This window comes from Centroberyx affinis, unplaced genomic scaffold (assembly GCF_046629955.1).
Source record: "Centroberyx affinis isolate AG114_WGS23_722 - 3 ecotype Tasmania unplaced genomic scaffold, CSIRO-AGI_Caff_v1 ptg002185l_1, whole genome shotgun sequence".
In the NCBI taxonomy this organism is placed as follows: Eukaryota; Metazoa; Chordata; class Actinopteri; order Beryciformes; family Berycidae; genus Centroberyx; species Centroberyx affinis.
Window position 1 is genome coordinate 419,894 of NW_027280493.1, and position 71,827 is coordinate 491,720.

The window sequence follows — 71,827 nt, forward strand, 5'->3', positions numbered from 1 at the left end:
GACTGCTGTTCCTGTGTTTTGATGATCTGGGTTCAAGGCTTAGGCCCACTTTCCACTCTTGGGTTGCAGGTAAATTTTGAAAGCCAACATCCCAAGTGAAGACTGAAGCAGTGTGACCCAGTGGCTTAAAGAGCTGCACAGCTGCTTTAAAGTGTTGAGGTTCTGTGTTCAAGGGTTAGGCTCAGTTTCCACTCTTAAGTTACCAGGATCTTTTGAAAGCCAAAGTAACAATTTAATATCTCTGAGAACCAAAATCTTCCGACGCAGTATAACCCAGTCGCTCAAAGTGCTGGGTGTTTGAACAAATATTTTGAGCTTGGGGGTTCAAGCCAGAGTAAGTTGGTTGTCTTTGAAAGCCAGCATCCTGAGTGAAGATTCAAAAACTCTGAGAAAAAATGTTTGGAAGTGGTGTGACCCAGTGGCTTATAGAGTTGGACACCTACATGAAGCTTTTGAGGTTGTGGGTTCAATCCTGGATACAGTGTGAGTTTTGAAAGTCAACATCCCAAGTAAAGATTGAAAAGCTCTGACGAAAGGGTTCCAGACCTGTAAGACCCAGTGGCTCATAGTGTTGGAAGGCTACATGAAACTTTTGAGGTTGCGGGTTCGAGCCTGAGTCAGTCAGAGAGTTTTTTAGGTCTGACTGGCAGAAGAAAGACTTAAAAGCGCTCAGAGATGAGCTGTGAGTGTGAAGGGGACCTGGTGGTGTGATGGAGTCACTGACTCCTTAATCGTCTCGTCTGAGAACGTGCGGACCCTGGTTTGATTCCCTCTCCACTGCCAGTAACTGGAGCGACCATTCCCACTGCGGTGGGTGAGGGGGGGGCTGTGTCCCCCCCCCGACCTTCCAGAGAGCTGTAAGGAGGTGGTTATGAAGGAGGAAGCCCCGCCCGGCTGAAAGTTTACCAACATGTCAAGCTGCATCAGTTGGAGAGTTAGAAGAGTTTTGCCATTGCATCTAAATTACAGATAGCCCCTAGCTACCTCGCTTAAGTTTAATCTGTAAGCAGTGCTAATGGTCAGGCTAAATTTACATCCTATTATATGACTGTCAATCAACTACATACATATAGTGTCTTACATTTGGTATTCCTCTCTCCACATATGTCTGTCAGTCACATACAGTATCTGTATGTAACTGCCTGTAGGAGCCATTTCCCAACTGTTGTCTGTTATTTCTTTGGATCAGTATGTCAATGCTGTTGTCTTTGGTTCTTTTGGTTATTTCTTTGGAGCTGCCTATAGGAGCCAGTATACTGTATATTGCTCTGTGAGCCAGTGTGTTCACCAGTCAGGTTAAAGACATTGCATTTTAACGAGAACATGTCTCTTGAACCAACACTCAGACTATCAGGCAGTGAAGGATAAACAGGCTGCATATCCTGCTGAGCTACTTCTGAGTTGAGACAAGCTCACCTTCATCATCTTATTTCTACAAGGGTTCACACACCACTGACAACAATAACATGAGTGAGAGGGCCAGGAATCAAACCAGCAAACTTAACATACACAATTTACATTCATCAGCTTATAATTGTTGTTGTTACATGATGTGAGCATGAAGACACTTGAGGCTTGAACCAGCATCCTGGTACACCATAGCCACCTCTTCATTTCACTGAGCTGTACGGTTTACAGAGTTCAGATGAGCGCCAAAGAAAGGGTTAAATTACGTCAGTGTGACGTAGATTGTATACAAGGAAGTAACGCTCGTCAGAGTGCGCTTGGCAGGTCGGCTCTCTGGTTCTACTAGCAGCCACTAACTTAAAAGTTTTCATGAAGAATATCGTCAATTATTCATCGAGTAATCCTGCGGCTACACCGATTCAAGCAGTAAATATTATATTATATTGCGTAAAAATCGGATTAGACTGCCCACGTCGGTTAACTAACTAGTAAAGACCCGGGGACACGTGCGGACGGTTAGCGAGGCTCGTAATGACTGACATTTCCCTAACGTTATAGCTTCCTTTGCACCACAATGTCTAATGCCAGCTATCCCACACCAGTCTACTCCCATGCTGGACGTGGGGACTACCGAGACGTGTACGACCCGGCGGAGGACTCGTTTCTGTTGATCGACGCTCTGGAGCAAGACGCCGACAAGCTGCAGCAGATGAGGTGAGATTCTGCTGATCTCTCTAAACCCGCCTTGTCTCTCACTGTTCTTCACGTTTCCTAAGGTGTTTCCTTTATTTGGGCACGTTTGGTGATGGTAAAACCATGTAGTCACCTCCACAAGCTCCAGTGACCATTATGTGTTCAATTAACAGAGCAGTTCACATGACCAAATGTAACCTTATTTCCAACAATGAGTATATTGAGTTTCATATTGTTAGTTTGAACATTTTTTATTGAGATACAGAAACATTTGTAAATATGCAAATTATGACAGTACAGATACCATCTCTTTTTTAAGACTGGCAAAAGACAAACAAGTAAACATTATGTGAGGGGAGGGGGGATACAGAAAAGGAAAAGATAAAACAATATATAGTAATAATTAAACATATAAAATGGCAGTAGTATCTATATATAACTATAGCCTATATATAAACTAATAATAAAATTAAATAAATAAATAGAATCGATGGTACCTATATAATAATAATAATAATAATCATGTGAAATTTTATTGCTTTTTGTAGGGAAATTCTCTTTTTGCACAGAGGTCAGGGTCATTTACAGCTGATAAGAATTTAGTGTCCCACTAAATGTAAGTCTGACCCTGGTCCCCCCCCCCCCCCCAAAAAAAAACCTCTCAGTTTGGGATTCAGTTTTTGGACTGTGCAGTCACACATGGTTTCAGAGGCAGGGACTTAACCATTCAAATACATTGGGGCAATGCATTTAGGCAAGAAACATGATTTAAAGGCTGCACAGGCCCCAATTGCTCATCACTCTTTTTATCCTTATGGTGATTTGGGGTATGCTCTCTCTCTCTCTCTGTTTTTTTCCAGCCCATCAGTATGTGTGGAGGTGGGCAGTGGCTCAGGAGTGGTGTCTGCATTCCTGGCATCAGTGGTTGGATCTTCAGCTTTATACGTGTGAGTGACTATGTAAGTTTATTCAGATCCTCATTAGCTGGTACAGAGGGGACAGATTGCCCTGTGGTCTGCATAAAAGCACAGTAAAAAGTAACAACTATTCTCCCCATCCTCCTTAGAACACCAACACAATTGTAAGTCAACCTGGATAGGAGTGTTGGATAAATCCCTAACATGTAAATGTACAGTGACAAAAGGGCACATAAAAGAAAATAAGAGAAAAACAAAATTTCACCTAATGAAATCTAACAAAACAAAGAGGTTAACTGAATAAGTTGTCCATTGTGATTTACACTGGAAACGCCTCGGATATTCTTTGTTTTTTTTGTAATCCTCCTTATTCTCATTACCAATTCTAATGTGTAATGGCTCTGTCCCAAAATGATTTCTGCACTGCATTTGTCCTGCTTTATGATTTCTCCTCATGCATCTAGTTGTATGACAGTCAACTGCTTGATTTTTGTGTGTGTGTGTGTGTGTGTGAGAGTGTGTGTGAGTGAGAGAGAGAGAGAGAGAGAGGGAAGGAGCACTCTGATATAACCGCCTGTGTGTGTGTGTGTTTCCCTCAGGTGCACTGATGTGAATCCTGCAGCAGCACAGTGCACAGCGACAACAGCTTCTTGTAACAGTGCTTCCCTGCAGCCTGTCATCACAGACCTGGTGAGACATTCAAACACACAGTTTCCATGGTGTAGGTGTGATGACTTGAATTGTAGCTTTTTGAATGTGCAAGGAAGGGACATTTTTAAATTTTACATGATATACAAGTCCATGATACACAAGATGTATACAAGTCCTTGCAGTCAAGAAAAAGCAGAAGAGAATCGACCTTGTGACCACTTGGTTGTGGGCCGGTCTCTCTTCCTCTCACACACCTCAATCTGAAGCTGACTGAATCTTTCCTACTTTAGGTGGAGTGTCTTCTTCCCAGGTTGTGCGGAAAAGTGGATGTTCTTCTGTTCAACCCTCCCTATGTGGTCACACCTTCAGAAGAGGTGACTTGATTCTCTCTCTGTGCGGCATGTTCTTGTCAGTTCGGCGTGTTAAAGAGTGTGTGCTCAGTTGCTTTTTTTCCATTTCTTTCAGGTTGGTAGCAAAGGCATAGAGGCGTCCTGGGCCGGGGGGAGGCGAGGGCGGGAGGTGACTGACAGGTTTCTGCCCATGGTAGCACAGTTGCTGTCCAGTAAAGGCCTGTTTTACCTCATTACTATAGCAGAGAATGACCCAGGTGTGTTTACTACCATCTACAGAAGGAACAGATTTACATCAACTGGTTGCAGAACTTTTTCATATGCAGAAAACCCATCTGAATATACATAACAAGTTTGACTATTCTTCTTCCTTCTCACCAGAGGAGATCATCCGTTTCCTGGGGGAGTTCGGTCTGACTGGAGTGTCCTGTCTGTCCAGGAGAGCTGGAAACGAGAGGCTGTCCGTCCTGCGCTTCCACAGGACCCAGCTTTAGACGGGACAGTCCCGCTCTGCCCCAACAAAAACTCACTCCCACTGGTAAATCCTCTGATAGGATGACGGGACATTCTGAACTGAGAAAGAAGTCATTGGGAATGGTTTCAGGATATTGGATATATTCGCCTAATGGGACACGGAGACTCGGATTCAGGAGGGACAAAAGTTGTTTGCTATGGAGGAAACGGCTGTGAAAGATGTACACAACTGCATTGGAGAAATGGTGTGGCAAAGAATTTCTGTTAAGCTCTACAGAACTAAAATGCAGCATGCGAAAGAGACTTTGTCCAAAAAACTGGCATTCACAGGCAGAGTGGACAAAGATGCCTCCCATGTACTGGTTAAAATGTGAAGCACTGCCTTTTTTCGCTTGCGTCTCACTCACTAATACACACTTTTCTCTGTCTCTCCACTGTACACCATCTAATAAAGCCGAAATGACACAAAAAATAGTATCTACATCGAACAAGGCAGGTTTAATAATGAAACAACAGACATTAGTTTCAGTTATGCAGACAACATTACAGAAAATTCATTATTATACTAACATGTAGGTACTCCATCCACGCAGCATTACAAACCGGTCATGCCTTTTTATAATAAAGAGGTTAATTCCGGTTCAGATACAAATGGAATGTAGTTTCTGTTTCAAATATCGGACTCACAAGGAATGAACAGCCTAAGGAAAAACTGAGAAAACTGAGAAGCAAGCTCCAGCCTTCCCTTTGCTATCAGCGTCTCAAGAGGTTGATTCAGTACAGAAGTCAAGTCAAAGCTACACAGTTTCTATTATGGTCATAAGAGGCTGACTCAGTGTACAGAAGGGATGCTACCTTTTAGTTTGATCTTTGGATATGGTTATGGGCTTGAAACATCCAGTAAAGAATTCAAACTATGTAGTGGAACTCTGAAAAGTCGATGTATTGACCTCAGATGAAAATAGTGAGGATCTTTTTACATTTCTTTATCAGTTTGCTCGGTAAATGTCTCTCATCATTGTTGAATTAGTTGTAAATGATAGAAGCAAACTGTTGGGAATGTTGGTGAAGGGCCGAGCTGAAAGGGTAACAGTGATGTAAAAGCTTGGTTTGGGGTTTGTGTCGTTGGCCTTTCTAGCTCTGTGCGTTTGACTTCCAGGCGATGCGGCCGTCCACTCCGAGCCGGACGGTGCCGCTGGCCACCAGCTCCAGCGCCGCGGGGAAGGCCCGGTGCTCCGCCTCACGGATCCGGTCGCACAGACTCTCCTCTGTGTCGTTCACCAGCACCGGCACCGCCTCCTGCACAATGATGGCTCCTGCATCGACCTCCTCCTAAACATGGACCAACAGGGAATAACAGCAGAGTCATATGTTGATAGGACACACTTTATTTGATGAGACCAGACAGGGATTCAAAAGCTTGATATAGCCTAGGCAGTCTACAGCAAATGTATGGGACCCATCGGGATCATCTGCCTGTTGCTTTGGCCCCTGGTATTCCCACAGCATCTTGTACTTACAGCCACAAAGTGGACCGTGCAGCCGCTGACCCGTGCCCCAGCCTGCAGAGCCTGCTTCTGGGCATTCACGCCTTTGAACGAGGGCAGCAGGGACGGGTGGATGTTCAGTAGTTTACCTATGGCAAAACACACACACACACACACATCTGTTTAAACATCCCACATAAGGTTTCTACTGAATTTGCCACCGAGGCTTTAGCTGATAGTGTTTTACCGTTCCATTTCTTGACAAAAGTCCCAGTGAGGATCCTCATGAATCCAGCCAGACAAACCATCTCCACCCCAAACTCTTCCAGCACGCGGTCAATGGTGCCGTCGAACTCTGCTCTGCTCCCGTACAGTTTGTGGTCCACCACCTGTTTGGTGGGACATGTAACACAACTTGCATTAACACTGTAATTACATTTAGGTTTTTAGGCTCTTATCCTAAGAGACTTGAAATGAGTGAGCAAAATCTGTGAACCAGTATTCATCCAATTATTACACGGTGTAGCTCATTTATATTGTTCATAAATAGCAAGAATGTGAAATCCACGGCACATCCAAAGGCACTTGGCAGTTAAATCAACTTAGATCAAAATGGGTAAAATTAATGGAACATATTAAGCTTAATGCTCACGATCAGATTAATCACTTTGACAAGGGCCACAGTGGTATTTTTGGTAACGAATAGGAGTTTGTTTCCGTACCCGTGTCTGGATGCCGGCCAGAGAGGCTCTCTTCAGGCCCTGCACCCCGGGCCTGTTGGAGATGACCACCACAATCTCCGCTGAGCTGGAGGGCCGCTTGGCCTGCTCGATCAGAGCCTGCAGGTTGGTGCCTGACACAGAAAAACATCACTACTGCTTAGGTTCACACTCTTGAACATGGTGGAACCATGAATTTCTGATATTTTCATTATGTTTTATGCATTTCCTACCAAAAAGGAATACTGCTATAAACACTGCTCATTAGTTGTGGTCATTATGAAGATGTGCAAACTGATTAAAAAGATTGTGGTGTGCTATCAAATCAAATATTAATACTCTCCATTGTATAATGTAATCCTCCATTTATGATTAATCAAGTATGACATGTAGGGAGGCACATTTAATGCTATCAGAATCAGACCTGTGCCGGAGATGAGGACAGCTACTCTGGTCCTCTTGCGTGGCGTGGCCTTGTCACCATGGCAACCACCGTTCTGCTGGACGCCCAGCTCTACGCTGTGGGCGGGGCCTGCGCACAGGCTGTGTTTCAGGTTGCGGACCACCACAGGCTCTGCCCCTGCAGAAACACACACACACAAACCTTCAGCAAACATGCACCATCACAGCAATTTGAGAACATCATGATTAATATATAGATTTAGAATATGACATCATTTGACTTGTCTCTCTTCAAATATATTTTGTTGAAGCACAATGTAGGATAGCATACTTTCATGTTTTATGCTACCTGGATAATGCCATGATCAGATGAGAGTTTTAGCTTTGATAATAAATCGTAGAATCAAGATTCAGATGTTCAGTCACATGACAATTGACCCAATTTGACATGTTTCTATTTCGATTTGGTTTTACCCATTTTATTTCTATTGCATTTGCCCATTTCATTCTTCTTTAACCTAATTTTTTCCATGTCTGGCTTTTTTATTGCTTATCTATGGCTCTGGCTTTTATCATCATTTATTGTCTCTTGTCACAAGTTCTGTGACACTGTGCTTTAATTCATAAAGGAAATTAAAATCATTGATCCAGTGCCTCACCGGGCTGCTTGTGCGCTAGTGAACCCACGATCCAGGCTTCTTCCTGGGCCTGGAGCTGGCGTAGGACCCTCTGAGCGTCCGGGGGGGCGACCACCAGCACCGCACCCAGGCCGCAGTTGAAGGTGCGGGCCATCTCCTCCTCACTCAGACCCCCCTCCTTCTGGAGCCAGGAAAACACTGGGGGGATGCTCCAACGAGACGCGTCTGACACAGAGTGTAAATATTAATAAGAGAGAGACATACACTTGAATAATAACCACAAAATGACCTCAATATTTTCTACCACAAGGGGTGTAGAGAAGGGCAAAGCGATCCCAAGGCAGCAGAATACTAGACAAATAGGAGGAGGGGAACCACCTTGAATGCAAAAAGTAAACTACTTATTCAAGCCAACAGCTGCATAGATAAAAATGTGTACAAAGGTCATGGAACAGTAAATATGGCTGTACAATGCATGCACAATTCAGGTAACATTTTGAGTTTTTCGTTGTTCATTACACATGATAAACAAGCTTAATTTCCAAAATGCAAATACAAGCCTTGTTTAGAAGCACACCATCTTTCTAGACTGTTGGTATAAACATTTTTATATGCCTAGTGTTGCGGATGAAGATAAAGTGTGTGTGTGCCTGTGTGTGTGTATGTGTGTGTGCGTTTTCCTCTCACCTAAATCGACTGCCAGCTCCTGGGGCAGCACCCGAGGGATGTTCTCTAAAAGCCCTCCCCCTGTGATGTGAGCGTAGGCTTTGACAGCACCGCTGCGCAAGATTGGCAGGAGCAGACGACTGTAGATCTTGGTTGGTGTCAGCAGAACCTCTCCTGAAAGCAGAATTGCAGTAAAATGGTGTGCATTATGGGGTAAAAAACGATTATTAAAAAGTACTATTTTACTTCTCACTTCTCACTTTACTTCTCACTTTTATAACAAATGTATCAAAAAAGAAATGCTGTTGATTGACAATAGGAGTAAGACACTGTCTAGTAAAAAAGGTGCTGCATGTCGCATTTTAGCATCAATAAATCATTACCACATACATTTGGAGACATAAGTATGATTAGCCTGTACTGGCCTCTACACTGCAGTATACACTGTGTGCCAACGGTTTGGATTTTGTGGGAAATCTGCTGGATTGCTTTATGGCACAAAACTAATTCAATGCTATTCAATATACCGATTCCCGGCTACCTTAAAACATAGATTACTTTCAGTGTAATGGGAGCATAAAGAAACATTCACAGTTTTATTAGATCTATTTTACCTTACATATCTGAAAAACAAAACCGTACTTTGGGTCCACTATTGTGTTCAGAGCCACTGACTTATTATCGTCTCTTGACATTCACCTGCACTCGGTTTTGCAATTTCTCGGTGTGATTTGGAGACGAGGGAGCACCCGGTGCTGCTTACCGACGGTCTGCCCTGACTTGCCGAAGGCGGCGGGGGAGCTGTAGCCGAGGTCGGCCCGCTCCAGGACTTTGCGGACCAGGCTGAAGCCGTTGCTGTGGACCCCGGAGGAGGCCACTCCGATCAGCAGGTCCCCCTCGGCGATGTCCCCCAGCCTGGGCAGCAGGGCCCCGCGCTCCACCGCCCCGACGCAGAAGCCGGCCAGGTCGTACTCCCCCTGACCGTAGACGCCCGGCATCTCCGCTGTCTCGCCGCCTGCACACACACAGACAAGGATGGAAGCAGAAAATAAGGCACCAGACAAGACAAGTCAATATTGTTAGTGCTTTAGCTGGCTTTAGGAAACCAGGCCACTTTTCCAGGAGGAAGTAAACAAATGCGAAGTCCTTGGTTGGCAGTGGAAAAACTTGTGCTCAAGCAGACTGAGCAGGAGATGCCAACTTACATGAAGTGACAAGGAGGGAAGACAGTACTCTAAGCTTTCTGAGACTCCTGCCTCTTCTCTCCAACATCTTGTTGAAATCCTGCGTTGGCGCCTCTACATTCATACACTTGCATTTTAGGCATTTAGCTGACACTCTTACCCTCTCAAGTGATTTACAATGACTGCACAAGTGGAATAACCTTAAATTAAAGTAGATTACCAACATTACAAGCCAGCAGTGGTAAGGAATGCCTGGGTCAAAGTTAATGCGCTCAGAAAATACACGCAATAAATGTTGATTCCAAAATGAGACACTCTCACAAAAGGATTGAATCAAAGAAAATTGAATCAAATTATGGTACTTTTTGAAGCACAGTGGGTAATTTAAGTCCTTGTGTGACAAAATTCAATCAATTTACATATTTTAGAGACACAGAATGATGAACTTCAGGTTATTACTTTTGACCTAAATGAATATATGGCATGTTGGAATAGAACTCCCCTCATTATTTCTCATCAAATAAATATTAAATAAAATGAAGTAAAATAAGAATATAAGGAGACAGACAGGATTACACACTGGGATAAATAATAAGACACATAAGAAAAACCAGACATGAGGATAAAGATAAAATAAAAATAAAGGAAACAGACAGGATTACGAACAAAAAAAAAAAAGAAAAGTGCCCTCTCTTCTCACCCAGCAGAGCACAGCCGGCCGTCTGGCAGGCCTTGGCGATACCGCCGACCACCGCGGCGGCCACGTCCACGTCCAGGCTGCCGCAGGAGAAATAGTCGAGGAAGAAGAGAGGCTCCGCCCCCTGAGCCAGCACATCGTTCACACACATGGCCACCAGGTCCTGGCCCAGGCCGCCATGCTGCCCGCACGCCTGGGCAATCTACAGGGGAAAAGACTTGGTAAATAATAGTGGTAATAATATTGATTTGTGTGTTAAATTATCTCACAAAGCCTCGAGTTATAATTACATTCAAATCTCCTAGATAATCTTCCGTGTTTTCCTGACAAAAGGGTGGGTGAAAGAAAAGGTGAGATCCAACCTTGAGCTTGGTGCCCACTCCGTCCGTCCCAGACACCAGGATGGGGTCGATGAAGCCTGCTGCCTTCAGGTCAAACAGTCCAGCAAAGCCCCCCAGATCCGCATTACACCCTGGTGACAAAACACCCAATTACAGCCACGCCGCTGCTTTATCCCTTCATCCCAGTTTGATTGTGTTTGTATTCAGGCGGCACTATTTATCCCAACAAACAAACATAAACTGAAATCACAATATTTACTGCTGCAATTACAAAATCGCAAGAGACTGCAATTTGTTTCTTAATGAGCAAAGGGGTTTCGCACAGCTTCTTAAACAAGGTAGTCAGGCCAATAAGTCACATTGAACTGGAGAAAATCTTTAGCAGTGTTATTCACACTGGGCCTAGAATTATACGCATTCTAACGTTTTCTCTCACTGCTATTCTTTTTTTTTTTTATGTTTAAGCACTGAAAAAGATAAGCATCACGTAATATGGTAGAAAAACTTGAACCTATATGTATCCTATTTCATAGTCATATCAATATTAAGTTAAAGAAGAAAGCAATTTGATGTTTTTTGATCACACAGCCTGTAGTATTCATGCATGAGAGGATGAAGTTACCGGCACGGGAGGTGGCCTTGGCCAGAGGCTTGATCATGTCGACCAGCTTGTTTCCCGCAGCAATGTCCACTCCACTGTCCTTATAGGTCAGACCGCTGCCAGAGACACAGTGTGGGTCAGTGAAATACTCAGCTGCCATCATTATTCCCTGGGTAATATCATGAAAGTTGGATGCCTATCTTCAGCTAAAGCAATAAGTCTTATGAAAGAGGTTTAAGTAATATTCAATGTAGAATGATAGTGAAATTAAAGTGTGAAAATAAATAATAATAAATTTTTGGTTGTGGATTATATATATATTATATATCTTTAAATGTATATTAACTGTTAATTACTTTGTAATAAAAAACAAATACTAAGACGCATGTATATTCAAATAGTGTTTATTACAAAGTTCTACATGGCATACAAAATATCATGATGCTTCTACACAAAACTACAGCAATGCAGCATAGGAGGTCAAACACAATTTTCAACACCTTGATGTTTTTGAGGCAAATTATTTTAGAGCTGCATTTTCTTAACTAAACAAAATACAAAAACTATGGAATGTTGAAGTGTTTAGTGTTGGGTGTGTGTGTGTGTGTGTGTGTTCGCCCCGTCCCACAGTCACACACACCTGCGTTGGCTCAGGTGGGCGATGGCCCGGTGGCCGATGTCGCGGCGGTACGCGGCTCCCGGGAAGCCCACGGCCGCCACGCCCTGATTGGCTGACTGCAGGGCCGTCTCCAGGGACGACCGGACGGCGGTGACCGTTAGGACCCGCCCCCCGCTGGAGACCACGCCCCCTTCCTTCAGGGCCGTGCCGGCGTGGAAAACCTGCAGTCCCATCTCCTGGACCTGGGACAAACCTGAGGCAGGACAGAGACACGATTTTAGTTGTATTTTCACAATCCGGATTATATTTCTACAACTAGTATGTGAAAAATAAAATAGAGTTCAATTAAACCTCTTCGCACAGGACTAGAATTATGTAGGGACCCTCATGATTTAACAATTCGCCCCTTTCTGATTTAGCAAAGCAAAAATTGGAAGTTTTCAAAACCTTCCTCTACTGATTCCTTTACTGCCTCCATTTTTCATGACAGGAGAAAGATGGAAAAAGAACAAGAAGAAAAAGAAATTGTGCACAAAAACCAATCATGTCTGAAATTACAGAGAGTTCGATTCAAACGGGATTAGTATTATCGGGGGAGCTCCGTCGTCGCCAAAATACGGTTTTGTAATTTTCGCTGGAATTTTGAATTTGCAAGTTAGACACGGCAGATTCACACGGGATTAAAAATCACCAACGATCTTTGCAATTACTACAAATCACTTCACGTCCCCAGGTAATATTATTCCCATGCGAATAGGGCTTAGGCTAATTCACTGACTGACAGAGCCTGTGGTGACACATTTCACTGCCTCCATTTTTTGAACAATTTTCAACTTCCCCACCTAAAGGCAAAATTTAATGGCTTGAGGCAAGATGTGTTTTAGAAGAAGTGGTTTTTAATCTCATCTGCACAAATTACGATTCTTCCTGTGTTTTATCTCGTCACATCCGTGTTTTACCACTGTGCAAATAAACAAACTAGTGTGTTGCCGTACCGGTGATCTCTACTCCTTTCTGGTATGAGCCGGGGTAGCCGGCGCTGGCCATCACCACGGTGACTGCAGAGCTGTCCTTGTGCCACAGGGGGGGGTTGGAGGCCAGCCTGCCATTCAGGGTGTCCAGCAGCACTTCATACAGGTCACTCTTCAGCAGGGGCATCAGCACCTGGGGAAGGGTGACAGGAGAGACCAACGTGATGTGATGTACATATTAGACTACCCAGGTGGTACACAGCAAGTTGTATTTTCAGCTCTATTTTTACATTTTCAGTAAATTATGTAGAGTATTGCAATGTATCGCAATATGTATCGTATCGCAATGTATCGTGATACAATCGTATCGTGACCCATGTATCGTGATACGTATCGTATCGTGAAGTCCTTGCCAATACCCAGCCTTACAGTGAACATCCAGTGGCAGACACACACACACCTGACACTCGGGGTCTCCAAAGCGACAGTTGAACTCCAGGACTTTTGGCCCTTGTTTGGTCAACATCAGTCCTGCATACAGCACACCTGGAAAAGAAAATGAAAATAAGAGACAGAGGCATAGGCTGCATTTTTGACTAAAAAAACCCATACAGGACTGGGAAACAGTAGCCAAACAGACAAAACGTGCACTTGCCCATATAGGGAGCTCCCTCCTCCTTCATGCCGTCCACAGTCTTCTGAAGGACCGTCTCTCTGATCTGCTGCAGCAGCTCCTGGCTCACCTGAACACATACAAGAGAAAGAAGCAGAGTCAGAACCAGCATGGAGCCTGTATAAAACTAGATACACACCAGTGGACCGTTCTGATAATCCTAGGAATATGTTCAGCAAATAACTAAGGCTAAGGCTTTATAATATGACCACCAGGTGTAACTGTTCACCATTGATTTTTATGGGGGAAAAAAACAAACATTTTACAGTTGGAATTGAGTCTCTAGTTGAAAGCATGTAGAAGTAATTAAAGGTGCATGAAGCAATCTATGACTTCAATCGATCTCTGGCTTGTAATTGAAACAAACGATAAAGTCACATTTTCACAATGGAAACTAAGATAAGATAGCTACAGTATAGCAGAGATTATTGCAGGGATGTAACCGAAACGTCGGGTGAAGAGGTAATATATCACCATGGAAACTACTTTAATAATAATACTGCTCATCTGTCATTTGTCCTCCATCGTTGAAAAGTTGGAAATCTAACTTATTGCCCCTTTAAAGTTTTGGAGAGAATAATAAAATAGTGTGAATACTATAAGAGTGGTAGGTTTTAGTTCAGCCACTAACAAACTCAAGATATTCAATACATCTCTCTATGTGTGTGAGTGTGTGTGTGTGTGTACCTGTGGTGTGGGGCAGTATGCCCCCATGCCACCGGTGTTCGGCCCCATGTCGCCATCCTGCAGCCGCTTGTGATCCTGCGCTGGAGGCATCGGAGATACTGAGGAGCCGTCACTGAAACACAGACACTACAGGAGGAGAGGAGGGGGACAGAGTTCTTGTCAACAAAACCCTTAACGGTACTTTATGGAATAGTCATGTGATTTGATGATGCATTTCAGTGAAAATGTTCTACTCACAGACACTTCTTCTCCCTCAAGAAGCTCCTCGACCACCACCGTCTCCCCCGCAGATCCAAAGGCTTTGTCCTGGGACAAACAGTGTTAAAATATACAGATTTACCTTCAAACATGAGGCAAGTTAAGTGTTTAAATTATCTCCCAAAAACCCTCCCACATGGTCACATTCAAGGTTGAATATATTTCTTGCAAAAAGTAACTTCTGAGTTATTTTATTCACCAAACTGAATAGATGACTGCTGCAGGTTGCAGTTCAGTCTTGCAGGCAGCCAATCCGAGCAAGAAGAGGGAGAGAGACTGTTTGAAGGTCTTTGCAGTACATTATTTATTTTAGGGAGCAACTGAGAGGAGTTTCAGTCCAAAATGAGATTCCCACCATTTAAAAACTGCACGCCAACTCTTACAAATAAATAAATAATGCCGGCTAGAAAATAAAAAACTTACTGTGGAACTTAATTTATTTATCTCTCCCTTGCCTATAAAATAATGACATTTGTGGGGCAGCAGTAGTGCAGTGGTCAAAAGGTCACTGATTCGAATCCATAAATTGGCTGGGAAAAGTGGGTTGGGAAAATGAATGAGAAATGCTCTCCCTCGCTAAACAGATACTGGTGAAGTGTCCTTGAGCAAGGCATTTAACCCCTAAATGTTCCAGTGGAATTGGTCAGTAGGCAGCTGACAGATGTGATTGTGTTTAACTGAATGGTTGTGAAGCAGGGCTCAACTGAAATATATCTATAATATAAATGTGGGCCACATAACTTTTACACGAGCAGGATAATTTGGTCGTCTTTTCACCCCAGGTCATGGCCTGTGTCGCAGAGTATCAACAGTGACACACAGAAGTGTGTGATGGTCCAGTACCTTCATGATGTCCATCACAGCCTGACAGGCCTCTTCCTGGTCTCGGGCCACAATAACTCCTTTCCCCGCCGCCAGGCCGCTGGCCTTCACCACCAGCGCTGGAAAGTCGGCCCTGGAGACACCAAACAACGGATGGCAACGGTCAAGCCCTCATTAGATTCGCAGTGAGAGTCGACATTATCCGCTTTCCATTGAAAACACGTCTGTAGCAGATGCTGCATAGCTGAGAATTCAGTTTTTGGTAGTGGGCCATGGCCATAATGCATAAAATGTGTTTGTTTGTGGACAATTTAAAATTTGCGTAGCACACAAATGTCTGGGAACAAGTTCAGGATCCATATGGATAGAGTTTGTCAAAATAGGTAAACAACTGTGCTCCCCAAGTTTATATGGACAAATATTGACTTTCACTGAATTTAACGGATCATTTCCATCATCTAAAAAAGTACAACTTTCAATCATGTTCATGCTAGTTCAGTTACCATAGGTTCTATAAGGATGCCGGTGAATATTTCATTTTCTATGAACGGTACCAATTTGTAAAACTCCCTTATATTTAATGCCTCACTGGCTTGATTTAAATGGACAAGTTTCCTTCCATGTCTTGTTGCATATCATCAACCATGAAATGATTTGCACAAACATCTGCACCCCGACAGCCTTCCAAAGCTAGAAACTGCTTTTGTCTCCAGCACTGCTGTACTGACGTGCGGATGTAGCTGCAGGCCTCCTGCGGCTCGGTGAAGGAGCCCCAGCGGGCCGTGGGGATGCCGTGACGCTCCATGAAGGCCTTGGAGAAACTCTTGCTGGCCTCCAGCTGAGCCGCTTTGGCAGAAGGGCCAAAACACGGCACCCCTGCAGCCGTCAGGTCATCTACAATGCCTGGAAGAGACATGGAGGGTGGAGGGAGAGGGTAGAGAAGGAGAAAGGAAAATGAACAGGGACACAAAAATGAGAAGGAGGCAAAACAAGAACTGCAAGATTTTTATGAAACACACACTCTTCTTATCAGCCAAAATTTCAAAGTGGGGCTGCAACAGATTCCCCCTGATTGAGATGCCGTAGATTCACCCTATTTGCCCAAATTAAATTCTGGTATTGGTATGGTCACTGGCAGGAAATCTTCAAAAATACAAAACTATTTCCTGAACAGCAGCAAGCCAGTGCTCCGTCTAGAAAAACGTTGACTCACCAACCCACTGAGCAATTTACGTTGATTAGACACACGTCTAAAAAGACGTCTAAATGGCCCATAGCCGTCTAGGCTAAATTAAGTTTAAATGGGGTTGAAAAGTGAAAGTTTATTAGATGTCTATACATAGACAAAATTATCCTGGACTATATGAGAGCTACGCATAGACGCAATGTTGAAATTACTTCTTGTGCTCAGATAATTATCTTGTAGGCTAGTCTACAGGACTTCTCTGGTGCATATTTTTGGTATTTACAGATGTTTATTCATTGTAATAATGTATTTACTGCTTGGTCTAAAATAGGTCTATACATAGCCGCAATGATCCTGGGCTATATGAGAGCTAAAGCATAGACGCGACGTTGAAATCACGTCTTTTGCTCAGTGGAACGATGGCTGAATCTCTTCACCACCTCCAACCGCACCAGCCCATAAGAAGAAGACATTTAGGTGCGAGGAGTGTGCAGTTTACTGACGTCACATGACTTCTGGGTTTTTCTTTCAAAATCAAACAATTACGCCATGCTGCCATTTGGGGCCACCAACATGCAAAGTTGCCTAGTGCAGCTTTAACTGGAAACAGGGGAAAACCTTAAGAGTCTAGGCTAATTGAGCCTACTGAGGGCTAATGCCAATTTATTGATCTCTCATAACTGTTTTAACATGATTTAGAATGGAGAGAATCTTGACTGAATTTTGGCTTATAGAAGGTATAACGCTGTCCACTGACGCTATGCTAGGAAACATAAACAGAAGTGTAATTGTATAAACATACGATGGGTCACTTACCTGCGGCCAGCGGCACCTCAGGTCCGACCACAACCAGCCCGACATTATGATCCTTACAGAACTGGGCCAGGATGGTGTGGTTACTCACTGACACCTCTGGGTAGAGAGAGAGAGAGAGAAAGAGTTTAAGGATCACTTGAATAAAACCTACTTCAGATTTTCTCTGTATGATTAACAGACAATGATCAGAGGAACAAATCGGATGCATTGCTATTTAATAGGGCTGGGCGATATGGACCAAAAATCATATCTCAGTATTTTTAGGCTGAATGGCGATACACGATATATATCTCGGTATTTTCTACTAAGTTGGCTAAATGTTCAGTTGTAAGTAGGGCTGGGCGATACGGACAAAATCTAATATCACAATATTTTTGACCAAATACCTCGATATCGATATTGCGTCAATATTGTAGGGATGACTATTGGTGCTTTCACAAAATATTTACACAATGAGATTTTTGATAAATAATCATCAGTAATGTGGATATAATGACTAAGTGGGTAAAGGCAAATAATAGAACAGCTAGAACAGTCTGGTAAGTTCAGAAAATGACATCACTTTACTGTAAATATTTTGGTTTGGTATTTATAGTTTGGAGAAAAAATATTTTTACTCAATTATGGGTGGGAGGATTTACAAAAGAGCCTTGTGTGTGTGTGTGTGTGCACATTTACCGGAGTTGCTGATCTTCCCGCAGTTTGCGGTGCCTGCGTTACCCGGAGCCACCAGGACCTGCTGAATTTGCGGCGACTGGGCCAGCTTCCAGGCCAGGGCGTGTTCCCGCCCTCCACTGCCAATCACCAGCACCCGCTCCGCCATGGCAACTAAGTGACGGGCAGATCAGAGAGCCAATGAGACCCAAGCCATTCAGGCCGCTGTGGCCATTCTAAAGAATTAATAGGCAGAGGTTTTTATGTCTTTAATCGTTCATAAAGTATCTATTTAATTGCACATAAAAATTGACCTATAACAAAAGGAGTTTGCTTAGTTGTGAAGAATTGTTGACCTTTTCTGAAGCCTATGGTCTTAAATTATCTTGTAACGCCACACTAACAAGGATCCAATCAACTGGAACGAAAACACTGGTCAACAATTAACTGGCATGGTCACCAGGCAGGGCCAAATCACCAGCTACTGAAAACATGGTCTCATTTGCATGGAACAACAAAGCCATTATCAGCTGGATATAAACTACTTGCCACAGCCTCAGTGTGGCAGGACAGTTTGTGCAATCCGTCTCTCTGGGTGTCATCTCATTTGCCAAAGACAATGACTGGGTTTCAAGATTTTGCCTCTGAAGCAAGCACAGCCAATGTCCTGTTAATATTCCAGATACTGAAGTATTTCCTTTATAAGTTTATACACCAATCCATTGAAAATGGAAGGAGAAGCTCTTGTCCCAATCATGAGAAACCCAAATATAGGGGTTGGAATAGGCTGATATTACAAGAAATACAGAGGCATTTAAAAACCTTATCCGGTTTACTGTTGTGTTTAGCACCAGTCAACAGTGTTTTTATGCTCAAATTAAAACAAAATCGTACTTATCCCAAATAAGACATGATTTGCACTATTACACAAAATAAAGTCATCAGTGAAAAAAACATTTGGATGAATGAAACCTGATCATTGGAATAAAATGCTGCATGATTTCACTAGTATGGAGGCCGGTTTATTATCCTGAATTTACTAACTCACTTAAACTACTCACCACTTAAACTACTCACCAGTCACTTTTACTTGAAACTGTTCTACCAGTGACTGCTGTAACGTGATTTAATCGAAGAACTCCTAATCTGCATTTACGAGTGACTGTAGCGAGGCGGCTTGGATATTTTGATGCAAAAGGAAATCAAGAACAAGCTCCCAACCCAATTAAAGTAGATAAGAGTTTGATTTTGCACACTGGGTTGCAAAAGGACACTGCTGTCCTACATTGATACAAGTCATGGTAGGTATCCCTTCTAGAAATAATCCATAACCTTCTGACTAAACCCCCAACAACTCAAACAAACTGGGGTCAGAGTTTAAACCATCCCCACCTCCAATGATCTGAAAACCCACTGCTACAAGTCTGAGGATTGTGTAATCGATTAGTTGCCTATAGTCCTGTATCAGCGGATGGATATCTGAGGGCTTCCTCAGACACTATGGGTAAAGATACAAAGGGATGAGTGTTGCACATTTAGCGCGCGTGTTCTGCAATTAGTTTACTTATTGGCTTTGATTGGAATCACTCACTCATGTGAGTCACATGTCAAACACACAGTCAGACAATCCACAAGTTTTACAAAACACCAAGAAAAACACTACAGTGTTGCTATAAGTGTCTGTGGTACTCACTAGTAATTTTAAAGTGAATTTAATGTACTTTATGGTGTTTTTTTATCTCCTATATCACTATAATATTCCTATAGGCACTAAGAGGTTTACTGTGATTTATGTACAGTATCCTATAAAATACATAGGATCATAGCATTACTAAAATCATAGCATTACTATAGTTAACTTTCAAAGTAAATTCATTCAAACAATAGACCTATGTGTCACCAACATGGCTGCAAATGGATAAAAAAATGATGCACTCGTGCTCCTGTGAAGCCAATTGGATAAAAGCATTCCTCATTCCTGCAACAATCTCTTCCAAAACGTGAAATAGTAAAGTATCCAGTGCATCATTCAACATTAACTTCAATGCTTTACCTAAAGTTAAATCAGCGAGTTTGGGATTATAATGTAAAGTGAGATGCTTTTATCTTGCTTCTGCATGAAAAAAAAAATCTCGGTTTAGACAGAACAACTTTAGTTAGACAGTCAAGTTTCCCTAGCCACGTTAGCAGAAGACTAAACCGGTTTGTAAAGTAATATTAAGCATGCTGGTTTTACGGATAAGTTTCTCACCTCTGTGTGTGAAGCTGGAAACAGCCGAAGCCCGGTTGAGTTGAGCAGTCAGATGAGTTTCCTCTTCTCCTCCAGCCTGCTGTCTGCCTGCCTGCCTGTCTGTCTGCTGGAGCTGAGGAGGCAAACCTGCTATCAACTCCCACCACGTGCATCCAATATCTCAACCATATCTCAACATGACACCCAGCAGTCCGAAACAACGCTAACAAGACGCGAAAAGACTTTAAAAAGCACAGGGATAAGGGTAAAAAGTGACAAATGCCTCCTTGTTTTTTACTTATGTAGTGTACGTTTCTTCTTCTTACCTGTATCTCCTGCATAAACTTTAGGCAAATATGTGGATTCTTCAACTTCCTTAGCGTGTATCAGTCGAGAGCATCATGGGAATTGTAGTTCATTCGTCATGCCGGGCGTTGTGCCAAAGTTTGTTACTCCGAAAACAAGTGTGTTTCATCTTCGTCTTCGCCTTGGTTTCACGCCAGGGACGAAAATAAAGTCACTTCAATTTTACTATATATATTTATATAGTTTTCTAACGGTAAAATAGCGGTTTAAAACATTTTACGGGATAACAAAATATGAAAGTAGCCTCCTGAAATCACAGTTTGTTTGTGTTCCTCTGAAACCATAAGCGCAGTGATTCACGATTTTGGCATTTCATTGTGCGATGCCAAACATCGGACACCAAAATAACTGAGGACTGCCTGGGAAACTCATTTTTAGGGGAAACAAACATCTGATAATCTCACTACAGGCCCCAGTGTAAGTATGATGTGGCCCCAGCACTTCCAGCAGTCACCATTCAACCCTGTAATAATAATAAAATTAATTTCTATAACACGTTTCATAAACAGGCGCAGATTGCTTCACAAGTAAAATAATAAAATCAAACATGCCAAGCCTATATAAGACATGAATTGGGAAAGTTACTACAGTGTAGGTGCTGAAAAACATGGATAAATGACATCTAAGTTGAAGGGAAAACAAAACAACAAAATGATCATAACATGAAACAAGATATCACTTGAATGCAAGTCTATCAGAGTGAGTTTTCAGTTATTGGCTCTTAAAGAAGATACAGAGTCAGATCACCTTTAGCCTTTGGAACAGTCTGAAGAGTTTTGTCTGCTGATCTAACTACACTTCTCCACATGAGGAGGCAACAGCTCTGAAATATAAGCTGCAGGATCCAGGCCATTTACTGCTTTGACAGAAATCAATACCACCTTCGAGTCAATCCTAAAATTAACTGTGAGCCAGTGTAAAGTGTCTAAAATGGGTTTGTATGATCTGTTGTTTTTTTTAGTTCTAATTAAACGCTTGGCTGCAGCAGGTTGCAGGCGAGATAAAGCTTTCCAGTTGAGGATGAGAATACAGGCAGTAACAGTCATCAAGATTGAAGAGAATGAAGAATGAAGAGACATTTCTCAGTCGATAGAGAAACAACTGAACAACTTGATCAGTGTGCAACCATTGAAAATAGGCTAAATAGAGTAGGCTATTTGCAAATTTGTCTGAGGGTGAATTTACAATTATCAAATGTATCTACATGCAAACCCAGGCATGTACTGGAGTCATTTTGTGTGGAAGCTCCCATCATTAACACATTGGTACATTGGTTTTCTTTGAATCAAATACTTCATTCAAATTGACTGAGATAAAATGGAGGCGATACCGCCTTGGAAACAAACAGCAGGCGTCAGTGTTAGGATAATGTTGCATCAACTTTGCTTTTTTTCCCACTGTGTGTGTGTTGCCTTGACCAATAAAGGCCCTCTGGCAAATTATTGATCTTTGGAGCCTTGATGTTGCTGCAAGTTTCTGCAATTTTTTCATGTTTGAGGGAGGTGCAGCAGCCTACAAATTAAGCCCCGAACCTGGGCACAGACTGCTGGAGGAACCGTATTCACACAACTGCTGAGACTGGAGAATTAATCTACTATTAATGAGCATCAAGAATTGATTTTCTTTGAAGGAATGTTTTTAAATGCCCCTTGTTTATTTCACTTGCACAAATTTGTATTTTTTCCCCCTTGTCTTTCTCATATTTTATCATTTTTTTTGTGTACAAATAAATTCATCAGAGACAAACTGGCCATTCAACACATCAGGGGCCTCATTTATAGAGTCTAGCAATCAGATTTGATTACAGTACCAATGTGAGTTCATAGAAACTGACAACAAAGTCCACTGAGCACAAATTTTCTTTTCCAAGCCATGATTAGGAGTGTACATTTAAATGGCAGTGATGGTAATGAGGATTTTCACAGTGTGAATGCTGTTCATGAGTCTTCAAATCACAAGACAGCTACAGTATGTAAAACAATGTAATATCATGCGATACTTTGTTGATTTGTGTTCTTTGATTTGCGATTTTTGCTCGCGCCCCACCTAGGAAGGTCAGAGGTCAGAGGTTGGGGTCTTCAGCAGGGCAGATGCTCACCGAGTGGCTAGGATCAACACTATCACATTACCAATGTTATTATCACAGCAGATGAGGGAGATTGTCTTATCACATTAGATAAGTCTTAGAGCTCGAGTCGGCCCGGTCACAACAGAGGGAGTTCAGGAGTGTTGAGCAGCTCCTGTCCCAAGTCTGAGTCTCGTAAGGCGAAGAGCGTGACCCCCGAACTGTACGCCGCTGGGATCGTTATGTGCGTTAACTTGGGACGATCCTGTTCAGCTTCCTCCTCCAGGGCCATCTGCATCACTTGACCTGATATGAAGAAGAAGAAAAAAATATATATATACAGTATATATATGTATGTTGGCAAATGAGGGGAGAAAGGTGCTATGCTACTTTTTATGAGTGTGGGGGGTGGGGGGAACAAAAAGCCAAAGAGGACTGCTTCACCCTCAACATCCAGGTCCTTCCAGCGCGGGTCAGACTGGCCCTCTGACAGGCTGGACAGGCAGCAGTCAGCTGTCCGTCTCTGCAGCACGTCCTCTCGACGAATCAGCAACACCGATTCACTGCAGAGTCGCCGATGCAGCTCTCCCTCACTGACTGGGACAGAAAAGAAAATAAACACATGGAAATAACACACATTGAAATGACAAAATAACAATAAAGATTTGAATTGCAATGACAGCAACTTGGACGCATTAAGTACTAATCCACTGAAAGATGATGAACGATAATACTGAATTGTTGCCCGGCCCGAACTCACCTACATCTAAAGGGTTGGTCATGAAAACAGCGTTGGGCGTGACCCCGAATATGAGCTGGTGGTGCCAGGCGTCGGGCACCTCCTCTCCCTCCGCCACGGCCCGCTGCATGTTCATGGTGGCGACGGGGACCGCTCCCTTCCGGATCCAGCCGGCCAGCCAGGGGACCAGTCCCATCCGCCGACGAGGGTGGAGGTGGAAGAAACGTCCCATCACCTTCCCCTTACTGGCCTGCTCCGCCCCCGCGATCAGCTGAGCGTGAGTCGCACCTGGGAAAAAACAACATACTACTTATCTCCCTTGTTCTTATTTCATTACCCAGCACTTTTTATGGGAGGATATATCAACATTCAATATATGGCAATACCAAAATGTGACAATACATATCGTGGAGCAGAAAAATGAATCGCGATATTAGCTATATTTTATTCTGCTGTAGTAATCACAAATGAGACGTTTTTCTCAAGCTCTTCATCGAAATTATATTATTTTAACTTTTTGAAATTGTTGTTTATATTCTAGCAAGCCGATGCCACTGCTAGAAATAAAGTCTGCACAGTCAGACTTTTTTGTCACTAAACTTTTATTTATTCATCGTTTCGTGGTTGTATCGAATCGTGAACCCCATATTGTCCTATTCCTAATAATCATTGATCACTCATAGTCAAGCAATAATCAACAATGATAATTCTAGGATCTAGGAATACAGGAATATGATGTTTATTGCATCTATTGTCAGGGAAATGCGGCTTTGACGCTCGCACTCCTCACTGCCGGTTACTTATAATGCCTCAGATTGATGAATTTAACTTGTTCAACTGTTGCTCTCAACGCTGCACGCACTGGGTGAGAGCATCAATTAAACGCCTAAAAAAATGTAAATGTAGAATGTGGAACTGAGCTGGAAAAGTCAATTAAATTCACCCCTCTGAGAGACATTAAACTCTTTGTCTAATTCAAGAGGGTACTTTTGAATGTGCTTGCTTGGCAGTGCAGCCAGCTGTCATGCTGGCAGGCGCAGCGCTTATGGGTTCAAGACTTTACAGAGACTCATTCTGAGGGGAAGTTATAGTTCCTGCTCGCATCCGTAACATTTGAAATATTGCTGAGTTGAAATATGCACCCATACAAAATCATCATTTACATAGTTTCATTCCCTGAAGTGTCACACTTTGTCAAAGTTTCAGTACAGTTTCCTGGAGAGGTACGATTGTGTGCAGTGTTCACAGTCTTTATATATAATAATATATATTATATGCCACTTTGCTATTATCTAACGCGTCATACAGTACCATGAATAGACACTTTTTTAGCATGGGCGGACATAGTGGGAATGGAACCGCAGTATTAGTATTAGTACGTAGTATTAGTGCCATGCTTTACTCATTGAGTCTACACACAACCAATTTACTGTAAACTTTACAATAATGCCTCCCAGGGTCCAAAATTAACAACCGCCAAGCACCAAACGACAGTAAAATTTGTCTTTGGCAGATAAATCGATAAGGCTCACCTGTCACACTGGCTAGAAACATCTGGAGATGCTAACAGTTATATACAGTCTATGGGTTTTGCCTGTTCTCAAACTTTGTCCCTGTTGTTAACCGTAAGCCAATCAAATACAAGCAAATCAATGGCTCCGTATCAAACAGGCTCCTGATTGGCTGCCTGTTTTAATTCTGTTGCACTTAATGATGAATTACAAACTTGATCCGTTGAATATGTGAGTGAGCTTAAGTGAAGTTTTAAATTAGCACACAGTACCTCATTTTATACACAAAATAGCACTCAAAACAGGTAGAGTGGCATATTTCTATGAAAAGTAAAAAGTATTCTGGGCAGAAAAAAAGCTTTTTTAGTTTACCAGCCTTTGGCATGTGAGCCAAAAAGTTGATTTTGGACTCCTTTGATTTTGACTCCTTTGTACCTTTTCTTTTTGAGTCCCCCTGCACCCCCCCCCCCCCCCCCCCCCCCCGGGGAGGATTTATTTTCCTTCTCACCTAACCCTCTACCATCCCAGTTACTGGCTCCTTCCGGCGCTCATCCTAGCTTCATAGCACAAGGGAGAGTTAGATCAGATCTCAGTTCAACCTGGTGAACATAACAGGAATTCTCATTTTGAGTACTCTGCCCTGGTTTTTTGGCTGTGCGTGTGTTGAAGACAGTTACCGGCCTCGCTGCGGGAGAGCAGGTAGTCCGGCAGCGGGGATTCGTTCCTCCTCAGGCGGGTCTGGACGCAGCGGTCGGCCTCCTCCGGGGCCACGACCTCCCCGAGGGCCTTCAGCACGTCCACCACCGCCGTGGCCCCGCAGGCCGACACTCCTATCTGCAGCGTCTGCCTCTCCAGCGCCTCCTGGACGGACCACAGCATGGCCTCGGGTCCTGGCTGCTCCTGCTCCGCCTCTCCATCCCCCCCAGCAGCCTGCTCACACACCACCTCCATCTGAGATACTCACCTAAGATTAGATTAGAAAAAAACTTTAATTTCCTCACTGAGGCTTAAAAACACACAGTTACAGCAGACAACAGTTATGTCAACATTCAACACACAATTATCACATGGCAGAAGTGAAATCACCTATTTATATAAAGGCATACTGTACAATAATGATGCTTTGTTGTCATCAATCATCTCCTACATATTGTAAAGAGCATGCAATATAATGCAGCAACAGATTTAAGTGCAAAATATTTCAAAACATCATGAGTTGAATCATCTGTTAATGTGTCATGTCCCCAGGCGAGGACATGTCACACCCAAGTTTAAATTAATAACCGTTAACCATGGATGTACGCATGCGCACACATGCTTCATTTGTCAAAAAGCCGTGGCACAGACTTGTAATGCAAAAGCTACAGTTGCTGCTGTTCGGTGACAAATATGCTAGTAATAATCAGTCTCTTTATTGTTATTCTTCATGGTTATGAACTGAATAAAGCACTAAATACAAAGATTTGACCTACTACGTGTTAGCCCGTACAGAGTAATAACGCGTTATAACGAGTATTTCCCGTTGCTTTCTTACCATTTCATGATTTCACAAAGTTGGTTGACAGACGCCGACAGCAGGGCACGGCACAACAACAACAGTTACCACTGCGCATGCCCAAACTAAACGTCGTCTTCTTCGGCGCTTCCTTTACCAGGCGGCTAGAGAGGGGAAAGCGATAACTAGCGCCCCTGCTGGCCACTTTTATTCCTGAGAAAATACCCAAATAGAGCACGATGGGCTGAGAAAGTTCAGTTAAAAAATGATTTTCTGTGTACAAGCATGACCCTTAAATGACTTTTGTGAATACAGCTCAAATTTAGATGGTCAAATAAATGTGTTTGTATCTCTAAAGGAATAACAGTCAATTTGAGAATTCACACATACATAATGAGCTATTCCTATAGGACAGTCTCTCCCAAGATGCAAATAAAAGAGTCAGCACTCTATTCTGTGATATATGCCTCTACTGCATGAAATATTCAGTGTAATGTAACTTTATTCATAGAAAATCATTCCAGTTACTGGTCATGGTCATGTTTTCAAGTTCAGTTCTATGGTGTATCAGGGTGGTCACATGTTAGATTGAGAAACCAAACTCTTTTCTCTGGCTACAGAAGACAGTCATGAACGTCCACTCATAAGACCAAACCGCCCCGAGGCACAACAAAGCTGAAACTCAGCGGTGTCCCTCTCCCCTGATTATCTAAATTCATGTACAACTGTGCAGGTAAACAAGATTAAGCACTAATTATCCAACCCAGCACACATTAAAATGTGTGTGTGTGTGTGTGGGGGGGGGGGGGGTAGTTGAAAATGTGATGCTAATAGGCCAGATTATTGAAGCACAGGATTTTCATTCATTATGGAGATCAGACTTCTCCCCATGAACCAAACTGTGAGATGTAACCATAAGCACAAAGAGGATTTTCTCATTTGAGGTATTTTAGCTGACGCTCGTACGCAGATTGACTTCCAATGAGTAAACGATCCAGTGGAAACCAGAAGGGCCAGGCCTATATCATATTATAGGATAGTATTTCCTCAGGCCAAGAGATGTCAGTGTTGCTGCATTTCAGTGTAGCAGCAGCAGAGTAGCGGTGCATCAGTAGATCTGCGGTGTCACTATGGGTGATGTATGGTGAAATAGCCTGGAGCGTGCAGTCTGACGCCGGCTGCCTCCTCCCTCTTCATGTCTTGCATATAGGTATCAGTGTTTCACGTTGTAGGGGGAGAACAGCGGAATGCATCATAGTTACTGGAGTCTCCCGGGGCCTTCGTTTAATAAAGCTCCTCTGAATAAAGTCAGAGCAAGGTTATTATACTGTGAGATTTTTCATTAGTTTAGATTTTTTTATATAGATTTCATTTCATTTCATTTTCTCTTTGGTTTTCAGTGTGGGTTTTGTAGTTTCAGTTTAGCTGCTATTTGTTTTTTTTGTTTTTTTTACAAATGCTTAGTTTTAATTTAGTTTCAGCTCTAGTATTTTGGTAGGAATGGTATTAGTTAAAGAAGTTCAGAACAGGTATTTTGTATATGTTTGCAACAGATATTGTGTAATACAAACCATAAATCATAATATAATTCATATAAATTTTTCAATACATCCTCAACTTAAAGCTGGGACACTTGCAGATTCTTTCAGATGAAATGCAGCAGCAGACTCAACAGCAATCTGAATTCAGAACATTTAGCTCCAAATAATCCCAAACAGACTCTGGCGTTTTTATGACATGATTTGTACAAATGGCGTTGGCTCTTCCTCACGTGGGCCGAAGAAGCCAATCTACAGGATAGCACCATCTACTGGCATAGTATCGGCCAAATCCGTTCTCTTTTTTATACAACCCTAACCCTAAACAAAAAGACCAAAACTAGAAACATTTTACATCCATATGTCTCATTATCCATGTTAGTTTTACAAATAGACAAGATAGTTTTAGTTTTTTCACAAAGTCTAGTTAGTCAGTGATCTGTGCTTGTAATCTTGAACTTCCAGCCTGGTTAGTATGCGTCTCAACTCCCGGCTCCGCGGCTTTCCAAAGTTACACCGATGGCCTCTGAAGCGCTGGAGGGGGAGCGTGATTAAAACAGACATGGCTCTCTGAACATGATCTGAAGTCCGATATGAAGCATGTCAAGCGAGGAGATGAGGTAGGTGGGGAAACGCTTCACATGTCCGTGATGAAAGACAGAAACAGACAGAGGGACAGACAGAGAGATGGAGGCTGTCGCTCCGTTTCCAACGTGAAGCCTTCACTCGTCTTTCAAAAAGTCCTAGACCTCGCCGCCACCTTTGCCTTTTTTGTAGATGAGAGGAAGCCAGATAGCTGAAAGCAGAATAGTGGATTATTCTTGCTGTAAAGTCACTGCAAGGCTTTTAGCTGTTCTTGTCAACAAATATGCAGAGCAACATTTATCTGAATAGGAATAGGAATAATATGAATAATATGGACATAAAAGGTTACTTGGATTGCAGTGTGTGCTAGATTTATTTTGGCAGACTCTTGAACTGCCATGCAAGTTAAGGCAAATCAAACACTCACTTTTATTTAAAAAAAATAAATAAAAAAAAATAAATAAAAAGCATTCACAAAGCATTCACCTCTGATTCTGCCCATGTCTGGCAGCGCTTCTGTGAAATCTGAGAAGAGAGGGAATAAGGAGTGAGGAGATTTAGAAACCGGCTTATTCTTAGACGCCGGCGCTTGCAAGACAAAAATGAAGAAAACAACAATCATTAGAAGAGCTTGTTACGTGGAAACAGAGGCTCAGTTAAGCGCATGATCCTCACCTAAGTCCCTCTTACCGCACATGTCGGGGGGGGGGGGGGGGGGGGAGAAAACAGAGAATGCGTTAGCGCCGTGTGCCTGCGGTCATCCCAGTAGAATAATAAGGGAAGGGAAGCAGAGTCTATTTAAACAGTATCTCCATGACCTCTCGGCGCACAGCAGCTCTGCGGGGATCTGCAGGATTAACCGCTGCCTCTCAGGTAAGCTGATTCATAATAAATAGGAGCGCGATGCTTTAAAAAAAAAAAAAAAAATGCCCATAACAGCACATTAGTATTGAAATGAGGCAACGCTTTTGTCAGCGGGTGGTTCTGGGTCACGGAGACAAGCGAACGGAAAGCGCCTGAGGGATTCGGGGCGGTTGGTCCCCCCCCCCCCCCTTTTCCCTGCCCAGTCGCCTACATCGGCAGTGTCAATACTGCTAACATGCGGCCTCATTTGCAGCGCAGAGGAAGAGTTTCTCCACAGCGCTGGAAGCCATCCATTCTACCCACAATCCACCCGAACCAAACTTCACATTATGAGCTCCAGCCATGGCCGGCTTTGCTGCATGCGCCGTAAAATTTAAGGGGCCCACACGAATCTACGAGGCCTTTGTGATCCGTACATACCTTAAATCATTCACTTCAATTTACTGTAATGCATTTCTCACCCTTAACTTACTTTTTTTTTAAATACAGGCCGTTACAGCCGGAGCGCGCCGTGTAACTCGTGCAGCGTGTGCCCCCGTTTTCTACGATGAAAAAGTTCTCCGAATTACAAAAGGCGAGTGCACCAAATAATCAGCAGTTCAATAGAGCAGAACATTTGGTCTGCGGGAGGACAGGATATTGGCCTTTTGTCACACACATAATGTGATTTTTACGCACTAGGAAACGTTTTAGTGGCAGCGGCAGGCCCTCTGCTCCGAGCCCAAGTCATATAAGAGCAAAATCACGATCTAAATAAGAATATAGAGGGGGAATATATTTGGATCTGAAACATAACTCGCCCCCTGCCAGCCCTAATTGTCAAGAAACATAATGAATTGAGTGGTTTATTCAGAATCCTATCAAAGGTCTGTTCTCTTGGGTGAATATTGCTCAGTAGGGACTGTTCCTCTATAGAAGGCTATTCAGTGGCAAATAAAAGGCTTCCTTCCTCCTGATGTTCATTTATTTAGGAGCCCATTTTGCTGTGTTCACTCAGATCCAGCGTTCGGAGTAGCCAAACATTTTAGCCATGCGTCAGCAAGTGCAGCCTCTTTTCAGTGAAATCTAAATTTAAACTCGACCGAGGCAAATAATACTTTTACAAACATTTAGTGCTTTTTTAGTTAACACATTCATCCCGAGGAGCATTCAAAGCCCAATTTTTAAAAAGGGTTGAGGAGCATTTTATTGTCTGTTTGCAAGAGCGTTTCATCGCTCTCAAAATCCTCCAGGAAACACTCAGCCACTTCAGTCGCTATTCACAAAGATTTAAGCTCATGTTGCCTTTAGATAAGGACTAAAAAAACACACACCGCTTATGAAGATGTGAAGATGTGTGTTAGAAATGCGTATGTGTGATATGGGAATACATCACGCTCAAAAGTGAAATTAACAATTCATCACAAAACAGAAGAGCGAGTTTCTCAAAACACCGTTTAGGTAAACAAACGCTTCACATGAGCTTCACGTAAACAGAATTTGTAACACCTGAACAAGAGCTTGACAATTGGAATACAATTTAATCTTCATGCCAGTTTCAATTAGGCGTTCTCATGAAACACTTGTGCCATTGGTAACAGCGGTGGAACAGTGTGGCAATTGAACAAGCAAAGATGTGACATTGAAAAAATGGTAATTTGTCAAGAGGATGTTTACTTGACAATTCCTCTCAATAAATTAACACGTCGTTCCAGTGCGATGCCGCAAAGTGCTACATGAAAACCTAATGAAAACTGAGATGAGTATTAAATCGGTATTTATGAACGTCCGATGTAGCTGATGTTAAGCTGTTGCAGAGGCGTTGGTGCGTAGTGTTGCAAAAAATGGTTTATTTCCCATTATCACGTCCAGCCAGCTCCAGCTCCCACCTTGCTGTGCGGCTGACGACGGAACAAGCAACCTTCTACACCGGCTCTGATACGCTATATATCACCAGCTAACCGCAAAAACAAACTGTCCTTGACAGATAATGTCCCATAAAGTTGCTTGAGCTGGCTGATTTTCCTCTCCGCGAGACATTTGTCAGGTTTCTCTGACACCGGGACAATTTCCGCTCCTTGCCCATATATCACGGGGTAAAGGTGACGAGGATTTTCCACGACGGCGGCCTGAAATAATCTTACCGACATGCCAAATCGCGAGCACGACATTCAAGCGTCCAGAAGAAACTTTCAATATGTTAACTTACGGCCCAGTTCGACGCTGACTCGGCGGGTTAAGCCCTCACACGGCAGATGTGACTGAAAGCTGCTCAGTTCGGTTCACAGCCGCCTCACTCACCTGCATCGGGCAGCCTGGCATTAGCTCATGATGCCCGCTGCGGTAGCTGTCACTACAGCTGAATGTCTCCGCATCAGAATGCCATTTTCTCCGCTACGTTCCCCCGGACCCCCCCCCCCCCCCCGCCGCTCGGTCCGCAGCGCCAATTTAGCTGTCAACCTCTGACATTTACCAGCTTTTCCCCGACCCCGGCTCCCCCGCAACACCTTTTCCACTATATAGGAGGAGGGAGCGGTAAAAGTTCACAGCGGCTTCAAAAGGGTTTATGGATGATGATGCTCCGGTTTCCCGTTTTATCTGTCTCGGCTGTGAGGGTTTGGTAATGAGAGCTGCAGATAGGAGCAGCAGCCGGCGTGTTGGAGGAAGTGGCGTGTTGAAAAATTCGCTGTTTTGGCTCTCGCTCGCTGTATGCTGAGCAGGAGTGTTTGTGCTGCCCCTTGCAAAACAGCAAACATTAAAAACATATACAAAGTAACTTGGCACTATCTCAAACGTGTCATTCCTCAAGTCCCCCCCCCCCCCCCTCTCCCTCCTGCCCCGTCTCTCTCTCTCCTACTTACTCTCTAATACAGCAAAAACGACAAGGATATTTGCTGTTAATGCGTGGTTAACTCCAAGGACTCCCTTATGTAATCAACACATGAATATGAAAACAAGTGGGAATGGAATTTGGAGGACCAAAGGCATGTAAATTACAGATATCTTGAAAGAGAATGCAGTATAGAGGATCTCTGTGTGTTAAATCCTCTCTCGCTGCCACTCGCTTCTTTGGTAACATGAAGCGTCGTCTTAGATCTATTTCTCATCATGTCCTCCCTCTGACTTCCTTGAGGAGTGCTTATTGTTCCGAAGTGATTGGGCCTTAAAGGAACAGACTCCGTATATGACTGTGTGTTTATTTGTGTGTGTGTGTAGAGGGAGAGAGAGAGAGAGAGAGAGAGAGAGAGAGAGAGAGAGAGAGGGGAAGCGTTTCTGCATTTGGAAGGCCCCATCTCCAGATCTAGAACCAATTTCTATGCAAATGCTACGACCTGTTTTGGAAGAAGCTGGCATTGTTAGGTGTGGGCATGGCGGAGTTGGCTTAAGGTCCCGGCGCATAAAGCATCGCGCCCGCTCATATTTTTTTTCCGGGGAGGGGGGGGGAAACGCCCTGACAACGGACTGACAAACCCTCCGTGTTGTGATGCATTTTAGTACAGCGGCGTGCGACTCGAGGGCGATACTTTACGCTGCTGTGACAAACAGCTCTAGGGGAGAATCACACCTTGCGGGGGAGGGAGGGGGAGGGGGGGGGGGGTGGCAAACTAATCGCGGGAACCCGGGGGGAAATGTTCCTCTTAGCCAATGGGGCAGAAACCCGAGCGCTCATATTTCTCAGCCGGTGTGCGGAAGCCCCGGAGCGTCATTCAGGTAACAAATAACGCGGCGTCCGGCGACACCTTTCATCGAGCGCTACGGGGGACGGGGGACGGGGGGGGAGGGGGGAAGAGGAACCTGTTAATGGTCGTCAGCCATGATGGTTCGCTATTGTGTGCTGCTGTCCATAAAAATACTTCAGAGCGTTTGAAAGCGGGGTGCGAGCGGGAACTCAATTTCAACGCCGCCGTCATTCCTCGGCGGCATCAGCCATGAAAAGCGGGAGAAGAGAAGGAACTTCAGCGTTTTCAAAAGAATATATAAATAGATAGCAAAGGATTTGCTCGCAGATTTGTTGCCGCACATTTTCATCCTCTCGCTCTCCTTTACTCTCACTCACACACACACACACACACACACACACACACACACACACACACACACACACACAGGGGGAACTTTGTGTGACTACAGAGAAGTGTGATGACCCCTATTTCACTTATGTGTTCCTGGATGAGTTCAGACACTGAAGGGAGTGTAAGCAATCTCGCCTGCAGCACTGGCAATGCGCTGCCCTGCATTCGTTATGTGCGCCTCTGATTTAAGTAGAGACTACCTCCATCCTCTGTGGGGAAAGGCCATATCACACTTTCAATAAAATATTCCTTATCGCTACGCCAACATGCCTATAAGAAAAGTTTTGTACACTTGCCATCGCGGCGAGCGGAGGAGCCAACTCCTCCAGTTAATTACGTGCTCAGATGGGCTGCCTGACACATGGTAGATCAGTGGTACTCAAAGTCCCGCTCAGGGGCCACTTGCAGCCCATGAAAGACTTCTGAGTGGCCCTTGAACATTTTCCAGGAAGAAAAATATTCTATTCTGGACGGCTGAACCACCTCTACGTTCGAGAATATGGCGGGTCCATAATTAATGTTTAATAACTTCATCCACAGTTCCAATGTTTTCATTACACTCTCCTGAAAGAAGGCCAGTTTTAAAGTAATAATCCACTACATTTTCATATTAATACATGTCTGTTTTGCTACTCTCTAAAATTGATTAATATAACACAAAAGTGATTCAGCCTATATCCAGTTTATGAAATTAAAAGCTTTCATGAACTGATTTTCTGTTCTTTCCTGGGAAAAATCCTCTGCTGCACAACAAGTGATGTGTTTTATGTTTCTGGCAGCAGCAACAGCAATTTGTTTGGAATCAATAGAAAAAGAACTGGGTAGTTAGCATGAGCAGCTATAACCACCATGGCTAAACAGACAAAGAAGAGAGCGCCACCTACAGAAAGTCAAACTTCATCAACAGGAAAGCCAAGGAAAAAGACGCCACAGTCCCGCCCCCACACTGTTTGATTGACAGGTGAAAGTGCAGTGCAAAAACACCACAGCACCAAAAAAAATCAGATTTTGTGGATTACCACTTTAATGTAATCTATAAAATCAGATTAAGCCTAAAAGTGATATGTATGTCATGAAATTATAAGCCTTCATTTCCTTTTTAGATAAAATCAAAGCATGATATTATGCAAATTATTAAAGCAACCATTTGCGCAGCGGTAGTGGCATGCCTGAATGAACAATACTCCATTTAATATAAACATAAAAATAAAGCATGAAACGCACTTTGACACTTTGGGTATGAATTTCATACACAAAATTTGACTTGGTCCGCGAAAAGCAGATTGGATTAAAAACCCTGCAACAGCAAAATAACAGAGAAGAGGATGAGAAAAGTCATACCAAAGGCTGCCACTGCATATAACATGTAAAAAAAAAATTTGAAAACTCGAACCTTAAGATGTTATTTTCAGTCAGAAATAACTGTCAATTGTTTAGGATTCATGAATTATAAACTGGAGTTCATGTAAAGTATTATTGAATTTTATCATCTGGTCCTAGATCTGTCTTTTTCAAAAAATGTGTTACTTTAGTTATAAAAACCCCTTTTAACTCTTATTTTATTTATTTTCCTTGCACTGTGGTTACAGGCATATTATCAGGGGACTCCGGCTCTGACCTTTGACCTCCTTACTAATTGTCTCTTGTAATGTTAGTGATCAACAAATCAAAGCTTATTCTACTGTTGCACTCTGGATAAGAATGTCAGCTACTTGCTTAAAATGTAAATATGTATGTTTAGACAATTTGTACAAAGTAGAGATAGATGTAAAAGAAACACAAGTCAATAAACAGATACAATGCAAATGTAACAAAGCTATTAACCTTCATCATCTGACAACACACTTGTATTCCCCACTGAATCCAGCATGGTAGAAAAAGTAAAGCACTATATATTTGGACAATTCATTTCCAAAATGCTGCGTGTCAGCTTAATTAAAAAAGAAATGACCAGATGATCATTCAATATCTCTTAAATACAGAAGATCCAGTTGGTGAAAGTGTTTTTTCAGTTACCCATTATCCTTTTAAAAGTGCTATAATTTGGTTTAATCTGCTCCCGCCAGTCATTTTATAAGAGTTCATGTCAGGTTTTTTTTTTTTTTTTTTTTTTTTTAAATGGTAGATATCTCACTTCGCCAAAAGCGAAACTCTCCATTCATTCTGCCTTTCAGAAATTCAAGAAACTCATGGGTGTCTTCTATCTGCGGCTCAAGATCACACCGTGCCGCTGATGGCTGTTTCTGAACCACTCAGCTGCTGTTAACCTCATTTCATTCTCAGGATTAATAAGCATCAGAAGAGTGAAGCCTCTCAGGGTGCTGCTGAGATCTTTGGCTCAGTGGAAGATTGCTCTGCTCTCTTGTGTTGCTTTCCTTTCTACTCACTGGGCTCCTCATTACCGCTGTGCAGGACCAAGCAGGGGAGGTTTCAGCTGGAATACCCACCTACAGACATTTCAAAACTCTCCGCATCGACTCTGTCATTATGTGGAAGTCATTTAAATTAAAGGGGCATATGAGTTTTATCTAGGAGACCTCTGTCAGCTACAAAGGAATTGCAGCAGAATCACAGGTTTCTCACACAGCTTAGGGTGGTGGTTAAACAATAAGGTCACACAAGTAATTAGAGCTGAGATTCAACAGGAACGTCTAGTGAAGAGGAAATCTATCACAATGCAAAATGCTGTAATAAATGCTGTGAGAACGAGGCTTTTTAGCCTTTGTAGCTGAAATGTCTCGACCTAAAACGTCCTCCATCACTGAGTAGTTGTAAATGCGAGTAGGTAGGAGAGGATTGACAGTGTCTTTTTTTTTTTTTTGCTTTTGTTTTGATTTATTTGATAGCTGACAGTGGAGAGTGACAGGATAGAGAGTGTCTTGAAATGTCAACGGACGGGAGTTTTTGTTCCAAAACAGAGTAAGAATGTGCCAGAAAGTGAGCTTTGACAGCCGGAGTAATCGTTTATTCGTCATAGGTAATGATCAATAATCCTATCAACCCCACTGCAGGTACTATATTATGGTCATTTTGTGATATGGGGCGGTAAAAAAGCGTATTGCACCTTTAAATTTTAACAGAATCAAATGTGTTTGAGCGCAGATCATTGATATGTGCCCGCACTGGGAACATCACACACACACTTGACCTTGGTGCATGTCCATAAAAAGAGAAATGTGGTAGCAGGGAGGCCTATAGTGGGCAGAGAGACCTTCCTTTATCGGAAAGGTCATGAGTTCTGTCCCAGCCAATGGCCAATGTGTCTCCACCAAGACCATTTATCCTCTGGAAATGTCCTTGAGCAAGACACCGAGCCTCTTCCTGCTCGCTGTCACATTTACATCATTTTAAGTGTCGGCTAAACGTCTTAAGCGGAAAAACAATAAATAACACTATTTTCTCCAATAACATGTGAATCAGCTTGATATCTATGATGGATTATTGTTAGCTTCCACTCCAGTATTAGAGATTCTTGTGTTATTTTTTATTTTACAGGTATTCTTTAGGATCCACACTTATGGCATCAATGTGGAACCTAAACAATGTGTGTGTGTGTGAGCATCTACAACAAGTGTAGCCTCCATTAGATGCATCAACCCATTGTTGCAGATACCAGATAGGAGCGTTATCTGCTTGTCTGATCCAAGTATTCATCAAATGTCAGCCTCTTTTTCAGAATACGATCAGTCCCTGTCTGAGTAATGTGGGAAGACAAATTCCAATATTTGTCCTGAAGCTACTGGCCGATGCAGCATCAACTGACCCATTTCCATCTGCCGGCTGTAGTGATTAATTCATTTCAAAGTGAGAAAACGACAGTGGAAACACTGCAAAAACTGACAAACTTGTTCAGTTATTTTATCTTGTATCCAGACTTATCATGCTCATTTTAAGATTTTTTTTAGTGAAATCATCTTGCAAGTTTCAACAATTTTTTTATTTTTTTTTCAGGACTATGTAACTTGTTTCAGGACATTTACTTGGTAAAAGTGAAACTGTCTTGGAGAAAGTTTCTTGTTTCAATATTTTCTTCATTGTTTTATGATGATTTCTTGAAAGAAGTCATATTGGCATGAATCAAGTGAAATGTATTGAAAGCAGCAAGATTACCTGCCAGTGCAGTGAGATAATTTGACTAAAAATATCATGAAATAAGCTTGATAGGTCTGGAAACAAGTTAAAATCACTGGACAGCTTGACATTTTTTGCAGTGAAATAACTTTACAACCTTAAGAGTTTATAAGTGCCATAACATTTTTCATCGGTTTGATCAGAAGTATTTACCGGAGGACTAAGAGCCAATGTTGTAAATACAGAAATGCATTCACATGTGTCAGCAGATATGAAAGCGCCCACGCAGCATCATACAAATTTTTTCAAAAAGGAGATCACAAAACAGGGGCGAGGGGGTGGCAGCCGAAAATTCAGAGTGTCTTGACATGTGACATAAATTACGACACCCAAATCATCGCTGAAGGGGATGAAAGTGCAGCCGCACGCTAAGTGTCAACAGAAGAAGAGTGCGAAACCCTCCGAGCCGCGGCCTTAAGAGTTTTTCCCGCTCTCGCTACTGTAAGCTACTTAGCCAAGTTGTCTGAATGAAATCAGTAATTCATTTTTCTGAGTCGCGATCCCTTGAGACACATACAGTGAGAGAGAGAGAGAAAGAGAGAGAGAGAGAGAGAGAGAAAGGGAGAGAGAGATGGACAGAGAGAGAAATGGTGACGGAGCAGAGCAAAGAGGATAAAAATTGTTTATGATCCCCCTTTGTGCGAGGTCACATTTTTAATTAGCTCCCGGCTCAGGAGGATTTGAGTCAAGGTCCCCAGTTGCGCGTAAATTGTTTTATTTGGAGTCTCAGCAGGAACCTTGTCTCTCCTCGTAGCTTTTCCAGCTGTTGACATTCTATAAAAAAGACGCAACGTCAGAGGGCCCCGGCCGCCGCTCCCCCCCCCCCGGTTGCCCCCGGGCCCCCGAGGGCCCCCGTCACACGGTGAGACGCAAAAAGCGCCGCGGCACAACGGCGCCAGCGGGGGGAACGAGGCTGGACACTGGCCACGCTTCAGATTAAACACCATAATTATTAATCCTGAAGCCTCTAATAGAATAGAATAATGTGCCGGTTGCCAAGAGACCGCGCTGTGCTTTCTAAATGCGGCGGCTTCCTGAGACAGAGAAGAATGAGGCTTAGTCGCCATGAGCAGCGAGGAGAGGAAACACAGGAGGATATGTGGAGGGCTTTGTTCCAAACACACAATATATCCATCCATTCCTGGAAAAAAGTTGCTTGAAATTCACTCCTGAATCACCAAACTGCGTGATTCTATTCTTCTATTCTTGTAAAAATGTTGCTGTGTGGTAGGCAAAGGTCTTAAACAGCTAATATAATAAGTTTCATGGTTTAGTTGAGTTCAACTTTCGTGTCAGCGTTTTTATCTTAATTTAGAACAGAAATGATTTTTTTCCCTCCTCCCCATTATTCTCTGTGAGACGATGTGCCTTATCATCTGTCTATACTGATGAAGTCCACACAATACCTAGAAGAAATGAGAAAACTGCAGGCCGTGCATACATTTTGTTGTATAGGTGAATGAAAAAGTGGATTCTAGTGGACTTTTTCTGTTCGGCTTGAGAAAAACGGCAATTTCTATACCTTGATACCTGAGTTTGCTTAGAAATGTGTTGGTTATAGGCTACACACACATACTGCAACATGATATATGGACGTGTCTTGTAAACCCATGTAGGCCGGACCAGCATGGGAGTGCATGAAATTGAAATAAAATCAATCAAATGACATACATACATAGGAAAATATCAGCCAGTGCAGGGTTCTGTTTGCGCTGGGCAAATTCTACCAAGAGCTGCTGGTGTGAAAAAGAGATAAAGTTGTTAGAGAGCTACCAGAGAAACTACTGTATGTCTGTATCAGTCTTGAATTGGTGCTGGGAATTGGTGGATGGCTGGTTGATGGGACTCGGGTTGCTTGTTAAATGACGTCTGATGGGATTAGATCTGTATTTTGCATCGATACATCACTCTCTTAACAGGAGCCACTCACCAGGAACTCAGGTGTCCCTATGAAGATTTTTGATCAAAGTGCTTAATGAAGACACTGTCAAAAAAGGAACAGATTTAAGCCAATGTACTTTTAGGTTTTTACACGTTCAACAAACCTATCGATTTCCCTCTGACCGGCAACAGGCGTCTCCACACAGGTTTTGATTAACGCACCGCAGCATGGCCTTTGCTTTCCCTCAGCACCCCTCCCCGAACAACAATAAATCTCTCCAATCAGCCCGGTTTGCTGCGTGTGTCCCGACACTCCCTCTGGAAAGCCTCCAATCAGTTTTGCATGATTTGAAAGTGTAGGACTGGTACTAGGTGACAATCACTGATTCACAGGGCATCAGCGATTGTTGTGACTCTTCTCATCGCGGGAAATTATTCGCCACTTTCAATCAAGGCAAACCCCTTTAACTTCACAATATTTGGCTGAAAAACAGCACAAGGCACATCGTTGTCGCCCCGAAACAGGCATACAGCACATTTTAAAACAAATTTACAAAGCTAATGTTAAAAGTAATCATCTTTGACATTTTCATATGAATACATTTCCATTTTGTATCACTGATTGATATAACACATAGTGATTCAACCTATACCCAGCTAGTTAGGGTAGTTAGCATGAGCAGCGATAGCCACCGTGGCTGAACAGACACAGAAAAGAGGGGAGGAAAAGGAAAAAGAAAAACAAGAATCTCTCACAACAGTCAATTTTCTGTACATCTCGGTGTGAAAGAATATGCACTGGAGGTGCTACTCTGCTTTTGTTTACCGCATGACGACGTGACGCTCGGAGATTAGGCAGGGGCGAAGTTTGCACAGTGCGGCTGTAGGTAATACACATCTCAGCCGGGACGCCCCGAGTCACTCACCCCTGCACAAAGCATGGAGAGGTTGTTGACACCGCGGCGCTCCGACGATCCAACATGGGGCAGCCCACGCTCCGCCAGGCGCCGGGGTCTCAGTGTGCCAACGGGGAGAGAGAGAGAGAGAGAGAGAGAGAGAGAGAGAGGAGAGGAGTGTGTGTGTGTGTGTGTTTGGGGGGGGGGGGGTACTCACAGCTTCATTGTTGACCCATGACTCACACCCAGGGACTGTATGAAAACATACAGCTAAAGAGATTGGCTGCGAGGCAAAGTCCAATGAATTGCCCCATTGGGAGAGGGTGATAGCGAACTCTATTACAGCGAGTGCAGATTGAAATGGGAAGGGAGCAAGAAGGTGCTGGGTTTGAATGGGGATGAGAGGCTTAACGTGATAGGGAGCATCATGGAAGTGATACGGTGGCTATATGAGCGCATGGAGTGGCTGAGGGGGAGAAGGGGGGTGGGGGGGTGGGAGAGAGGATGGCAGCACACACACACACACACACACACACACACAAACACACACACACGCTTGTCGTCTCCATGCCTTTGTTCTGCTCAGCGTGCGTGTGTTTTTTTTTTTGTCGAGAGCGGATTACCAAATGCAAACAGCTAGCAAATAGGATGATCATTCAATTTAAGTCAAACAGCGGAACACCTCATTCATCCTGCAGAAGGTGGAGAGGGCCCCCATTTCACTCTAAGTGTGGCGGATAATAAAATGAAACTACTTAATAGTCCCAGTTTAATCACTCCGCCATCATTTTCCCCCCAGGTCCTTTTAATTTCTACCTTTGGATTTTTATCACACTCTTCTTATCAAGGAAATTCGTTTTTTTTCTTAAATGGGGAATCCCACCCTAAAAAAAGAATTCACGTATGACGAGTTCCTTTCCAAAATGCAGCAGATCCATTGTGGAAACAAAATCATTGGGTAAAGTTCATCATTCAGTGTCTCTAAAATATAGAGGATCTATAAAAAAAGTATCACAGTTTGTTTTATTTGTATGATTTTAATGATTTTTGACTGTCAAAAACTGTCAAAATGGATTATGTCTCCACTTTGGAAAAGACAAACTCTTCCCATAATGACACTTATGTTTAGATTTGTGTACATGAACAGCTAGCAGTACTTTACTGGTTGCTAAGGAAAGATTACTAACTAGCTCCCTGGTTACTAATCATCTTCTTCTCCTCCTGGTTTGCAGTCAAAAGTTTGAATACACACATTGTTCTTTATCTTAAACTATTTTCCACATTTTAGAATAATAGTAAAGACATCAAAACTATGAAAGAACACAAATGGAAATATGCAGTAACCAAAAAAAGTGTTAAACAAATCACATGTATCTTATATTTTAGATTCTTTAAAGTAGCTGCGATTTGCCTTGATGGAAAGGCAAAGGCTTTGGAAAGAAATTCATATAAAAGGCATCAACGTCACTATTTATATTTGTCTAAGAAACAAATTTCAAGCATTTAAGCAGAAGCCTTTAGATCAAAATGGTTAAGAGAATGAAAAACATAGTACATTCAATCAGGTGTGTCCAAACTTTTGACTGGTAGTGTATTTAAAGTTCTTTGTTAGCACACATGTTGTCATCTGCTATATAAAGGTTGTAATACCCTTGAAGATGTAATTCACCTTGATTATAGACACTTCAGTGCTGCTGGCACTTGACTGTACTTGGTATCTTGCTGCCGTCACACCTATAATTACAGTAAAGAACACCGTCTCAGTGCGTTTTTGTTTCGTACAGGACGCTGTCATGGTAACGAGGACGAATATATGGTTCATAACTGTTTATACATTGCAGTGGGATGCACAAAATAAAGGTCATTTGGTTGAAAAAGGTTAAAAATATTCACAAAGCAGGCCTCCCATGCATTGTTACCATTGTTCTCTTTATGATTTTACAATCAGTGATATAAGTCTTTGTTCTTGCTTTCTGGGGATTAAAGTATATTTTATTATGTAGGATAAATCTCCCTTCTGTGTTTTACTCTGTGGATATAGTTGCTCATGCTTACTAATATTTATTGGACCGTCCCAAACCATAAGAATAATATATAGAACTATTAAAGTTGAGTGGCATGCTTAAAGACCTACAGTAAATAAATGAGAATGGGTTAAGTAATGTTCTTTATGCATAATATGCATTATGCATCAATCATACAGTGACCTGATATAAATCTCATTGAATATTAAATGGAACGTGAAATACAGTATATGATATAATACCTTGCAGTCACTGATAGGGAGCTGAGTGTGATTTAAATGTGGGCGTTTTGATGTGAATATGAATACATCTGCACTGAACTTGTAGATACTATTTATATCTATATTCATTTATATGGGGAAATAAATTAACATTGCATTTGATGCTGTTAAACACAACAAAACAGTACAAAAAGACATCAACACAGAAAAAAATCAGAATGAACAATCATTTATAAGTAAATTAGAATTGACAAGAGAAAATGTAAAACAGAAAACGCCATAGGCAAGTGGCTCAGTCTGGTAATGTGTGTGAGTGTGTGACTGCACGAATTGCACTCCCACCTCCTAATTATTGTTAAATGCATGAAATGGCATATCAAGGGCCTGATGTGGTTTAGAGGTTGCAGGCTTGCAGAGGTCATTACATCGTACATTAATTTCCCACTGCACGCAACAAATGACTTTATTAATCTCTCCAAATACATCTGTAAGTCTCGCATGGCTTGACCACGAACAAAACAGGTTATAGTTCTTTAATTTGTCTTCCACTCAGGGTGAGAATAATGCCCTCAAACTGATAGTCTACATGTTAACCTCATTGTCATTGTGTCATTTCACATCCAAAGAAATAAGCTTAATAATAAACAATGAAACCAAACAGGGCTTTTTCCAGGCTCTTCCAGGTTTTTAACTTGTACCGCTCTATTGTAGTATTTGAAATATGTTGAACTCTCAGCATGTCCTTCCCATTGAAAATAACTAGAAAAAAATCCAGCACTGTAAGGAGAGAAGCTACAAAGTTTTGAACAGGCAAATCATGTATTTTTCTCTGCTTTGGTATTGTCTTTCATAACATTAACATTGTTTTGATGAGTTAATATAGCTAGCAAGTGCTAATTGGGTAGCATTAATTGAAAGTAAACAGACAAAACTCACTTCAGAGCTTAATTTCGATCCCAGCGATGGATGCGACCATTCTCCAAGCATTGTTTTTGAGACATTTTTTACCTCGCCAAGGAGGTTATGTTTTCGGTGCCGTTTGTTTGTCTGTTAGCAGGATTACGGAAAAACTACTGGCCCGATTTTCATGAAACTTTGTGGAAAGGTGTAGCATGGGCCAAGGAAGAACCCATTACATTTTGGAGCGGATCTGGATCCGACTCACGAACAAGCAATAATAGCACAAACCTTGGTAGAGGTCTGCGCTCTCCGAGTGCAATTCTAGTTTCTTGTAGTCTTTGAGATAAAAAAAAATGTACTGGGAAGCTTTGAACCGCTACGACAAGCAAGTTTGAGGGGCTTCTATCTGCAAGCCCCATCAAAAGAATGCGATTATCATCTTGCACAGCAAAATGAACTCCATGGTTGTTGGCCTGAAGGACAGTTGCAGAGACGCTCCACAAAAGAGAGAGCAGGCTGAATTAGTCTCCTGCAGATCTTTTGTTTACTCGCCCGTCTCCCTCGACTCTGATCTGATAACCAATATGAAATTAATGCAGGATTGGCTTTGTCAGCCATTTGTCATATCAGTTGGTGGCAGGTCAGGTTTCCTGTCTCCCTGATGGACGTGCAGCAGCCAGATCCGCACATCAACTCCACATCTATACATCAAATCCAGGCGCCTCATCTTGTTTGGAAATGAAAGTCTTTATTATTGATTTTGGCTCAGACTGTACATCCGTCTCCAATTTGTACCCAACCCCGCCTCGTCTAAACCACACTATATTAAGCCAACTATCCATCTCCAACCTTTGCTCACTGTCTGTGTGTGTGTGTAAGTGTGTGGGTGTGTGTGTGTGGGTGGGACGCATGTTTTTTAACCTGTCTTTTTACTATCTTATGGAGCCCAAATGTTCCACTGGGAAAATAACACCTATAAAGGTTGTTTTTCCCAGATCTTATTTAGGAAATGGTTCATCTTCGTCTTTGCGAATTACGGTTTATTTTAGGATTCTGGGGCGCCAGTAATCGCAAGATTAAAGATGCTTGCGCCTGGATGATTGTAAAACAATTCATCTAAAAGCACATATAAACACATAAAACACACTAAACCGCGGTGGTTTTACTAATAAATCTTTGTTCTCAGAACTGCAGAAGAAGAAATTCCCTCTCTCCCAGTGTTACCTGTCCGTTGCATTCACTTTGTTAGTGGGTGAAGTTGAGTCAGAATATTTTTTTCAACCTCTGGGACTGGATGGTTGTCAGTTCAAATCCCTGCACCGGCTGCGAAAATCTGGCTCTGGAAAGTGAATGTTTAATGTGCGCCCTTAGTCCCATTGCAGACAAAATGTTGTTGCCTTTCTGGCCTTCATCAGTGAGTGTGATGATGCTGATGAAGGGCAGAAGGCCGAAAACTTTTTGTCTCCAGTGGAAAAGAAGCGATCCTCTACAAAAGACTGTTTTTGTTGAGTGTGACCCCATTTTTTCAATACTACAGTATATTCTGACTCTATGAGCACAATTCCATACAAATTGTCCATCTGTAAATACATAGTCATATCTATCGTATTTGTATTCCCTGTATAGTGACACTATTTATTCATTTTTGGTACTTTGGTCAGACACTAAATGTAACTTACCACTGAGCCCTTGTAAAAGCCCCTCGATTACCCACTTAGTCCTCACACTTATTGTATATACTGTATATATTTTCAGGGATCTCTTCTTTCTTTCTTCTATGTATCTGATGTTTGATATTTAAATTCAATTTGTAAAGCTTGTCTGCTGCTTGTTTTGTCTGTCTAAATGCCTGTATATTGCACTGCACCAGCCTCATCAAGTCAAATTCCTAGTATGTGAAAATAAATCTGATTCTATTGCCAGAAGATGGAATGAAGGATATAAGAGCAAAAGTGAAAAACCAAGAAATCCTGTAATGTGACATCAGTAAACTGCACACAGCACGCTCATGTTTATCAAGCTGGCCGGTCTGTGATCATTTTATACTAAAGATACCAAAGGGAGAGGAAAAAGATCTAACGTTGGTGAGACAGTGGATTTCAAGCTAAAGCTTCTATTCATCGCTTCCTGTGGGCGGAGCCATAATCAACAGCAGAATTTAATTTGGGCAAATAGGGGAATCTATAGGGTCTCAATTAGTGGAGATGGCACACTCCCCACTTTGTGATTTAGGCTGATAAGACGAGTGTATTTTGACATAATAATCTTGTGCAGCTTTAAATATTAGGATAGAAGCTAAGGGATTGACTGAAAATGAATCTGTCTTCCCAAGTGTGAGATTGCGTCTGTTTGCGTCGACATGCTTACAAACCCGAACCGTATTCTGTCAAGAGATTCCCATCAGTGTCTGAAACAATCCGGTCATTATTGGTTCTGTCGTTCAATCAACTCATTTTTTCACCCCCCCTTTGAACACTTCCTTGCTTTAAGCTTGCGGTAATTACTTCCCATGTGGTTGTTGCTCTGCACTTCACCATCTTGTGAGGGAATTTTCCTGGCGCCAAGGGCATACAGACAAAGACGGAAAGAGGGAAAGGGGGGGGGGGGCAGAGGTTGAAACAGCTCTCTGATTCTTTCCTATGATAGCATCACTTTCAAAGCATCTCTTTCAAAACATTTCCAAACAAATGGCTTTGAGGGATTAACCTCATCAGCCATTTTCTCCAAGCAATTGAATGGCATCATCTCTCTATCTGTTTATGAATGCACCACACTTTTTTTTTTTTTTTTATATTTAACGCAGTGGGAGTTAATGGAATTGTTGTGATGGTGATGTATGGGGGATTGTGTGAGGAGACAGATGGGGAAATGTAATTATGGATGTTTCAGGGCTTAGGGGGGAAAAAAGAAAAGCTTGTCACAAAGGAGGGTTCAAGAAACGAAGACAGCGCCATTCGTCATGTGAGACAATAGTCAGAAAAAATTAAATCAAGGGATTTTACATGAGCCGCATTCTCTTAAAATCGTGTTTCACCCACAGCACACCTCAATACTGTTTTGTCATTACCTCGAAGGCAGTTATGTAATATCCTTGAGAGATTTTTGCAACATTCTTGGTTGTTAGACTTGGTTATTCTTGCACACTTATATAAAAAATACTGAAACAACCATTAAACTTTAGCTGGTCACCGACTAGAAGACTGACCCAATAAGTACTGCTCCATTTGCTCCATCCTGACTAGTCTTCACAGGGTCTATGTGAAATTTCAGGTCCAATGGTGGCCTCTATCGTTCAGTGTTGTCATGGCAACAACACTCTGCCCTCTGTAGAGCGAGGTCATCATCAGCATGGTGGACAGGTTGGACCGTTTCACAATCAACAACAATGAACCTTCAATCATGTTTTACAGAGTTAGCGCTTTTTTAGCGTTTGCCATGATTAGGATCCTGACATCACCGCGATTCTTGTTGTGTGTGGATTTTTTTTAACATATCGGAGGTAAGGATTCGCTATTTTGTGTGTGAATTTCAGGCTGTTTGGAGGATTATATACATGCCGAATTTACCAGAACACCCTATCGATTAGTAATAAAGTCTCAAATTAGATTTTCCGATGTGTGTTTTTTGCCGATAAGCAAGGCAAAAACAAATCGGCAGATTTTTTAATGGACCTTGGCGTGGTAAGAGGGCTAAACATTAGCCTCGGCCTGCTCCAGTGTTTTTAAACACAGAAATCGCTGCAGCACGTGGCTGTTCACTTTGTTTCACTCACTACCATTCAGGAATCTCTGCTGATATTTACTAGTCATATAATGCTTCAGAAAGGCAGAAATATTACACATTTAATCTTTCAAGATCAGTTAGAGTGTAACTCTAACAGATATTGTTCCACTTGGTACTGAATGTTGGCTCTGATAATCCAGTAGAGTGAGTGTGTTGAAGACTAATGAAGGCCTTCTGTGCTCAGTGGCGTCACTGTGAGGAACATCACTTTTTCATTTCACATCACTTGTTAAAATTCACTTCTACAGACTTGCTTTCATGTACTGTTCTTTTGATTTTGCCCCCTTTTTAATCTTGTGCAGTTAATATTCCTTATTTTTCTGCCTTTTGGCGAAGCACTTTGTAAACTTAATAACTCTCAAACAGAATCAGGTTGAATACGCATAAGGCAAGGCGAGTTTGTTTATATAGCACATTTAGTACACAAAGGCAATTCAAAGTGCTTTACACAAGGTATACAAGACATTAGATGAGAAATATAGGTTAGGATAAATAAAACAGAGATAATAGTGTGTAAGAAGAGAGAAATGATAATAATTAAAATGCAGAAAACAAGAATTAAGATCAAGGTGCATAGGCAGTGCAGAACAAAAAAAGGCAGTAAATAATAAATCTTTTGTTTTCTATTTCTACCCTTATATTGACTTTATTTTTCCATGCAGTACAGGAGCTGTACAAGCAGTGCCATCCACCTCAACATATGAAAGATTGAAAATAGGAAATTATGTATTAATACATTAATACATAATTAATACATTACTCATCCATTGCTATGTACAGCAAGGTTGCTTCTAATCTTTCTAAATAATAGAACTGGCGAACATCAAAGTACACAGCTCACATGTTGTTTACTAAATTCTGGTTTCAGGTGTGTTGGACATGGAGAGGAAGGCAGCAGGACAGCAATGGGTGAAATTAACATGCAACGACAGCAGTGGGCCGTGAACCAGAGCAGAGGCAGAGGCGGAGAATGAGACTGAGTGAAAGAGAGAAGAACGACAGCTGCTGTGACGCTGATTCGGTGAACCTGTGGGAACCGTGGCCATCGGCGAGTCCCCCCCTCCCCCCCTCCCTCCCCTCCCTCCCCTCCTCCAGGCCGGTGACCGCCACAAAAACCCACGCAGACAAGAAACGGGAACATTTTCACCTCCTCCTCCTCCTCCTCCTCCTCTCTCCTTCACCGAGACAGTCCGTCAGTCTCCCTGCCCTCTCTTTTTAACCTTTCATCGGACATGTTTCACGGCGAGAGTAAAGTGGCTGTCAAAGCCTGCGAGGGGGAACGGGTCACCGAGGGGCTGGCAGGTTATTTCGAGGGCACGGTGGCAGTTGGAGGTGGTATTTTACTAGACGCCGGTGATAGTGTGAATATGCCCGTGCCTCCAGCTGTCACAGTCCCCTGGTATCCCGGCGTTCTCATTATTTCACGCTCGGATTGACATTGCCACATCGAGATTAAGGGTGTAGATGCAGACGGAGTGACGGGGCTAAGTGGGGGGGGGGGGGAGAAACGCTACAGGCTACTGGGATACACACTCGTCAAGTAAATGTAAATTCCCATCTAAACCGTGTATTTTTGTCAGTGTACCATATCTAAACATCTATCTGGTATTTGTGTTAGCCTGTCATGATGTCAGACATTATGTTTTACATATGTAGCGATCTCTGCTGACAACGCAGTAAAACGGTACGAATTAGTAACTGTCCGACTCCAACAGGCAGAAAGACAGAGCGGCGGGAAAGAGTTATGCTGCGTTCACGTCACGTCGGATTTACCATAAATACAAGCTGCCAGCTGGGGAAAAACGTTCACGTCAGCTTCCTAGTGGTAATTACAAGTAAGACGTGTGGGATTTTTTTTTTTTTTTGGGGGGCTCCAATCTCTCACATTTGGTGTCACAAATTGCATAAGTGTGTCAACACTTAGCAGGGAACCCACTGATATCTGCAGTCCAAGGTAATAAAAATCAAAATGAGTAGTTACATGCACAGTAATATAATCAGCTCCACTTATGAAAAGCGAGTAATGCCTGCTGCAGTTCGTTTACGGTTGTCATAAATAAAAATTATCTAATTTTTTCCTCCCATTCTTTCACTTTTTCTGATGTGAAGTGAATGTGGCATCAGTGGTATCCTGCAAGTACCTGGGTTTGTATGAAAACACACATTGCAACATTTTACAGGTTGTGAAAGCCTAATATAGATACATTGCAGATACAGTATATAGTCTGCAGACAGTATTGTCAAATGAATATATTTGACACATAAGGTATCAATATAGAACAATATTTTGACATGCTGGTGAATAATTTATAGTGAATACACTCAATACTGAAGAGCATTTTCTTAACAAAACACATTAAATAAAATACACATTATGATTAGAGACATTCTGTATTCCGATGTTCCAATGGCTGAGTTTTGTCTTTATCCAATGAAGCGTCTCCTGATGTATCAGTATTTAACTCCGCCAGGCTCTATATTTTCACAAAGCATGAGTAAAGAGGAATCAATGAGGCCCTGCACGTAGACGGCTCATTGGCCGGTTGGAGTAATGGAGCGTAGACAGGCGCCACGCCATTGGCTGCTCCGGACGATGCATCGGAAGATAGATGGAGAACGAAAGCACTTGCTGTCATTTCAACTCCATCATTCTCAGCACTTGGTCACTTTGCCAGGAAGACTAGCTGTACGTGACTCCGCCACCTAAGCAGCTCCGAACCCTCCAAAGCCAAGAGTCGCTGAAGTTCAGTGGGGGAAAAAAACGCTCCGAGCTGCTTCTCTAGGTTTAAAGGAGAGATGCATTGCAGCCACGATAAAACAAGTCAGCCCATTGAGGTGTATCCCCATCTCGTATCTTCTGAAGACACTGAGTGATCCTGCGGAGAGTTAGTGGGGCCGTCAGATGAAACCGTGATTTGTAACTTTCACCTTACAGCCAGAGAGCGGATGGGAGACTGTAAATTTCACACAGAGGCACCGAGAAGAAGAGAATTGCCGCACAGTCTGAGAGTCAAGAGGATTCCTCATTGGTATTCAGCACATTAGCATGGGACCTGGCCCAGTCATACTGCATATATTTATGAATAGCAGTTCTTCTGAGGTGTGAAGAGGGAAACAGGGCATCGGTGTGAACAGGGTGCAATTTACTGTGTGGGTGAGCTGCCCTCTTTCTTGAACTGCCCCGACGTTGGCGGGTTCAACGCTGTGCCAAGCCCCCCCCCCTCCCCCCCCTCCCCCCTCCCCGCCGCAGCTATTGTTGCAATGCAAATGAACAGGATGACTTGCTATTATGTTGTGGCATTTCAAATGATTCTCCTTTAATTGCTGGAGTTGGCATGAGAATCATCACAATCGCTGCTCTCGCGTTCCCGGCATGGGGTGTTTTCATTGTGACTTGCCACATTACGCTTGGGTGCCCGGTGATGCAGTTCAGCTCGGAGTCTCCTTGCTCAGCAGAGAGGTAGAAAGGAGCATTAATTCTTAACCCTGTGGGAGGAGCAGCGGAGAGCGGGCGGACGACTGCGAAATCCATCTCCGTCTCGTCCCCCTCGAGAGCCGAAAGGTCACTCAGCTGTCAGGAAGTAAAATTCAATACCTCAACCTTTCAAGCATGTCTCTATCCTCTATGTCCCCGTCAGGCTACACAATCCCTTTCTGATGCATCTCTGACAGTCTGGTTGCTGGCTGTATGGACGATTCGTGTCCGCTGCTGCAGAAATCCACATCCTCTTTGACACCGACAGTCACTGCTGACAACCTCACCGACTGCATCAAATCCACGGCCATTTACATCGCTAAAATGACCTAATGACTGAATTGTACCTGTATACGTATTTGATGTTTACATTTCATTCTTCATACTTCTTCTATTTCTATTCCTATTCTAGTCCTTTAAATTATCACATTGCAAATGGAGTCAGTAACCGACGTGCAAAATGACTCAATGTGCAATACATATAGGTATACGTTCATAGAATTGTTTCACATTTGAAAAATTCAGGTTACCTATGGATTTTCTTCCACACACAACCTCTACTCTATTGCCTAACAGAAACTTTCCTCCACCTGCACAATTGAAAATTGCAATAATCATTACTTTCAAAAGGGGTCAAGAACAGGTCAGTCAAACAACATTGGAACATAGGGACAAAGTATTCACTTCCATGTTCCCTCCTTCGCTGGCACACCCAACACCAGTCAAGTCATGTGGAGTCATATTGATTCCTCGTTTGTTAAGGGCCTTTAGCAAACACCTTTGTCAAAAGTAGTAGGTTTGACTAGAATGCAAAAATCCATTTCAACTGGACTGAACTATATCCCTCAGCATTATTTAGCATAGGATTGATCTGCTTAGAGATATACAGAGTAATCATGTGTATGTATAGAGGTGATGCAATGCGCCGTCTGGCGGCCATAGTGGAGGTCCTCAGCTCTTTGGCAACAGCTGGCTGAGAACAGCTGATTTCCTCTCAATAGAATTGAATAAATTGCTGTTTTTATATATGAACTGATCATTTCATCACTGACACATCTGCTTGATTTTGTGTTTAGATAATGCCAGCTTGTAGCTTGTTAGCTTGTTAGCATCTGGTCAGCTAACCATCACTGTCTTGTTTTAAACATCTAATGTATCTAGTAGAAACTAGCATTAGTCATGGCTAGTGGTTGCATGTTAACATTAACATCATCAACAATAACATCAATTGCTTTTCTAACTTAGCCTGCTGGCTTGTAAGTTAGCTAACAAAGCTAAAAAAAAAAAGCTGTTTGTTGAGGTTAAAGTTAACTGATGCTTTTCAAGCTACAACTCATAGTGTTTCGGAGTCAAGGTGAGGACCAAAGGGGCAAGAGATAAAGACAAGGCAGTTATTCATAAGTAAACGTGAATAGTAAAAGTGTGCAAGGTTGTCATTGGGCCGCAGTGCGTTCCGGTAGTGAATTTGAAGCGGAAGTGAATTGAACACGAATTCTTGTTCAAATTATTCTCTTCAATGTCTAAAACAATAAATACAGAGCAGTACTGGTGGTTTGTTATGGACACTTAAACAAGTCACAAGCTGTAACTCTTGCTGTTTTGAACACACATTAAATTCAACCAAACAAAATTATACTGCAGCTACTTTAGACCCTTTGGGCTGTTTGTAATGACGGTAATCAGTAATTTTCTCCTGCATAATAGGACAGCAACTTCTAATGAATTATCATTTTTAATTTTAACCTAAAAAGCAAGTTAAACTTCTCTCTAAAACTACATTATAATGAAACATTGCCAATTTCCTTGACCCCTCTAGATAGGTGGGTTGCCCCAGTGACACTGACACTACAGTTTATAACATTACTGAATTGACCTGCAAACACACCACAACAACCGTTTTCAGGTATCTCTCTTTTTATAGCTCAGTTGCTATATATTTAGACATTATTTGTGCACAGCTGGCCTCCATAATGCCGCTAGACATGGTTGCTAGGCGATCAGTGTGATGCATCAGTGACTAGAGCATAGTATGTTCTTTGTTGACGGATGAACAAGATCAGCACAGGGTCGGAGTATGTGATCTTGAATGATTGCGATCTTTATTACAGGATCAATTATGTCAACTTTACCTTTGAAACAGGTTGTTTGTATCAAAAAACACGACTAAAGGCTACTCCTAACACAAGACTACTCCCAAGTCGACTGTGTGATGATGTTCCATGTTCATCAGGAGTGGCCAGGGGTTTTGAAGGTCTCTGTTGTTTAAAGCAGCAAAAACAGCACAGCACAACAGACCCAGTGCCTCGGTTGTTGCTCTTTGATCATCAGGCATGACGGGTGCCTTTTATGGCACTTTGAAGAGAAAGGTTGGGGAGAAAAATACAGAGATAAAGTGTGGAGTCTAAAAGCACATCAACATCAATACCAAGGCAGACCTCATCTACTGTGAAAAGAAATGTCACTGTGCAGACATGCCTCGAATTACACTTCCAGTCTACACTATAAAGACAGTGGGGACAGAATGTGGCGTAACATTGCCCCTTGATAAAAGGTAAACACCCAAAGGCACGGTTGGGAGGCAAGTACAGCAACCTGTGACAATATGCAAAAACACACAGAAACACACACACACACACAGTCACACACACAAACTGCAGTTGTCAATTCTCCCCTGCAGTTGTAAAATGTAGTCGAAAATAGAACATCTGTTAGATTTGCTTGTTACTCCAGCTTGGTCTCACAAAATTTTATGAAATGAGCACGATGTCTTAAAATGTCTCCTGTAAATAACCTGCTCTGTGCATGAAAAGTGACAGAAATATGTTTCCCCACCATTAAAATGATTACGTGAAAAAAACACAATGAGAGCCAGGCAGTAGTTTGACATTGAAATAGCATGGAAAGTCTAGTCTAGTCTTGTTTATTTGTAAATTAAAGTGTGGAGGTCACCTTACCAACCTTAACCAAATTGTTTTGCCTAACCTTAACAAAGCTTTTAGTTGCCTAACCTTAAAGGAAAATATGTGTGTGAATTAAGTTTTTTGCTCATTTTTTTTATTTCCATCCCTTTAATGTTTATTCTGACTGTTTTTACATACATTCACCATGATTAAAGACATTTGTAAATTAGTTTTGCCATACTTCCCGGCCTCATTCACTCCCATGCAGTTCCAAATGGCATGGAAAACAACATTGCGTTTTGCAAAGGTGCATCAGAAAGTTAATATCAGGCTGTAAACTTTTACATTTTGAAAGAAGTTCCATTCATATATTTCGGGAACACCATGAGAGCCGAATCAAGACCGGAGTGGGTGTCTTACTTCTGCTTTCTGCTTGTAAACAAGAAGAGGCAAGATACAGCTTCTGGTTCACTACCTGTCCGATTTCCTCATTTTCCTCTCCAAAATAAATCTTTCCACCAAAAGCTAACATTGTCTGCAGTTACATTAGGACCCGCCTTCTGTCGATCACAACCCAGTTTAACCAACACACAAACCAAAGCAAGACGCTCCCGCCAGTTACAGTCCAGAAAATGTAATGGAAATTCAACTTCGATTTTTCACAATTCAGACTTAAAATTGCTGCCCTCTTCTTTACTGTGAGTTATTCATAAAATTTAGACAGCATTAGGGTGGATGCATTTGCCTTCAATTCAGACGACCCGGATTCAATCCCCATCTTTCCCAGCAATTAGATTTCTACTACTTACTTTCTACCTACTTAATTTCTACTTTAATTTTTAGCTAAAGTTTTTCTTATTTAACCATGACTAAAACCTTTCCCTAACTTTAACCAAGTTGTTTTACTTGCCTAAACCTAACCATAACCCCAACCATAACCAAAGTTGTTTTACTTGCCTAAACATAACCATTAGCCAACCTTTAGGTGAAAATGCCGTGTCCAATCCATGTTATTGTCACAGAATTCAATTGGATTTTGAGGAACACAGTTTACGTAATCTGCGTTTCAGACTTCATGCTCATTACCCAATTTTATGAGATCATGTTTTGCTTTGCTCCTTTAGTCCTCACTGCTGTCAGTAACTGCAACCATTTTGGTTCCATTTCCTCTATATATATTTGCCAGCATGGTCTTAAATGCTTAATTACAGCGCTGCTTCTCACTCAGCACCCCCATCTTTTTGATTCATTGTCATGGTGGGGCTGTGACAGTCGGGCCCACCCGGTCCAGCCAGGCTTCAGTTATCTAATCAAGCCCCTTCACCATCTTATGGACACGCCACTGGGAGGACTGGTGGGATAAGCCTATTGGAAATCAAGTCTCTTCCCACAGCCGCCAGGACAATGGGGGGAGGCTTGTGGATCGGTCAGAGCGGCCTAAGAACCACTCAGCGCTCTGTGTGCGTTTACATCAATATCCCACTCCTCTGGGAAGAAAAGAAAGCCGGAGAGGAAGGGAAGAGACGGGTGAGAAAGGGGCGGGGGGAAGGGGTAACATAAAGGGGAAAGAAGGAAAGATGGGTAGGGGAAAAGGATGAGGGAAGAAAGGCAACAAGCAGAGATGGAGATGGGAGGATTGATCCAGAGGAATGAGAGTTCAATGCTAAAGACGGGGGAGGGAGCGAGAGAGATTGGGCAGCATTAGCAAGCGAGAGAGAGAGAGAGAAAGGAAGAGAGTTTGGAGATGAAAGGAAAGTGGAAAGAGGAGGATGTGGGTGGTGGGTGGCACTGAGAGGGAAAGAAGAAGGGTGGGAGAGAGAGAGAGAGAGAAAGAGCGCGCGCGAGAGAGAGCATTCCTCTGGGAAGTGAGCCAGTTCAGTTGAACAATGGGAGCGCATAGCAGTACTGATTAGGGTGGCGAGGTGGGGGATGACAATATGCTTACTGCTGTTCTTTATCCGGACTTGTGCTCTGCCAGTGCAGAAGGCACTCCACACTCAGCGAGACATTTTCTCTCCAACCAGCACCGTGGGCAATTAACCCGACCACCTGCCGCTCGCCAACAAATTGCCTCTCGTCATTGCCAATCCGGCTCCACTGAAGAAGAATGGCAGTCGAGTCAAAACATCAAGACGCGGCCCCGCTCAAAACACTCACTGCTTTTTGCACTCTTTGTTTTTTTCCAAAGAGCGCATGATTGCAGTGGCGATGTGATAGTTCTTACAGATCCATTCCAGAGACAGAAAGAGAGAGAAAAGTGTGTATATCTGTATATGTGTGGGTGGGTGTGTGTGTGTGCATTCATGCACCTCATCCATCTGGTTATTTCTTGTGGTTTGGACCGTTCCGTATCTCAGGAGGTCCCAGGAAAGTGAATTCATCCATCTTTAGGGCAGGATCTGGACCAAACCATCCGCTGTGATCGATGGGAGCAGATACGCTGTTGGGGGGGATCAGAAACATTCAAGACTGCCGGACAACACAGAGAAATTGGCTGCTATAGAATCAGGCAGCTATAAATTTAGAGCCTGTCTGTGCAGGATTTGACCTATCTCTCCAAGTCTTTAAGCTGAACGTCCACAGAGAGAGAGCAACAACTGATAATGGTTGTATATGGTTTAAAACAACATGATTCAGTGAGAAAAATAAAGAATTAGATAAATTTAAATAAAGTCTAATTATTGAAGTTAAATTTTGTTCGCTTCTGATACTATGGATTTTGGAATTAAAGTACAGTAAATTGTCATTATGTCATTAGTAATCCAGAGTTTATTTACATATAAAAAAAACGCTAAAACACTGAAAAGGACCAAGGCAAAACATAACAGATGGTGCATGTAAGATTAAAACCCCAAGGGGCTTATGAAAACATTTCACCTAAAAAAAAAAAAAAAGGTAATCAAGATGATAAATAGACACCAAAACTGAATAAAAAGGGTATTAAACAAAATGCATAAATGAAAATAAAGGCAAATGAATAATAAATAGACATAACACAGAAAATGAAATCAAAGGAAAAAGTGAGAATGAGTGAGACAGGTCTACATTCATTTGAAATTATTGAGAGACATGGATTCACTGGCAAGTGAATACAATACATACAATAGCAGTTAATCTATATCACCATAAATAGTGAGTGAGTGGTGTGAAATCTAGGAAGCAAGAACCTGTCAATTCAGTTGAAAGTATACTTTGCAGGGCAAGGGAAGGGTTCCTGTTCGATGCATGTATTTATAAATAAAAATACTTGTTATATATATATTTATGTTGAAGACGGACAGATAATTTGCTGAATGTCCGGTCAGGCTGTTGAAAATGCCTAAAAATGCAAAGTATACTGTAAACCGTGAGGAGGTTGCTAGATTGTAACTGAGCTCAGTAATCTGGTAGTAATCAGTAACACATTACATCTTGGAAGCCGATCCATTTCCAATCCATTACAGCGTTCATTAGCACTACCTCAGCACTATAGTAAGCTACATTTCCATCTCCTTGTGTGTAATTAACTGTCACCCCTGAGACTCTTGCATTGGGATTTCAAAGCAAGTGAACAAATTCTATACCACTTTACTGTACATGCCTTCCTGATCAAAGGCAGCCAATTTGTGAACACACACTCACTCACCGACCCACACACACACACACACTTTGGTCGGATGGTGTCTGGGGATTCTCTGTAAACCTTCAGCTCCTCGCACAGGTATGAGGAGATTCATCTGTTTGTTTGACGAGCCCTCGCTCTTCTTCTTCTTTTGTAAACAGGTCAGCGCAGCAGACCGGCCTCACAAAGCAAGTGTCGACAATCTCTTTTAAGCTCGGGACTGATGCTCTCCCATAGCCTTTCCGATGGCCTTTCCGCACCCCCCCCCCCCCCCCCACTCCTCCGCTGTCCACACAGTGATGAAATATGACCCGATCTCTGCCTCCGCTGCCCTCTCTTTCACACCTCTGTCTGAAACTCTGCCACTCTAATTTCCACACCGGCTCGCCATCTCCTGTACCGCTCCGTCTCCTCGGCTTCTTTTCGTTTCCCTCACACTCGCATTGCTCTGACCTCCAGAATCTCTCATTCGGCCCCAAACAAGGAAAGCCACTCACCCTGAGCAGAGATTGCTCAGCCCTCTGTCACCCCCGGCGTGTCAGAGGTTAAGCCTCTCGGTCTCTTCTTCTCTGAACCTCAATCTCTGTCATTTTCTGGGTGAATCTCTGAGGAGGAACTGATGGAGCAACACAATCGAATGTGAGATTCTGTCAAAGCCTTGGCTATGGTTACATTTGACATTTTGACATCGAAAAATATGATTTTGCAAGATCACATATGGCTACACATAGCCTTAAATAGCTGCTATGCGTCTCCTGTGGCTGTATATATTTAATTCTATGTCTGCTTACTTTTTCCCCACTCTCCTCCATCTCTTTACATTGCTTGCTTGCACTTTGCGGCTGGATTGCGTTCAGACTGCATAGAACTCTGATCGCTATGACATCTTACATATCTGGTTTTGAAAATCTGATCAAAATCTGATTTTTTGGCGTCCTAACCTGTCACTTCACGCGTACCGGACATGAAAGGATGATTCAATTTGCATTGAAATGAAGGGCGTGTGTCTTTGAAGCCATGTGTAAACAAAACATGTTGACAGCGGGGGGAATGTTCAAATAGTGGCCAAATGGTACACACTAATGCAAATTTAATGCTTTCAAAAGGGAATTTGTAAGTTAATCATTTCGGTTGTAGTTTTTAAAAATCCGACAACTGTACAGTCTTACATTTTAAAATCCTCCACAGTTTTCTGAACCGAACGGCGCTTCCCATAATTAACAATAGGAATGTCAGAAGCAAAAGCACAAGTGAAAAGTACAGAAATTGAGAGTATTTTGGAAGTGTGAAAATGGTCCTCATAGAAGTCCAGAGAAGGACTTTGCTCTCCGTCTGTAACTGCCGAGCCTCCAATCTGAATTATTGCCTGTTCTTCATGATCGTCATAACTAGTAAAGAACTGCAAAATGGCGTCTTTTGTCTTGTAAAGTGAGCAGACGGCCAGTTAAGAGGTTGAGAGGTACAGGAAATATTTTTGGTAATGACATGGGTTATGACAATACGAACCCTTGTTGGAAATCCATTACCGGCTCATCATCTGCTTTTTGATGGCCCATCACCACGGCTGTTAATTTTTGGTAATGACTCATTAGCTGAACTTCACAGTGCAATGGCCCCTCTGTCTTACCTATAATTGTCACTGCTCTTTCATGGGGATCTGAGTGGCGGTGAATGAGCTCGCTGACCTCAGATCGCTCAGGCAAACTGCAGGCACCGCCCTTTACAAAATGGGTGCAAACGTAGTTCATCTTCGTGCCCCACGGCGCATACACATACATACAAATCCTGGGCTGCTATTACTACATTTAATCCATGAACATAGCACTTGGCATGACGCATGTAAACATGGTGGAGCCTCAAAGAGATGCATTATCACCAATAGGTTCTCCGTCATCAAACCATGCCCATATGAGTTCTTGTAACCTCATGAAGACGTCGCTTTACTGTGCCGATTTGCCTCACTATGGAGCTGACGGAGATACGGCAAAATTGTTTGCCTCTCTCTCCCTCTTTCTCTCTCCCGCTCTATCTGTATTGTGCAGGAAGCTGAAGCGTCCCTGACAGACCTCATCCACACCTTAGGCCATACATGAGTGGACAGCAGAAGAAAAGAGGGATTTTTTTAATCCAATATTACCACCACGGTGGCACTGCAGTGGAAAATTACTGGGTTTTTGCATGAGGGAGATCAAAGTCATAGGCCTTATTCTGCCTTTGGTGCTTGGGATTAAAGTTACCCTCTCTCCACGGAGCGCCGATCGCCCGGCAACATCAAAGCAAACAGCGCAGGCATCTGATTCATCAGAGAAAACATTCGTCAACATACTCACTTAACCGGGCAAGTGTTTTGAAAAAAAAAAAGGGAAATGACGGTCAAATAAACGGTAAGATATAAATAAAAACTTTCAGTGAGTTGGCAGGAGCCGCGGTTCAATCGGCTTCTCCAAAGGCTTAGCAAAGATCCAGTTGGCAGCAGACTGTCTCTGCAGAGCACAGATGGATTAGAAAGCGCCGGTCCAGACCACGCTAGCGGCCGTCAGAATGACAGATGTGTCGCTAAGGCCCAACACATGCTTTATGAAGGTCTTGGATTAGCCAGAACTTTCCACCATAGTGGGAGCCGTGTGAGCGCTTCAGAAGACACCATGTGAGTCGTGATGCCATCTCACTCTCTGGTTCGGTGTGAAGCGGCTGGTGACGAGGACGGAATACAGAGAGTGTGCAAACGTTGGCTTAAATCCCCCTTCTCTGCTGCCGTAAGATGAATTCCTCATTTATCCGCCTTAGACTCAGCAGGGTTCCCAGCTGTATGCATTCACACATATATTTACAGGCAATTTAATGTAATACTTACATCAACTTTACCTTTTTCCATAAAAAAGCAATACACAGTAGAAATACGGAAATTGTTGGCGGAAAAACTGCTGTGCTTTGCTTTAAAGGGAAATGTCATTTAATGCCAATGCTGTGTGTGAGAGGTGAAATGAGTTTTTCAGTCCTGTCATATGAGGCTAGTCTACTGTGGTGGTGTGGGATAGGACTTCTGCTTGGAGAAAAAAAGAGAACGAATTCAGTTCATGATTTCAGACGGCCTTAAACTCCTCAACTCTGAATATGGCAAATTGCTGCAATTTAAAGCCACAATCCGCCAGAAACTCTTGCTGCTTGGCCTTTTGCTGTTTTTGTTTTTTTTACACTGTAGGCAGTAGACAGGGGACGGTCTAATTCATTCTGGGCCAGTGTATCCACCGTTTATAGCTGCATGAAAGAAAAAAAATGCCATGAAAGGGAAAAAAATGAAACAAAACAAACAATGAAATATAAAAAAAACAAAACAGGCATGGCTCTGTATAATTTCAGAGGTGGAGAGACACTAGCCAACCTGATCAAAAGCAGCACATGTGGCACCGCCAACTGTGACCCATTGGATTTAGCATCACTCATTACCGGCGTCCGCTCTCATTAAGCGACATCTGTATCTTAATTAAGCAAAAGAAGACAGGAATATATGCAGGTGGCTGTCCAAGCCAGCCACTTAAGCATCCAGGAAGCATTTCCCCCCACCTTTATTGGGATTTAACTAACTTTTATAAGGTGCACGGGGCAGTGAAGAGACTGTTTGGATTGCTAATAAGGCTCGGCTAATACTGCCACTCAATTACAGCGGGGATTTTACAGGAACGTGACTTTACAGCAATACAGCAAAATTGTAAATTTTGTTCTATACATTAACCCCAAGACCCCGAAACCACATGATCCTGACTCCTGTCCCCTAGTAAAATCTGTGTACAAGCTGCATGTGCTTGTGCTTGTAAAATACAATACAATACAAAGGCAGACAGTGTAATACAAATCAGGCTTAAAACCACCTACTCTTCATGTTCTTTAATAGGAATTATTAATAGAAGGGCTGTTCACACTGGGGATGTTTACAGCTTTTTCAGCTGTGGCACACTTTGTATTTATTTTTTTACCACGAGGTAGCATAATATACCAACATTTTCCCATCAAAGGCAAAATGTAACAATGTACCATTCAACCGTTTTGAGTTTTTTGAATGAATTACATCCAGACCTTTGTAAGAGCAGGAATGGTGGGTGGCAGAGAATTATAAATGATATAAAAAAAATATTTTCTTCCCCGTTATAATGTAATTTTCATCAGTGTTTGACATGTTGATATTTTTTTCATTCTTTTTGGGGGAAAACGTTTTCATCATTTGTGTGAACTAAAATCTAAACTAAACTTTACAATCAGTGCTTGGTGGCGTAGGTGAAGAAAAATAACAACCAGAAAAACACATTTAAGATGACATTTCAGCCATTTCTCCATGAGAGGCGAGTAGCTAAAGTCTTGATATCCAGAGTTTATCAAATTCTTCGCTCATCTCAACTGACACTGACAGCTGAATAGTAGAAACTGCTGAAGGCCTTCTGATTGCTAATTAAGTATCCCTTTATTATTATAAACCACTGTGCATTAGCCATTACTATTGCTAACTGTTTATCAGTTGGTGAGGGAAAAATAAGATGAACTTTAAAGTCTTTGGTTTCTACTTCATATTTCAATCTTAGAATCAAATTGGTTTTATGACATTTACAGTGTCCAGTTTGACCCAAGGTATCTATAGAGGAAAAGTCAGATAACCAGAGCCATGCGTGTGAACGTTAATAAGAGACAAACTCTACAGCCAGCAGCGTTTCAAATGTGTTCTACCTTGGCAACGACACAAACGCTAATTTGCTATTTGATTTACTAGCTAATGTTTTCATATTAAGATTTGATTAAATACATGTCAACTCTTAAACTTATTTTTGAGATGTGACTTTGACCACTGCTATACCTTACATACTTTTCAGTGCTTCTATGTGTGTACGTAATATACTATTCTTCTTTTTTTTATAAATTTTTTTAATAACTATCTATACTGTTTTGAAAACAGGGGGACTAGGGCTTTCAGAATCCATAAACCAAATGTATTTTGTCCAAACTATGTCTGATTAGAAAGAGTTTGAATAATAGTGTCATGAAAATACAAGCTTTGTAAATATAAGGGCGAGTTGCGTTCAAAGGTGCTGGGATAATTTTCTCGTCTCTACAACAACGTGTTTGGTATCAAACGAAACTCCCCACTGAGCAAAAGACGTGATTTCAACGTCGCGTCTATGCTTTAGCTCTCATATAGCCCAGGATCATTACAGCTATGTATAGACCTATTTTAGACCAAGCAGTAAATACATTATTACAATGAATAAACATCTGTAAATACCAAAAATATGAACCAGAGAAGTCCTGTAGACTAGCCTACAAGATAATTATCTGAGCACAAGAAGGAATTTCCACATTGCGTCTATGCGTAGCTCTCATATAGTCCAGGATAATTTTGTCTATGTATAGACATCTAATAAACTTTCACTTTTCAACCCCATTTAAACTTAATTTAGCCTAGACGGCTATGGGCCATTTAGACGTGTTTTAAACGTCTAATCAACGTAAAATTGCTCAGTGGGTAGAGACGCTATTCCTGATGTCATTTTAACCGTTTTTTCCTTATTTTTGGCTTTGGTTTAAGTGGTTAAAGGAAAAAGACACTTTAACACTGTTATAAAACAGCTATTGGCAATGTACTTTGCATTTCTGGGTCCATTTTGTTGTTTGATGGTGTATTTTCCTTATTCCTGTGCCAAATGTAGACGGGATATTTCCATAAGGGGCTCGACTCTCACCTTTTCTTTACTGGCAAAAACTCGCTCTCTTTCTCTTACCATCGCTGTTGCTCTCTCCTCCTACACATGTAACCCGCGGCTGGATGGACCGAGCTAACGCCTGTTCTCTGGGCGTTCTCAAAAGGCATTCTGGGTATTGTAAGCTGCCACTAACTGAATTGAAAGTAGATGAGGCAGGCTGAGGGAAAGTGGGAACGCAGAAAAAAGCAAATTACAACACTTCATCACAAAATAACTCCTGGAATGCGTTTGCACATCACAGATTGATGAGCTCGAACAGTGTAAGAGGTGGATTTCTCCTTTAGCGTCAGCTAGCAAGCCATGTAACGGCACTGTGTTCTCCAAAGACGAGATGAAGGCAGCTGATCAACTAGGGCTGAAATCACATCCCAATAAACCGATAATTAATTGGATCTATATGACATCACCACGAATGTGCTGTGGGACCGAACACAGCCTGCACTTGTTTAATTAGCTTCCATGAATATCGGATAACCTTGTCTGTTAAAGATGGAGAAAGGCAGAGTTTCGTGAGCGTCTGTTGTACAGCTGTCCCCAAACACACCGTGGGAGACTGTTGTCATGCACTGCACATCTCCCAGCAGGCCATCTGTTGGTGCCACATACCTTTAGTATACATCAGTGGATAGAGTGTGTCAGGGTTAAGGGTTTGTTGGGGCCACCCGTACTAAAAATGCATGCACCCATCACATAGTGAGGTGTTTTCGATAAAAGCATCCAACAAATGGCATATATGTGTATTTATATGTTAAATTGCTGCTGTTCCCTGGCCATATCTCACCCAAACAGCGCATAAGCTTGCAGGTGAGTGATACTCATCATATCTGGCTGAGAGAGTCCATCACTCTTGTCTGGATCTGCATCTCTCCCCTTTACTTCCACTTCCTTTCTCTCTGTCGGTGCCACTCTATCGACATTCAGTCATTTTGACAGATGTTTCAGTCACCTGGGATTAAAAATGAGCCAAAGGTGATATAGCACCGCTATATAGCACCTCCATTGTGGTGGATTCAATTTCGAAATGGCCCTTCATATTGTAAATGGCAAGTAAACCACACTATAATATACTGTAAAACAGAGCAGCGAAAAGAGATTAAATGTTAAGTTAGCCTTTAGGAACAGTCCCACTGTACGATAACTTATTAATTTGTGACTTATGGCATTTGTCAGGCCGTCTGGGTGAAAAAGAATTTGTTCTTAAGTGACCTGCCTGGTAAAATAAAAAAAAATATATATTACACGTGGATATTACTCTCTGTGACTCTACAGAGACAAACACAGACCAGAGTCAGACTCTGAAAGGGGCTGAAAGGGAACCTTGTGGTCTGTCCCGGCTCAGCTGGCTGAGGAGTCTACCATGCAAAAGCAACTTCTTGGGTTTGAAATCAGCCTGGAACCTTTGTTGCTTGTTCCATCCCCTCTTTTCTGTCTCTTTTCACAGTGACCTGTCTAATAAAGCAGAAATGCAATGGAAATCATCTTTAAAAAAAAGGTATGTACACAGAAATGCGAAGGAGATCCGGGGGGCATGAGGCTCCCCTGGGGAGAGATTTCTGAAAATCTGCTTTTAAAAAACTAATTTCTGGTGAGTTTTGCACAGTGGCATCTACATATCGTTTCAAAAGAGAAAATGCAATATTGTTCTGCCCTCTCATCGAGATTAATATGTAATCCAATCTAAAATTTACAGGTGTAAAATGAAATGCAAAATGAAATTGATTAACTTCGAAATATAGTAGTTTCTTTGTTAAACAAGATAGCTTCCATTTCCATTTTCCAGGAACTAAGAAAAAATATGGTTTCATACAAAACAGCACTCAACCAGTATTAATATTTCTACATTATATCACTTGGTTTACATAAAATAGCTAGTGTTCTTGGTATTCAGTAATTGAATTTTCCACTTTCATCCTCAAGTTGCACTATTCTATCAATAAGAGTCAAAGCTCAACTCTTTTTTCCCTTTAGAATACAGGTGAAACTACACTCTGCTGAAAGAGAAGAGGCATCTCGAGAATCACATTATTGATAGTTTGGCATGTTGTTTTAAGAATCCGGCCCATATTCAGACTAAAAGTAATCATACAGTTAATGGTATTACAATTAGACAGTCAAATACTTGTCGGCCAAGGTTTAAAATTGTGTTTGCATCCATTTATTCTGCACAGACTGAATAAGAGAGTGAGGAAAGTGTCTTTTATTGAGAGGATGAAAATATCCATGTGGCCTTAAATGATGAGTGCAGACCAATGTAAGCTGTTGAAGAGAGGGAAGGCATGTGCTCCAGGTTTGAATAGCCTCCATACAGTGGAAATACGTAAGGGATAATGCCCGATGAGGTGTCCATTATCAGGAATTAATGGACACCCTGCAGCCAATCAGAATCGAGTATTCACCCAGACCATGGTATAATGCGATATACGTACTGTATATTCCTTCAGATTAATCTGCCTCTTTTACCTTATAGCTCTTCAGGTGATCAGCCACTTTAGAAATTCTATCTTGGGTTTTCAATCTGAGAAGGGAACCTTTAGTAAATCATGATTTAGATTTGATGAAGTAATATGATATGTTTTGTTTATGTCCAATCCTGCATGTAATGTACACTTATATATTTAGACTTATGTACCAATATTCAATATCTTGCCCTCAAATCAAATTAAGGCTCTCATCTGAGGCTGATCCTCCTGCCTCCATTAGCAATGCATGTATGCATATATTACAGGATTGATGGGTGTCTATAGGAGACTTTTTAAACGACTATATTCAGTTTAACTCAAACACAACATATGATACACCACTGCAACGTATTTAACTAACATTACAGTCAATCAAACAATAGATAGCTATATATTCCTTTACTCTCCATGCTAGTTTGCGAGCACGCATGTTAGTCATTTCAGGTACGAAGATGGACAACAAGTTAACTAGCCAGCTCAGCTAAATTTCCAAGGAAAAGGACAATGACAAATCTCTTTGTTTACAAGTTAAATTCACACAAAACACATTGTTTTATCACTCACAATGAGCGGAAAATAAGACTGAACGTCTACTTTCCTCTTTCTCGACACTTCGTCACAACAGCAGCTCCGCGGCTCAGATTAAACTCTCTGCACCTGTCATTTCATTGTGTGTTTGATTAATGCGGCCCAGCTTCCCGGCTGGGTGGAGGTTTTTTTTGTTTTTAAGCACTGTGTTTGGCCCAAAGGGCGGCTGGCAAACTTTGGTGTAAAAAAGGAACCAAACCAGTAGCAGAAAAGGTAGGGTGGTATGGTGGTAGGCACAAATTTGTGTTAGACAAGTACAAATTGTAAAACAATTGTGGCTACATGATTAAAGTGATTTGACATCTACATAGTAGACTCCTTTAAAGTGTTAAAGTGTAAGATGTTCTTTAATTTCCACTGTGGAAACAAGCACACGGCTCTTTAAAGGAAGCTCCGGTCATGAAGGCAAACTTGTGATGGGCAGATTCCTGGCACCGGCAACATGTGCCTCTGTTTACAGACATGAGTGTAATAGACCACTATGTCATTAACCAGTCCATTGAACTGGCTAATAATATGACTTACATGAGAGAGGCCAAACCATTGGGATCCAGTTAGGTTTTCGGTCGCTATCAATTTCACAGTGCGTGTTGTCAGCCGCTGTCATTTCTCCCCACTGCAGACCCGGGGTGGGTAGGTAATATTTGCAGTACTAAATTTGTTTTTCTAAACGGGGACTTATTGGACTTGGTTCAAACAGAAGAAGGGGATGTTAGACTGCAGAAAGGCAACGCTTGGGTTTGGATTGACAGGTGCGTTACCGTTAGATCAACAGAAATTAGCATAGAGGATGTGACAGTCAATTTAAAGATTCACTCAAACTATTTCTATGCTCTTTGATCACCCGATTAACATCTGAAAACACGGAGAAGTCTTGCCCAGACACAGACAGACTGAATTCTATCAGGATGTACTGTGCAAACTGAAGATGCTCCATTGACAGTCAGTAGATTTTAGGGCTTATAGCTGCAGCTTTTACATCCATGCTTGATTCCACAGTAGTGCTACCACTTCTGAGCCAGGAAATGTACTCATATCCCTAGAACATCATCCTACTTAGTATCAAAGTCTTCTTTTCCAGATTTTCTAATTGATTCCCCGTGGAGTTGTGCTGCACATTGGCGTGACATCAGAGATTATGAGGCGGGACAAGCTATCCTTTCTTTTCTGGTAGCTTGAGCAATAAACATTTGATGTCAACTAAAAACAGGATCATGGGTAAAACAATTTTCTCTCTGAACATTGCCGCCTTTTGCACTGAAAGGATAGTTACCGCGTCCTTTTGGTCATGACAGCTCAAAATTTTGTATTATATTTAATGTCGGATTCAAACTCACAATGGCGCTCTGATGCACTGACCATCTGCGCCATTCAGTGTGAATACTATGCTGATTTCCAGTGCTGATTTTAGACTTTGATATTCGGTTACTCAATATCGTACCCCGTCTCACACACACACACACACACACACACACACACAGGGGGACCTGATAGACAAGGACAACCACCCAGTCCCCTCCTGGAACACACAGAGGTTTTAGGATTAGATGCGATAATTACAGAAGAAGGGATGAAAAGGGTCTGCCAGCCTGATCGGGCGATAAGGAAATACTGAGGCGCAAAGTAATAGGAAAGGCAAAATGAAGAGCTCACCGAAATTAATGCCACCTCTTCTTCTTCTTACAAGTCTGGTAAAGGATTATTAACACGTTACCGCGATTATTAAAATACCAATAATTAAATCATGATTCCAAAGCACCTTCTATCTATAATTTACAAGCGCCTCAGGAATTTGAAACTGCATAGACATGGATCATTTCCCCCATGAGAAACATTAGAAACTATTAGCTTTGATCAAACCTTTTCTACTGCAGTGTGCTTATCTATCTATCTATCTATCTATCTATCTATCTATCTATCTATGCATGAAACTCACCAGTTGATACTGTACAAGAAAGGATGTTTCCTGAAAAACTGAGCACAAAAACTCCCAAATCGAATCAAATGAAAGAGCAAAGCACATTATTAGAGCTTCTGATTAGAAAAAGAAATGTTCTGTACTGGAACGTCATCACAGCGTTTCTCCACAGCAATATATTAATTAGAACACCCTACACTAAGCATTTTTAATTTAAGCCTTATCAAATCTCATAGCTCAGCTCCCGTCCTGGAGCTGCCAAATTTGATATCATTAACATCACATTTCATTTCTCTGTTTCATATGTAATTTAGCATGCCATCTGGTTCGGTAAGGAGGATGATCCAGGGAATCACTTGGCACACCTTGGTGCTTCAAATATGCTATTCTGGCTTTATCCACTGAAGAGAATTAAGACGTGAAACACTTTCGAGTAGGCAAAATTAACAATAAAACTATCGCTGCCCACAGTAGACAGTATCAAGCGCTACAATGCGTCCCATTTGTGTGTCATATCATAGCCGAGCTCGTCTCCGATCTTTTATTCATAGCGCATCACATGAACTCCAAGTGTCAGCACTTCCTATCATATTTGCCGTGCGTTGTGCACAGAGCACCATAGCTCAAGGAAATGATTACTGGGAGTGGATGTGCTGTTGGGAAATGGACTCCAGAAGGTCACTAGGCAATGCTTCTGCTGCTGGCCAGAGGAGGCCAAGGGGTGGATGGGATATCCCTCGCATCCCGTCTGGCCCCGGTGAGATTACCAGCGATGTAATAGGATCGTCCATTTTCTCTAATAGAACACAGAAAGGCTAAGCCCCGGCTTGGGTCTTACTCTCGGCCCAGATCACCACCAAGGCAACAAAAAAAATCACGGTGTAATTCCGTCTCTCCTTGCTCCCAGGAAAGGAGGCTTAGCTGCCTTTAGACATGAGCAGAGATACACAGGGGTTGCTTTGCACCGCGAAATGGGGCAGCGTTTCCAAGCCACAAAAATCCCCACTGAGCCATAATGAGAAGTGAATAGACTGCAATAGGGAAGGCTTTGGCTGGATTTGTTTGTACAATGGCACAGTGCGTTTCATGTTGTTTAATTGGCTCATTTGCAAACTGATGGTACACATTCAGAGATAATGGAGTGTCGAATGTGTAGAAATGCGTGAAAACAACAACGCTTACTCATAAAGACTGAAACTGGTACAAATGTTTTCTCCTTTTTATCGATTAATATACAAACATTTTACTTGTAATGTAGAAAACACAAGGCACAGTAAGCCTGACATATTGAGAATAAATATGTCAAGTGGTTATTTTTCACAAAAACAAAAAGATTAAAGAAGTTACGCATTCATTATTTTGATAATGCCATGGTTGTAGGTCTACTGCAATGATGAGAGGCAATACCCTTAATTTGGTCTCTTGTGGCATACCATTTCCATCTTGAGCAAGGAAAAAACTCTTTCTTTTTTCACAGTTGCTCCCTTGAGTATCTCTCAGAAAAACCTTCAAAGGCACTGAATTTAGTATTGTCAATAATTGTTGTTTTGTTTCAGTGGGGAAAAAGTTTCTCAGAAGCAATTTCATTTGAAAAGATTTATCGATTGAATCATCCTGGTAAAGTGTGGCCCACAGAAGTGAAAAGAATACACTGCTCATGAGAATCTGATAGCCCAGCTACTCCTCTCCTTCACTCTTTCTTGCTCTTAAGAGAGGCTACTCAAGGTTAAACTGACTTCGGCCAACTGTCACCCATCTACTGAGTTGCCATAGCAACTGCTTTTCATTCTTCAAACGAGATGCAATGAAGTTAGGGGAGAGGCGAGAGTCAAATTCTCAGAGCTTCCTAAGGCGTCACTGGAGGATAAAACATACAAAATGAATGTGGTTGGGAAAAAAACAAACTTCACATGATTTTAAGTCGGCAAGTCAGTTAGCAAAACAGATAAACACCGTCATCTGTTCCATATCCCCAGGCCTGGAATAGTAACCATCTGTTGTGACAATTTCCGAAAGAACAACATTTGAATTTCTTCTTAATGAATGCTCAGACAGTGCAAGTATAGTCTGACACAACGGTGATATGGTCTGGGGATGTTAATGAAACCAGAGGATGATGGAGAAAAAAATACAAAGGATGACAGCCACATAAAGCCTATCTAATCCATTCAATTCCCCTTATTACAAACAATGGGAGGCATAAAGTATGAATCCTCTTTATAAGTGACATACAAAGACTGCAAATGTTTCCTGCAGTTAAAGGCGTTTGATGCCGCACGTCTGGAGGGGAGACTGGTTGTGCAAGATGCCTGAGGAAAGGTAATGAATGCAGGCTGCACACTGTTGGAAACGAAAGCAAGGCTCTTTAAAAGAGGAGGGAAAGTCTTTGAAAGCGAAGCCCCGACGTGTGTTTATCTGTGAGCAAGGCCAGATCTTTGAAGGGGCCATGATTAGTGGCGCTGCCTGTGGAGAGAATGGAGAATTCCAAGCTGTTGGGAGGGGAGGGGGCAGTGTGAGGGCGTTTCTTTTTGGCATCCAACGCACCTTTGAAGAATCCCCTGTTTGCCCTCAATTGTCCCTATGGCTTTATCATAGCATGATGAACCTCTATATTGCTGCAGATACAGAGAAGAGACAATCACGGCCAAGTAGAAAGATAGACAGGAAAAATCCACCTCAAATCACTTTAACACTGTAAAAAAAACAGTTATTGGCAATGTACCTTGCTTTTCTGGGGCCATTTTGTTGTTTAGTGGTGTATTTTTTATTATTCCTGTGGATAACTGGCCAAACATTGATGACATGATCCCATGTCAAGATACTTCCATTGCAGGTACAATGGAGTTCAATAGCAAAATACAAAAACAATCTAAAAATAGCAGTAGAGGCCAGGTTTTGGTGTCAGCCATGTTCAACAATCAAATAGGAGCAAATCCATCAGAGAAGAGGCAAAGGGTGCGACTCTCACTTTTTCTCGACTCTCGCTCTCCCCACCTACTCATATAACCCACAGCTGAATGCAACAGGTTCACACCCCTTCTCTGGGCATTGTTGAAAATCACATCACAGATTGATGATATATAACACTGTAAGAGTCTTCGAGGATGGGATTTGTCTTTATGGAAGATGTCGTTAGGAGCACGTCAAAGTTGAAGTTGCAGGAAGGTAGTTGATCCTCTGATTTAAAGTCATAATCGAATAAAATGCAGAGTGCAAATAGGTAGGTTTTGGCATCGATCCCTTGATCCATAACCAAATCAAAGGCTGTTTAACGACTTGAGCCCCGGTGCCTCTATACTTGGCAGTCAGCAGCAAGAGTTGGATCAGGGTTAAGGCCCTGTAACAGACTGACATCCTGTCTGGATAATGTATGTACTTGTATATCAAGGTGTCTTGTACAATGAAAAAAGGAGATCTCCCATGGGTTGTTCTTGTCTCGAAGAAAGTCTGCTTTCTCATTTACATATTCACTGTCTTAGTTTGCCTCAATAGTTCCCTGTGATAAATGAATCAGACGGTGTGTCAGTTTTCTTCAGTTAATTATGTGCTTTTTGGTTGAATCCTATGAATTAATCATCTAATTAAATGCAAATGACTAAGCAAAGAATTGGGAGCTGACTGGTAATATGAAGCATTTTCATCCAGTGAGACTTTTTTTGTTCGTTAGAATTGGCTGGTAAAGAAAGGAAAGCTAGGAGAGAGGGAATCATGTTATGAGCTTTGGCAAAATGAGCTCGCCACGGGGTGCTCTGTTTTCCAAAACTGGTTGTTGACCTCCATCTTATGGGGTGAGAGCGAGTAACAAGCTCCCAGGAGAAGAGCACCTGAAAATACATCTGTTTAATGTTTGTCTTTTATCTTTAGAAGCAGGAGTGGGGGTGGATTCTGCTCCTTTTGTTTTGGTTACTCATTAATTTGAAACTGTGCTTGCCTTAAAAGAGAAAT

General features: G+C 42.2%; 3 protein-coding genes across 4 annotated transcripts; 1 reads left to right on the top strand and 2 right to left on the bottom strand.

The window, feature by feature from the left end:
• The first annotated feature begins 1,732 nt into the window (after nt 1–1,732).
• Nucleotides 1,733–4,536, top strand: n6amt1 (N-6 adenine-specific DNA methyltransferase 1). 2 transcript variants are annotated; one of them, XM_071532315.1, is made up of 6 exons: nt 1,733–2,121; nt 2,961–3,047; nt 3,617–3,707; nt 3,959–4,042; nt 4,134–4,275; nt 4,400–4,536. In XM_071532315.1, the coding sequence occupies exons 1-6, from the start codon at nt 1,982–1,984 to the stop codon at nt 4,510–4,512; spliced, it is 657 nt and encodes a 218-aa protein (XP_071388416.1). In that variant the 5' UTR covers nt 1,733–1,981; the 3' UTR covers nt 4,513–4,536. The 2 variants fall into 2 exon arrangements, with proteins under 2 accessions (XP_071388416.1, XP_071388417.1); XM_071532316.1 differs by lacking the exon at nt 3,959–4,042.
• Nucleotides 4,537–5,621: 1,085 nt separating this feature from the next.
• Nucleotides 5,622–20,513, bottom strand: gart (phosphoribosylglycinamide formyltransferase). The gene is made up of 23 exons (XM_071532314.1): nt 20,470–20,513; nt 20,165–20,276; nt 17,938–18,087; nt 17,260–17,355; nt 15,986–16,160; nt 15,279–15,390; nt 14,415–14,483; nt 14,178–14,303; nt 13,473–13,560; nt 13,278–13,363; nt 12,842–13,010; nt 11,868–12,099; nt 11,249–11,343; nt 10,648–10,757; nt 10,289–10,487; nt 9,168–9,419; nt 8,426–8,578; nt 7,760–7,963; nt 7,123–7,278; nt 6,702–6,832; nt 6,227–6,368; nt 6,013–6,128; nt 5,622–5,824 (listed from the first exon to the last, which is right to left on the bottom strand). The coding sequence occupies exons 1-23, from the start codon at nt 20,482–20,484 to the stop codon at nt 5,627–5,629; spliced, it is 3,186 nt and encodes a 1,061-aa protein (XP_071388415.1). The 5' UTR covers nt 20,485–20,513; the 3' UTR covers nt 5,622–5,626.
• A 1,647-nt stretch (nt 20,514–22,160) lies between these two features.
• Nucleotides 22,161–26,405, bottom strand: LOC139655046 (uncharacterized). The gene is made up of 5 exons (XM_071532350.1): nt 26,359–26,405; nt 25,502–25,788; nt 23,335–23,601; nt 23,019–23,171; nt 22,161–22,880 (listed from the first exon to the last, which is right to left on the bottom strand). The coding sequence occupies exons 2-5, from the start codon at nt 25,773–25,775 to the stop codon at nt 22,714–22,716; spliced, it is 861 nt and encodes a 286-aa protein (XP_071388451.1). The 5' UTR covers nt 25,776–25,788; nt 26,359–26,405; the 3' UTR covers nt 22,161–22,713.
• Between the last annotated feature and the right edge of the window lie 45,422 nt (nt 26,406–71,827).

Bases quoted from the DNA above. Each gene is read 5' to 3' on its own strand.
- n6amt1 (XM_071532315.1), top strand. From the start codon at position 1,982: ATGTCTAATGCCAGCTATCCCACACCAGTCTACTCCCATGCTGGACGT. The intron at 2,122-2,960 runs GTGAGATTCTGC...GTTTTTTTCCAG, and splicing joins GACAAGCTGCAGCAGATGAG to CCCATCAGTATGTGTGGAGG. The intron at 4,276-4,399 runs GTGTGTTTACTA...CCTTCTCACCAG, and splicing joins TATAGCAGAGAATGACCCAG to AGGAGATCATCCGTTTCCTG.
- gart (XM_071532314.1), bottom strand. The intron at 14,304-14,414 runs GTGAGTAGAACA...CTCCTCCTGTAG, and splicing joins TTGAGGGAGAAGAAGTGTCT to TGTCTGTGTTTCAGTGACGG. The intron at 7,279-7,759 runs GTGAGGCACTGG...GTGTTTCTGCAG, and splicing joins ACTAGCGCACAAGCAGCCCG to GGGCAGAGCCTGTGGTGGTC.
- LOC139655046 (XM_071532350.1), bottom strand. From the start codon at position 25,775: ATGGAGGTGGTGTGTGAGCAGGCTGCTGGGGGGGATGGAGAGGCGGAG. The intron at 23,172-23,334 runs GTGAGTTCGGGC...TTTCTGTCCCAG, and splicing joins GACCAACCCTTTAGATGTAG to TCAGTGAGGGAGAGCTGCAT. The intron at 22,881-23,018 runs GTGAAGCAGTCC...TCTTCATATCAG, and splicing joins GAAGGACCTGGATGTTGAGG to GTCAAGTGATGCAGATGGCC.